The sequence below is a fragment of the Aulostomus chinensis genome, chromosome 4, assembly GCF_037954235.1.
Source record: "Aulostomus chinensis isolate RoL2024-O1b breed Wild chromosome 4, RoL_Achi_v1.0, whole genome shotgun sequence".
Taxonomy (NCBI): domain Eukaryota; kingdom Metazoa; phylum Chordata; class Actinopteri; order Syngnathiformes; family Aulostomidae; genus Aulostomus; species Aulostomus chinensis.
The window spans coordinates 2,126,145-2,182,401 of NC_141323.1; the positions used below are offsets into that span (position 1 = coordinate 2,126,145).

Consider the following 56,257-nt stretch of genomic DNA (forward strand, 5'->3'; position numbering starts at 1 on the left):
TGACCTTAGATATAGCCCATCTTGTAGTTCATATGGATATCCTAGCTGGATGGAATAAATGTTTTCACGTCATTGTTATGTAATTCTGAACAGTGTCATGACAACACGTTAATGTTGAAACCTTGAACAAAATAAATTGGTGAAGCAAAACTAACAATTACATTATTTAGAGTAAGTTCTTTTAGAGCTCTAAATTGCTGCAAGCATATTGCATCCCGGGGCACAACTCTTGAGGGGTGGTTCGGACCTTCTCATAGGCTGACGCACTTGCCATTCTTACGCTTTTTCCGCACTATTCCTAAATGCATGGCGCTTCTTATAGTCTTTTGTCCGTGATTGGCTGAAGCTAACGCCAATCAAATGCTGCGCTGTTGCGTAGCCGCAGCGTCTGGGATGAGCCTGACGGTCCCAGGAAGCATTGCTGCTGCTGCCTATTTAATAATATGTAGCGATAAAAGACGGGAGAAACACTTAGCGCCTAGGTCAGAGAGTATTTATGAAGACAGTTCATTTGTTTTGAATAATTTCAGCCTACCTTGTTGCCAAAATAGCCATGATTTGTCTTTGATAACGGCGATGTTTATTGTGCAGCCTTTTAAGGTTCCCTGTAGAGGGTAGCCAATAAGTGGATCTACTAGCATTTTCTGCCTAATATTTAGGCAGTGAAATCCGCTAAATAACAATAAATTCGTTTCTCCTGGTTTGTGGGCTGGCAGCGAGCCAATAATTGACTCTGGAGCAGGACACGGAGGTAGGTGGAAAATATCTTTAATTTTATTCTGTCGGATTTGTATTTATTGTTGTGGTACCTGCCAGACTAACGCAGATGGAGTACAACGGGTAAATAAGCTAGCATTAGCTAACACAGGACATCGGTTAGCTGGCCTAATGCTTCTCTATATGATTTTTTGAAAAAGCGTACGTAATATTAATATTACCGACTATTTCAGCAGTAGGTTTTGTGCATTTTTACCTCTCATCCCACCCCATGTAGCGATGGTAGACTTGAGAGGGAGTTAGGTAGGTGACCTGTAAGGCTTTTGCCAGTCTAAACCTAGAAGTGTGTACATTTTAATTAAAAAACACCCCACAGTGGGTAAAACCAGGACTCATACAGTCGTGACAAAGCTGTAATAAGTTTGAAATTTGCTATTTCCAAGCCGGGTAAAGCTTTATTTTTTATATATATATATTTTTTATAAAGAAAGATGAAATTGAAGAAACGTATTTTGATATTATGATACAATTCAAAGCTTTCTTCATTAATACCTGCACATTAAAAAAAAAGCAGTTCAGCAATATTAAATGAGAAAAACGGGTTATTATTGATTTACTTCGTCGTGTGTTTATATGGTGTCAAACTGTGTAGCTTAATTTTAGTTAAAAGTAGCTGAGTAGAGATTTAAGGTTAATAAAAAAAATTCCACAAACAGACTTGAAAATATCATTAATCGACCTTAAAAGTTTAGGCATCTCTTTCGGTAATTTCTCTTCTCTGAGGAACACATAGCATAACTATGAAAACCAAAAATTTTCTGCTCTCTGAGATAAATTTATAATGAATGGGTTGATTGTAATTGGATACCAGACATCCAGTATGAAGATTGTATCATTAGAATGTTGAGTAGATTTCTCAATACAAAAGTAGTGATTTAGATTTGGAAAACAGCACAATCGGTCTGTACATTTCTTTTTATAGGCCACTGATTTCATGTGCTCGGACAAAAAAAACCAAAACCTAAAAACATCATATTCCAAATAATACTGTGATTGTTCTGACATGAGTGCACCAGTAATTGTTACATTTAATTTTAACTAAAAGAAAAAAAAAGATAAAAAAGACAACAAAAAAATAGTACAGCTCCTGTTTATTGGGTACGTTATGATTTTATTTGTCAGTGCTTTATATTGCAGTCCTACGATACATTTTGTAATGGTAAACATGAGAAAATGAATGAAATAAGATAGGATACATAATATGCATACAGAAATATCCAAAGTGTTGGCAGTTGCACATTTTTTGTCCCCCAGTGTGCGGTGCTTGGTCCTGGTGTTCACGAGGTTGGTGTCAGCTGATCTAAGGTGGCGGGTGGAAGTTTGATGATGGAGAGGGTTTGCCAGATATGAGAGGGCACATTTATTGGGAGCCAGGGAAGGTGTTTTAAGGATTTGTGTGATTTGTTCCAAGGAGTGGATGTTGAGGGGAGGCCATACAGAATTATTTTTCCGGTAGTCCAGTCTGAAGGTTGTTAGTGTGGTTTCAGCTGTTGAGAAGGAGAGGATGGGCCAGGATCTGGTAATTTTCCAAAGATGGACTTATTATTAAACCTTGGGGCCTGTGTCACAAAGCAAGTTTGATGTATCAAGAATATTTTAATTAAAACAGCAATCACGGAATAGTGATCTCATAACAGTGGTAATCAACTTGGTGGGTGTTGGCAAATATGAGTAGTTCATACTTCCTCAAGAAGAACAAACTATTATTCTCAACAAAACAAGGATGTAAAGCAATAATACAGACTAAAAGCAACAGTCAAAGCCAGGAAAGAGAGCTGAGAAAAAAATGCCAGCTGTGTAAATGCGTAAATTAATGGGTTAGTAATACATCTGAATAATGACTGGGTGATTTAGTTGTATCCTTATTGTGTGTAAATCAATATTTGTGCCATTCTTTCAGCTGAAACCTTTTTACAGCTCCTGGAACAAGTGAAGAATGAATATAAAAACAAATAACATCTTGTAAGGTCAACAAGTACAAGTGCTTTTTGTCGGTCTCTGTATTACACTTCAATTACCAAGTGTGTGTATGTGTGTCTATGTGGGTGTGTCTTCCAGTAATTGTGACATCATTTTCCATGAGAAATGATTGCTCAGTAGGCACTGTTTTTAAATGTTGTGGTCTCTTATCTTGAGGGTAAGGTTGGGTCTACAGTATCAAAGGTTGACATGGTGATAGTAAACCACCTTAAGGACACTGAAAATCATGGGTGCTTTGCTTACCTGAAAACCCTGCTTCACGGTACCGGCCCCTGTTGTGTGTGTGTGTGCGAGTGTGCGTGTGTGTCTGTGCGTTTGTGCGTCTGTCTCCATTGCCCTCGATGGAGTCATGACTGAACCCTTTCATTCAGGATGGAAAGAGTTTCCTGCCCAGTCACTCACAGTACTTAAAGGGTGGAGTGTGTGTGAGTTTATTTCCATATGCACACAAGCACACACACATTTTACTGAAGAATTTTACAGGAACCCGAGAAACCAGCCATCTGTAAGAAAAGTTACAAACCACTTTATGTGATTTGCATCTGATTGGACATATATTTATATCTACCTTATCAGATCGTCAATAATAATAATAATAGTTGACTATGAAGTATCTACCAATGCGGATAAACATTGTAGACTTCACTGTCAGCAGTTCTTATGAGTATGTTCGGGGTTACAATGGTTGATTAATGTTATATGATTATTGCTTTAACCTCCCCGATAGTGTATTGAGATGGACATCGCCAAGATGGATGTTAAATCCCTCTGACTAAAGTTTCATTCATGGTGACCATATCCTTTAATGGTGCCATAAGTCTGTTGTAGTTTTGATGGCCGCATTTGGCTGTACACTTAGGCGTGTGAATCCTTTGGCAGCTCTCATAATGCCTTCCTTATAAGCGCTTGAGTGGTGTGTTTGTTTAGTTATGGGGTGGTTCTGGTTAACTTAAAGCCTGTCAGACTGAGCTAAACGCCTGGCGCTCTCTGCTGTGATGCAACCTTTTAAAGAGTGATGCTTCATTTTCCACCTCGGTCAGAAAATATGCACAAAGCACATTCAGGCTCATGGCGCAAATGCGTGTATGTCAGAGCTTTCTCACTGAAACCATAAGAATGATGGTTGGATTCCATTTGTTAGGACATGCTGGCTCAGTGGCAGAAACACTTGTATGTAGCAGAGGGCTGAGTGATGTAGTTTCACTATTAAAAAAAAACAACTTTCATTTGATTCCATTTAGATAATGACTGATGATTTTTAAACGTCCATTTCTCATAAGAAAAGAAGTATAAGGTTGAATTAAATTCCATTTCTGCTCTAGAGCAGGATAGTTTTCCTCACACAGTATAAAAACTATGTTTATGCACACACAATGGATTGGTTGTGCTCCATCTTGCACTGATGAAGACAAAAATAATTTGTGTATCCATCCCGTGATCATATGTACTCTAAAATGCAAAGTGATCCTGTCCAAAAGATCAGTTTAAAAAACTCAGTTACCCCCGAACCAGAATTTCTAAAATCTGAAAAAAAGGTGTGATGTTAAATATTTTTTTTCCTCATCTCAAGGTCAATAGGAATAAGTACCTGTTGTAACATTTGGTTTACAAAAAAGTGTTATATATCAGTGCTTTTTTTCTACTGAATAGATCATGTAAATACTGCATCTGTTAATTTCAAAACATTAATGTATCTAAAAGTAGCGTTTGCTACCAAGTAGCTAAATGAGACTAGCATAGCTCTAGTTGTAGTGATGGTAAATTCACGCATCTGTGGTGTTGCTCATTCATAATGTTAGCTTTGTAATCCTAAAAGGTTGCATGATCCTTAAAGTGGTGTTCATTAGTGAAGATTATCCTGTTGAACAAGACTTCAGTCTTATAAATTATAACAATAATCTGAAATCCAATAGATAACCCCTTTGACTTTTGTTTAAGAAACCTATGGAGATTCTAACTTCCTTGGTATCCTGCAGCACTCGTATTGGCATCAAGCTACAAAATATTTGGCTAGCTTTTTCTAAAGTTGGAGTCACCAAGAGGTCGCAGGGAGTGATGCTTATACTCACATCTTTGTGAATAGAAGCCACTTGATAGGCAAATTGCAGTTTTTGGGTTTCATCTAACTCATCTTGGTAGGTTTTGAGTTATTCTGCAGACAACAGACAGACAAATGGCATTGAAAAACACACACACACACACACACACACACACACATACAACACAAAACACAACCTCCTTGGTGGAAGCAATAAGCAAATCCACTGTCTTCCACCTTCACAAAACTATGCGGTGATTTCTCTCAGAAGTCAGGAAGTGTCTTGTTGTTCTGGGGTTGTTTGGGCCGGGAAATGACTGAAGGGTGATTAGACGGAACATGGGCCCTATCGCTGAGCTGCAGGGTTGTTTTATCTCCGTGAGAGCTAATCAAAGCCTACATTCATACTTTTCTGATGGACTGCTGAACTGATTTAATGATACACATTTGCCCTCTTCCTTAAAGTACCCATGTTCAATTTCTGGTAACTTTTTTTTCAAGATGTGAAAAATGAAGTATCATTCCTTGCCTTTACAATGGGTGTTCAAGCTGTTTTATGAAAGATGAGGATGCTGGTCCAGCTGGTTAACTGTTCTTATAACTGGAAAAACCCTCCTTGACAATGACAGCTTCTCCTCAGGTGACAAACACATTGTCAGAATATTTTTCTATCTCCCTTGTCATTCTGTCCTAAACTCCTTTTAGCAGTTTGATATTATCAAAGACCAACAACAACAAAGTCTGGGAATGTACCATGAGAAAGATCATCAGTGGCGATTTCAATGATTAGTTCTGGAATGAAGACCATGAGCCTTCATAACACATGATTCTTTGTCCCTTTTACAGGCACAAAATATATTTGTATGTACTAATACACTTTAAATCAATTTCTGTTTCCACTTCCATGTCATGTAAACATATTTGTCAGACTGAAACAATTCCTTGCTTATATTGTTGTCAGTCAGTTTACTCCAGCATGCTCACGCTTCAGTTGGCCCCAACCTGGCTTTGAGTTCTGCACATGTTCTGTAGGTCCCACTGTGGTATTCACCCAAAAGGGAAAGGGCTCACATTCAAAGGAGATATTCTCACCGTGGGTGCTAGCCAAGACAAAACACTCAGATGAGGAGAGAAATTTCGTATCATCTCAGCTTAAGGAGATGTCAGTTTTTTTCCAGGGTGCCACAAAGCATTCGCCAAGCAACGAAGCATTATGATTGGATAATATGGGAGGTAATGAGAGACACCCAGATGATGTCAAGCTCTCCGGTCAGTACCCTGCCTGGGACTTGGAAGACACTGCCATCAGTTAGTCACTCTAGTCCCATTTACACAGAGTTTTCGAGGCAGGAATATTATACCGCAGTGTGTACCTTGAGACAGAATGGGGAAATAGATTGCTGCGCCTCTGAGCCACCATTAGAGATATTAACAATATCAGGAATATCTTAATTGAGTGCAGATACCTATGATTTTATGGATCAGCTGACTCCAGGGGATATCAGAATGATTCGGCCGATCCACTTACTGATCCAGATTCCATTTCTTAGCTTGTGCTAGATCATGAACCCACTATAACAGCTATAACACTATAACCCATTTAAGACGTGTCGATCCATACATAGAGCTCAAGGAGTTTGCACTGGATTACATTTAAAGTTAATGTATAAATGCACATCATTTAGTTTTTGCTTATGTTGTCTTCTAGGATAGTGTGGCCATGACAGGAGGGACTGCAGCTGCCCTTCCTATGAGCAACCACACCCGAGAGAGGGTGACTGTGGCCAAGCTGACATTGGAAAACTTCTACAGCACCCTGCTCACCCAGCATGAGGAGCGGGAGATGAGGTAAACCTGCCGTTCTTAACACAAGACCATCAGCCAGTTCTGATCAGTCACCCTATATGTTTCAACAACAGCTGCTTGTAACAGTTGGTCCAGCAAGTACTGTGTTTACTTCCTGCATGTCAATCTAGCTGTTGTTTAAAGAATCGAGTGTCACTCCATCCTTCACATACAGAGGCTTTCTGTTGTGAACTCGCGTTATCTGAGAGCTGATCTGTAGTCCAGGTAACACGGGTCATTTCCTCTGCTTAACACCAGCTGACTCACTGTTCACATGCCTGTAACAACTGGGGCAGGATTCCTCTCCAAGATCACAAACATTCAAGTTATCTTATCTCTCATTTGACGTTTCTTTCCATTTGTTACTCGTACTCTATTTTGAAAAGGACCACAGCAATTGTTTTCCATATTTGTGCCACATCTAATCAGTTTTTTTAGCTTTTTGAATGTTTTCACTGTAGATGTTTTTTTTTAATCATTATTATTTCTAGGCAGAAGAAGCTGGAGAAGGCCATGGAGGAGGAGGGTTTGCCAGATGAGGAGGTGAAATGTCCTTTTCTTTCTTGCTTAGAGACAACAAGCTGTTTGAGAAAAAGCTCAAACTTAAAGGCAGTGTTTGCAGAGTTACCAACAGCGCCTGTAAATATGTCTTGCAGAAAGTGATGCGGCGCTCGCAGCATGCTCGTAAGGAGACAGAGTTTTTAAGACTGAAGAGGACGCGGCTCGGCCTGGATGACTTTGAGTCCCTTAAAGTCATTGGACGAGGGGCTTTTGGCGAGGTACAAACTGAATCCTCCTGTGCACATAAAAACAAACTTTCCAAACTGCATACTTGCATGCATTGCTATCGTCAAGCAAAAGAATTGATCTTGATGATGAGTTTGTCCTCCTCAGGTTCGCCTGGTGCAAAAAAAAGACACAGGGCATATTTATGCAATGAAGATTTTGAGGAAAGCAGACATGCTGGAGAAGGAACAGGTAGAGTATTGATCAGCAGCACAGTTCTCTCCAGGTTGTTAAAGCTGCTGCTGTACGTCCCCACCATCTTCCTGCAGGTTGCTCATATCAGGGCGGAGAGGGATATTCTAGTGGAAGCGGATGGCGCCTGGGTGGTCAAGATGTTTTACAGCTTCCAGGATAAGAGGAACCTTTACCTCATCATGGAGTTCTTGCCTGGAGGTGTGAACTGAGCATCAAATTTGTGTTCGATATAATTGTTAAGAAATGTATTGGGGCAAAAGTGTTGTCATTTTTGAAAGCTGTGACCTTGTTGCCAGGCGACATGATGACCCTGCTGATGAAAAAGGACACACTGTCTGAAGAGGCCACCCAGTTCTACATTGCAGAGACGGTGCTGGCCATCGACTCCATCCACCAGCTGGGCTTCATTCACAGAGACATTAAACCAGACAACCTGCTGTTGGACTCCAGGGTAAGACCACACACACACACACACACACACACACACACACACACACACTCATTAGCAGTCATGTCTGTACTATTGTAAAACAGTGTGTGTATCTAGTGACTGTCTAGTACAGTGGGTTGATCAAATCTTTCTTTCCTGACAGGGGCATGTAAAGCTGTCAGATTTCGGCCTGTGTACAGGACTGAAGAAGGCCCATCGTACAGAATTCTACAGAAACTTGACACACAACCCACCCAGCGACTTCTGTAAGTTAAAATTGAAAAGTATTTAACCTTAAAGGAACCCGCCAACGGGCTTCACAGTGGTGCAGTGGTTAGCACTGTGGCCTCACAGCAAGAAGGTTCCGGGTTCGAGTCCCGGCTCGGGCGCGTGATCTTTCTGTGTGGAGTTTGCATGTTCTCCCCGTGTCTGCGTGGGTTCTCTCTGGGTACTCTGGCTTCTTCCCACAGTCCAAAGACATGCAATTGGGGACTAGGCTGATTGATACTCTAAATTGACCGTAGGTATGAATGTGAGTGTGAATGGTTGTTCGTCTCTCTATGTTGGCCCTGCGATGGACTGGCGACCTGTCCAGGGTGAACCCCGCCTCTCGCCCGTTGACGCTGATAGGCTCCAGCCCCCCCCGCGACCCTTAATGTGTAGGAATAAGCGGAAGATGACGATGGATGGATGGATGGAACCCGCCAACATTTTCAGAAATATGCCGTCCTTTATTTCCCATCCTACCCCAGAGCCGGACAAGAAGATCAATACCGCTCTCTTCTCTGTGAGACCAACTGATCACTAGTTAGCTTGGTGCAATGAATGGTAGTGGAAGGGCTTCTAGCATACCTCTGTTAGCATACCTCTGTTAAGTCATCAATACACTTTTCTCCAAAACCATGTTTAAATACATTAATATAACTAGGATTGTGCATAACATTTGTTAGGAAATAACAATTTAACTATGAGACACTGAAATTTTACACCGTTACAATCCCAGCTCGGTCAGAGTGAGGAACTTAACATACACATAATACAATATGCGCATTTACCGAGAAGTCAACATGTTCCTTTAGTGTGGCCACATTCTCAGTCTGAACATGCTGTATTTGAATAAGTTATTGTATGTTTTTTTCTGCATCTAATAGCCTTTCAAAACATGAACTCCAAGAGGAAAGCAGAAACCTGGAAGAAGAACCGCAGACAGCTGGTACAGTTTTATTTATTCCATCTGTTCTGTAGCAGGCAGAGTATACTTTAAATATATATATTATGGGAGGTGCTAGATGAAATTACAATTAATTGAACCTCAGGAACATTAACCAACTTTTCAAAACCTTAAATCAGACTGCTTTTTTGCAGTGATTTTCTGGCTGTTCGTAGCGTAACGGAAATGTTCAGCTTCTCACTCAAGCTCTTTCATTCAAAACTATATTTTTGCTACTTTTCATGTAATAACCAAACCACAAATACCTTTTGGTATGGTTGTGAACTGCCTTATCCTTGCCTGCCTGCAAGGGTGTCAACACGTTTGACTTCTGACATGTTTGGACAACTCATTCTAGTTTTTCCTCAGGCATAACCCAACCCTAAGTCTTCTAATGTAATACTGACTTTACGAACAGACACGTCAGACTTCATAAACCTGATTAGACGTGTCGTCTTAGAGTTTGACACATTTTGAAACAAATATAGAGTGCAAGAGCAAAAGACCATAATGCTGCATGCTCTATAGCCCCCTGGTGGTCATTTAGATCCTAGGAAATATCACCCGGAAGTCCATGTGAGTGGATAACAGCAGAGACAGAAACAGTGTGTAAACGAACTGCACAGGTCAGGTGCAACAAGGAATGAGCTTTTCTGATATAAAACACAAAAGAGATTAATTCTAGTCAAGAAAGAATCCAGAGCCTTAATTTCTAGCTGGGCCCCTCACTTTTCCACTCTCTGTGTGACTCTCAGGCTTATTCCACCGTGGGAACACCAGACTACATCGCCCCTGAAGTCTTCATGCAAACGGGATACAACAAGCTGTGCGACTGGTGGTCTCTTGGTGTCATCATGTATGAAATGCTCATCGGTAAGTGTGTCTGCATGTGAGCTACACAGGCTGAAGTTATCTCACATTTCCAAATTTAGAGCAAATTGATGCATCTACTGTACTTGCTAAAGCATCTCCTTTGTTCTATTCAGGTTATCCTCCTTTCTGCTCAGAAACGCCACAGGAGACATACAGGAAAGTGATGAACTGGAAAGAAACTCTCGTCTTTCCTCCTGAAGTTCCTATCTCAGAGAGGGCCAAGGACTTGATACTACGGTACGTGAAGATGACTTTGTGTTGGGGCTGGTGACAGCCATGGCTCTGGTTCATTATGTTTTCAGGTTCTCCGTTCATTGCTTGGTAACGTGACATCTCAGGAATGCCTTTAGGGAATTTCTTCAAATTTGCTCTGCAACTTAATCACTTAAAAATCCACTCACATACAGGCCACATGTCAAATCGTGTTTCAAAAGGCTATTTGAAAAAGTTTTTTGGATCAGTTTGCTGTTTGTATGTTTCAGGTATTGTACTGATGCTGAGAACAGGATTGGTGCAGTGAGTGTGGAGGAGATCAAAAGCCATCCCTTCTTCGAGTCGGTGGACTGGGAACACATCAGGTATGTGAAGCTCTTCTCTGCGCAATGCAGATGCAGCAAAAACACTCTTCAGCTTAATAGAAAGCCAGTGTTAAGATCTTAATACATCTCATTTCTGTGCTCATGCAAGTGTTCTGTTTACAGGGAGCGGCCGGCAGCCATCTCCATTGAAATCAAGAGTATCGATGACACCTCAAATTTTGATGACTTCCCTGAATCAGACATACTTCAACCAGGTTAGTTGTCTGAATGATTCCTCCTCCAAAAAAAAAGCAAATAGGTTTGAATTACCATGTAGATTTAAAATAATCTTTAAAATAAAAAAAAACATACCATCACATAGCAATTCAAATATTAATTGTGTTTTTTGTTTGTCAATAGCCAATGCGACGGAGCCAGACTTCAAGTCAAAGGACTGGGTGTTCCTCAACTACACGTACAAACGCTTCGAGGGCCTGACTCAGCGAGGCACCATTCCCACATACATGAAGGCGGGGAAGGCTTGAGAACGTAGTAAATAAAAACAGAAATTTACGGACACAGGGTCGGGCCACGGAGCCCCGCTGGTGCTGAAGGCTGCCTTGGCAGCCTCTCAGTCTCTAAATTCAACCCTCATTGCAAGTTGTTTAGGTCTGCTCAGCCACTGCAAGAACGAAACGAGTTCGGAAACTCAAGGAGCGTTACCGCATTACCTCGTTGTTTATATGGTATACTGTACATGTGCTGTCTTTAGCCATAGCTCTCAGGCCAGCTCAATAACTATGAACCTAAATTTGCATATGTGCATGTTCAGCAGCTTCTTGAGAGGATTTTCACTTCTTGAAGATGGAGTGAGGCTGAAATACAAATCACTGCTTTGACATCTTCACGTCGATAGTTTTAACACTGGTGGCTAAATTAGCTCTTAAACGGAAGACATCTATACACTGTAGTTTCGCTCTGGATAATCTTTAGTATGGACCACCTCACATGGATTTGAAGGACGGTTCCAGCATGATTTCCAATGTATAGCTCATTACCATAGAACAGGTTAGCATTTCAAGCTTTATTTTGACAGTACAGCTAGCAGCAGCATCCTTTTTCAGGTTCATCGGCTACAGGAATACATTAGAATAATATATAAAATACTAGCTTTTTGATTTGCATCCAGAAATGGTTCAGAGACATTAGGAATGTAAGATTAAAATGTATTATGTGATAAGGGGTAAATAGAGGAGACTTGTAGAGCTGTTGTTTGCAATGCTAGCTGCATGTCTTTAAGGTATGATATTGATGGTCCGCTGGTCCAAACTGAGATACCTCAGGTATTTCGAAGGTTAACATGACATCTGGTTTTGACATCCACAGTGTCTAGAAGAAAAATCCTGGTTAGTCTTGGTTATTCTGTAACTTCTCTTCCTCTTAAAAATGGTCCGATTTTTTCAAATTTGGCCTTTGAAATGTCTCTAAATCTTTTTGATGAATTGAAACAAAAATTAACAAAGATGTTCACATTACCTAGACAAAGTATTTTAATATCATAAATGATGTCCTGCCCTCAAATTTGCAGTTTATTTGCTTTACCAAGGTGGTGACTCGGTATACTCTGCTAATGTGCTAATTGGGAGCTTCTCAGCATAATTCTGTAAACTGAGATAGTGAACATCGGTATGCTAGCTAGCTAGCTTACCAACTGCATGCTTGTTCGCTTGCTGATGTTATCATTTTACTTTAAACTGCTCTTACAGAACTGCTGGCTGTAGTCGTCTTAGGTGTTAAAAGAACGTGTTATTTTATATTTATATTTATATAGAATAAATTGTTTTAGAATGTATGTTTGTCTCCTGATAGTGGTTAAAGGAGCATGCCATTTTTTGGGAAATGTGCTCATTGTCTATCCTCCCCCGAGCCAGTTAAGAAGATGGACTCTTTCCCTACTCTGTGCTTCAATATGGAGCTGACACTCACAGAGACCAGCTGACTGCCAGCTAGCTTAGCACAATATTTGGTGGGAATTGTTAGCATACCTCAGTTAAGCGTTTGTCAAAACCCTCAGGTTCAAGAATCTTGGTCTAGAAGTAATTAGCCATTCCTGTCTGTCATGATTAGTCGGAGCACTCACACTCAAATCACAGTGCCCAGACAGGAAAGTAGTTCTGACTGTATCTGATAATAAAATTATATTTTGTTATTTTATGATTTCATATCAGAGCAAATGTTTTGCGCCATCCCAGTTATATCAGTAGGCATTGGGAAAAAGTCTATTTGATGCCTTTCAAGTGAGGTATGCTAACACTTCCCACCTGCTACCATACATTGTGCTAGCTAACTATCAGTCAGCTGGTCTCTGAGTCTCAGCTCACCTAGGGCAGCAGAGAGAGGAGTATCTATCTTCTGACTTTGATCTGGAGAGAAGGGACTGTAACCATATTTACCAGAAAGCTGACATATTCCTTTAAGCACTTCAGGTCATGCTGGAATCCTCCTTTATCCTTCATGGTGGGTGACTTGGGGACGCCTGTTGAGAAGTAGCGTCATTGCTGCTCGCAGAGGAACAAAAGTGTTGCCAAGAAGCATGAATACAGTTTACCCTGTGTTTGACTTCTGCTACTGTGGAGTGTTGCCCTTTCACTTTACTAAGCCAACTGCCGAGTGTTTGTGTCACTTCCCCCTTTACGGCCTGATATTTTGTTCAAATCTGCATTCCAGTAATTAATATTTCCCCTGGTTTGAATTCTGATCAGTGCAATTGCTTCCTTCTTAGATTAAAGTGCCTTGTAAATCTTGTTATTAGCAGTTAATCAGAAGGCTATTAATTACAACGAAGGTAGATACAGTAAAGCTGTTTGAGGAGAGAAAAACTGTGAGAAAAAGTTCACCTCTAATGGTCATTGTTTGGGCAGCAACAGGGGACTTTCCAAACAACACAAAAACCTGACGATAAAAAGAAGCAATAAATCAAAGGCACTATAAAACAATGAAAACAGTTTTATGAATAAGATGGAAAAAAAAACAGACTTGTAATAACATTGTGTCGAAGCAAACACAATGAAGTGTCTTAGTCTAATCAAGAATAAGCTAAATATTTACGAGAAATCAAATAAGGACGTGGTAGATCTCTTATGTTTGTACGTTTTACATTTTTTAATTCAGTCTCCATGAAAATGCCTCCAGAACTCATCTCACAAATTAAATGCTAAACAACCCGTTTAATCCAGTTTGCTGAGAGTTGTGAAGAGAATAGCAGGGAAGGGAATATTAGTTACCAAAGATCATCACAAGTCGTGAACTTAACACACGTTCACACGTAGCTGTTGCTTGCTGCACTTAACCGTGAAACTACCTTACGTAAAAGATTAAAAAAAAAAAAAAACTTTTCCAAGACCGCTAAACTTGGAATAATTTACCATTTCTGTTACCACAGTTGTCAAGAACATGAGAGATGGATGTTTCTTAGTTAGCATGTCTGTCCAGCGTCAAAATAGAGGAAACGCTCTAAATACAGGGAGAGGAAACAGGCTAGTGGTGCTATTGCTGCAGATGTGATGAAGGAACTACATGGTCTACAAGGGTTGACACATTACTTCTAATACATATTAACATGAAAGTAATGTTTGCAATGTACAAATGAGGGTTTACTGATGTTTATATATCTGTGTTATTTATTGTTCCTTGATTTATGTCCTCCTTGAATTTAGAATGTATCTAAATTCCTATAATTTGACTGCCATGTAATTTATAGGGGCACTCCAGTAGTTAAGTATTGCATCTCCTTGATTAAGAGACAAAACAAAAACAAAAAAATGGGGCCAAATTGTTACATTAGAGGCATATTTATTTATTTTTTTCCTAAGATGGCTAAAGTTTGTACCAACTGTTATTCAGAATATGATCAAGATGGTTTCCAGAGGCTGCAACGTTCCTCTTTCAACTATTTAAAAATACTGCCAGTAACTTTATCCTGCAAAAAAACCTGGAACAGTCTTCAGGATCCCGGCTCTACAATTTGATCCGGGTCACCCCTCAAAATTAGTCTTAATATTTCTGGTAATATTTCCGGTCCTTCAGGGTTGGGACAATTAGACTATTTCCTGATTTGATACTGTCAGGAATTTTAAAATTTTAATTAGGTGCTGATTTGATTTTTCTTGTGTCACTTAAACATTGTGACCCCCCCCCCCCCACACACACACACACACACACCAAAATTCTTCATATTCATTGTAAAAAAACCTTTCACATCTCTTATTCCCATCCTATGAACTCATTTTGCAGTGTAATTTTTTCCCCCATAACTGCAGTGATAATGTTTGCTTTTTTCATGTAGCTTTTGAAGGCTAGAACACACTGAAATGAAATTGACAAGAAAAATCTGTGGAGTGCCCCTTTACAGAAAACATCTGGGATCATAACGTCATCATGTCATTTAGGCCAGCTGTTCTCAACCTTAGGTAAGGAACCCTAAGGGTGTCGCAAGATCATTTCAAGGCAAATTCTTGTTGGAAAAATGTAAACAGCATTTGTTTACAATTTACTACTGAGTGTGAGAGTTAAAGTGTGGCTGTAAACTAAACCAAACTATGAAAACTAATGAAATTTATCTGTTAATCTAAGGCCCTTAAGACTACATGGCTATACCATTTTGTTTTTAACATCCCGGATACTTCAGTAGTATGAGAGTATAAATATAATTCCATCTGTTACTTAGTGTTTTAGGGTGGTAGCGTAAACCTGATGATTCTTGGAAAGGTGGTGGGGGGGGGGGGGGGGGGGTCGGGACAGATTGAGAATGACAGATCTAGCTGGCCTTGATTGGCTTGTATTTCTGTTTAATGACATCCTGACAACCTAAATAGAAATGATATCTGAGCTAAGACGGCAACAGCCCAGATGCATTATGGGAGATTATGTTGACGGCCATCACTATCGACGTCCTTTGAACACGATCCCTAAAGCCAAACTGCTACATTTAGATGGTGGTTGATGGAACCTGGATGAGTAGGAAAAGTGGTGCGAGTGACATAAATATCCTTGTGTTCATGGATTAAATAGACACTTTATGTTGTGAGATGATTGTCCGACTCATGTTGTGTGCGCTGTTATTTTGATTTTTCCTCAAAGGTAGATACACAGGTTAGTAATATTTCAGTAGAGGGTAACTTCATCAGATCCAAACCATTCAATTTATATCTAGAAAATTACTTGAAATCCGCGACTGTGTCACTTTATTTATACAGGGCCGAGTCATTGTGACGTTAACGTCTTCAGAGTCAAGAAGATTTAGGATTTCAGAGGAGTTTGTGAATGAAACCAGCTTACTGCCACCTTGTGTGTTATTTGGATCACACCTGTCATGAGACGTAAAAATACACCCCGTGATAAAGAGTGAAATATTCATCCTCTTAAACAAGCAAGCATCCACACCGCAAGTCAGTCTTCTAATTGGTTTAACAGTCCTCCTCCTCCTCAGAAATCTCAATGATACATTATTCCCCTGCTTGTTGAACCTAAACTGATGATGAGTATTTTCAAATGCCCTCTGTCAGCCAGGACTATGTTATGAAGTATTTTGTGTGATGATGTTTTGTGTACATACAGTTGTAGCTGAGTGAAGGAAATTGTCTCTAGCGTGAAAGAAGAAATGCTTGTTAATATATTCATTCTCATGATAACTTTTTATGTAATTAAAATGCATAAAATGATGAAACAGTTGCATTTTGTATTGTTGCGTTATCGTAAAGCTCAGAATGTTGACTCACTGAATTCATTTTCAAACCTAACAATCATCAAATTTGAACAATTTATAATGGAGAGAGAGCGTCTAAACACATTTCAGCGTTTAAAGCACTTTCAATGAATTTGAAATCTGGAGATTGATTTTTTTTTTTTTTCCTGTTTGTTGTTACTGGACTATTTCTTATTAACATGCCACTGCCTACATTGTGCCACTACTTTTGGAAGACTCATACCTGACATTTGTAAAATAAGGTAAAATCAAGAAACAAATGCATGGTAAATATGAAAGAACTTTTGTACAGAAGAATTAAAATGCTTCAAGGTAGAACTTGGGGTCGGTTTGAAATTGCTTCCACTTTTCCCAGCTTGTTCTTGAAGCGTTTCAAAATTTTCGATTGCATCGCTTTCACCTGAATGCGTCTTGACGTGCATCATCTTTTAGGTTAGCATTTACAAAAACATGCTTCAACATGCATGCTACACCCTTATCCAACATGAACTAGCCATCTTAAAATTTGGTTGCTGTAATCCATTATAAGAGTATTACTACTGGTTAGATACTATTTTTAAATTTATGTTGCAAGGAGTAACAGCTGCTTTCCTTCTGTTCATACTATCATGTTTTTCACGTTCACATTTCACACATATCACATTCTGGGGTTGAGCGGGGTCACCGTCCCCACTCAGGTGAAAGATTCTGAGGAATTTATATAAGGATCATCATTTTACATCCATATCTGTGCATCAGAAATGATACATTCAGAGATAAGGGCTAAATTAAAAAATATTCATGAATGAAATGAAGCTTGTTATGAAGCAGCGACAAGAACGGCATTGAGCAAATGAGTGAGTAGTGATGCTGAATTTACTGAAACAAAATTCAGTTCACGCGCACGGAAACAGACAATAAAAATGTTACAAAATATCTGAGCAAATCTACATTTTACAGTTGTAACAAGACTGAAAGGAGTGGGAAATGTCTGTGTTTTTCAGAGGCATCGGTTAGTTTTTTCTTTTTTTTTTTCAGAGCAGCACAACTTGTTGCTGTGTTTAAATATAGCCACTAGATGGAGCACCTGCTTTATTTAATCCTTACAGCTATCAGCATATTCTTATCAGGAATTATCCATCTGTTTTCTACTGCTTATCCTGTTAAGGGTCGCGGGGGTGCTGGAGCCTATCCCAGCAGCTTTTGGGTGAGAGGCGGGTTCACCCTGGATGTGTCACCAGTACATCGCAGGGCCAACACATAGAGACAGACAACCATTCACACTCACAGCCACGCCTACGGTCAGTTTAGATCATCAATCAGCCTCGTCCTCTCTTGATGTCTTTGGACAGTGGGAGGAAGCTGGAGTACCAGAGAGAACCCACACAGGAACAGGGAGAACATGCAGACTCCACACAGAAGGATCCTGTGCTCAAACCCAGAACCTTCTTGCTGTGAGGCGTCAGTGCTGACCACTGCACCACCGTGCTTAAAAGGAATTAACTTAAGTTTATTGTTTATTTTCCAATTATTACTTCATGTTTCATTTCAGAAAATTTCTGCTCCGTTATCTCCAAGACCGGATAATTACTTACGGGAAATGATAAAAGTGGAACCTTAAGATATTTTAGAATGAAAGAATAAATGCAGATTCTTTTTTTTTTTCCTTCTTAATTCCCTTAACTGTTTAATGTGTTGAAAATCTGTCAGTCAATTGGAGCAGGAAATTAAAGTTTTGAACCATAAGAAATGTAAATTGTTCTGATTCCAGATGGTGATAGTGTATCGCCTGCAAAAACATCATGATACACAGATCTGCAGCAGGATACATTTAGACCAGATAAACACACATGAAGACAACAGGTGTTTCTCTTTGTGGTTTTGAAACGCTACAATGTGAATGATTGGGCTCAACCACAAACTGTCGGAGACGTAGGTCTTTACAGGCTGTCCTGGCCTTGATAAAAATGAAAAAACAAAAAAAAACAAGCAAAAAGAAGCAACCAGCATACAGTATATTAGCATAAACACATACACATTAAAATTCAATTCAATATGTTATTTATCATAGTGAGATGGGTTCCTTTTGTTAACTCTTAAGTCACTGAGATGATAAAGAAAAAAAAAACTCCAACATGCAGAAAAAGAAGGAACAACCAGTCTGCAAGGCTCATAGTTTGACATCAATGTGCAAAAAAAGTTTTTCTAATGTCAATTCAAAAAAATGACATTTTTACATTGAATACATACTGTTTACTCATGTAAATCATGAACTTTTCACATGGAAAATGTAGTTTTGGAGTGTTTTTGTGGTGTGGTGTATGAAACCCTTATGCAATCCTATGGGAAACCTTTGGGATTCCTTATGAAATTTAAAGGTTTTATGTTGGTTTTAGGTGAAATTGTACATTTGCCTGTGACACCTATAGGATCATATGTGAAATGTAAAGGTTACATGTGAAATCAATGGGATTATGAGTGAAACTCCATGTAAACCAAATGAGAAATCCACACAAATACCCATGTGAAACTCGTCACAAGAGCGACTCTGCTGGATGCGTCCATGTGAAATTGTAATGACAAGTTGAGACCAAACAGGAACCTGAACCAAAGGCAAGACTCCCAGACAACGAAGTACTTTAGAACTCAGTCCTTTTTTTTTTTTTTTTTCAACCATGAGCTTTGGACCCTAAATTCCTGTGTTATCTTGATAAGTCTTCCTCATGCGTCTGATGTCTGCTTAAATTTCCTGTCTTTGTTTGATTTTTCCTGCCTTTTTACTTTTCCGACCTATGTCTTATTGGTCGTGATTTCTGTGTATGATGAAGCCCTGACTTGCCCCTTGACAGTGGCCACATGAAGGTCTTAGCTATAAATACCCATGGTTTGTAATGGAGTTCAAGCTGGATATTTATTGTATGGTCTTCTGGCACAATTAAAAAAAACAAAACAAAACAAAAAAAACTAACAAAAATAGTAATAAAATCGTAAAACAGTGGCATTTAAACATTTGATTCAAAACACTGTTAATCATTTAAAACAATAGTGAACAAGAAAAACATCAACAATTATTGGTTAAAAGATAACTCACTCGATTAAAAAAAAGATGTGTTGGCTCAAGTCGGATCCTTGAAGTCATCTTGTTGCTTTGACTGACTGTAGATATATTGAGATCAAGTTTGCAGCGTAAACTTGAAACTGTATCTAAAAATAACTCAATTCACATTGCAAGATGAGTCAACAAATCCTTTTCAGAGTGCTGATGGTTGTGCAAGAATCAGGCCAGCCTATCAGGAGCAACAGAGAGGTCAATATCTTACTCAAGGACACTTGGACACCCACTGAGATAACCAGCTCCTCCTCCTGCAGCCACGTGTATCAAGCAACTTTGGTCACATTTGAGCCAATAATGTGATGAATTGATGTTTGCCAGCTGCTTTCGCTCACTTTCTAATCTTATATGAAAACAGCTAATTCATGTAAAACACTGCCGTAAAATAGCTCTAGTCCTCAGAACACTATCGACGCAAAGGACCAGGAAATAATGGCGTGCAAACCCAGCGTCCCCTACAGCTGGTCGTTACCTCTGCTACTGTATTTTGAATGAGTGCTACATGATAAAATTCATTCAAGGCTGCAGTCTGTCTATTTATAATGGTAACTATCGATTATTATTTTGATTGGCACTGCACAGATAACACATAAGCAACTTTCTTTCTGTAAAGATATTTTTGGTTTTCAAAATGATCATCATTTGTCTTGACAAGCAGGCAAGTAGACCCATGACACCATTTTTTTTAATGACATCACACTCACTTTATCATTTATATGACACACGGAAATGACTTTTCACCAAAATATTTAGTTACTTTGTACCAATCCTACTGTATTTATTATACTGCTATGATTATTATTGACTTATTGTGGATTAAATATGTACAAATCACTTTCAGCTAGGAAAATTAGTTCATATCTTTCCAGTTCAGTTTTATTGAGGCGATTCTAGGCGAGGTTGCACTGCTGCACAAGACAGGTCTCTCCCTTTTTTGTGGGTAAATTTGCTTTATAAACAATTGTCGTATGTTAGCCGGGTTACTGTTCATCCCTTTTCCCCGATTACAGAAAAAAAAAAAGGTTTCTGGTTAAAATTTAGAGAGGAGGTTACTGCAGAAAGCCAAGGGCGATGTGGACACTTTGTTTATGAATGCACCTGATGCAGCAGAGGCCAGCTACCCAGGTCATCCATCCATCATCAAATGTGCACAACGTCACTTCATAAAAAACTGGTCCAACTACAGTGAGTGCACGTGTGTGTGTGTGTGTATGCGTGCGTGTGTGTTTGTATGTGTGAGACATACCTTTAAGAGAAAAAAAAAAGATTTATTGCATTTTGATTAGTCATTATGATCATGTAAACATGTGCTGCTAGATGTCACAGAAAGCACACATTAGAGGATGTAGGTCTCCTCTCTCTGGTTACCTACATTTAGCATAGCACAATTAATGGTAGTGGATGGGAAGTGTTAGCATACCCCTACCAAAAGTATTTAAATAGACAAGGCTCAGAAGTAATATTCCTCATTCTTTCTTACAAAATCAGCCATGATTATCAGCAGCAGTCGCTCTTCTAGTCATCAACAAACATTTGTTTTGTTGGCTGAATGCACAATGATGTGCTATGAATTGTGGGCTTGTCACAATAATTACTACTTGTGAAAATGAACATGTACTCAAGAATTTTGTGAACCTAAATATAGCACTCATTTATGTGCGTATTCTTCATTCTCATTAGATACTTGTTTATTTTATTTAGGTTTTTATCCCCTTCAGTCTAAATTCTTGCTTGTGTTGTACGTCACTTTGGACAAAAGCGTCTGCTTGATGAAACTGTAGAATTGTAGAATTTTATTTATCGAGGTCCCTTTAATAGTTTCACATTTTAATCCTAATTTCTGGCTGAATATTGTTAAGAACTAAAGTTTATCCATCCATCCATTTTCCACCATTTATCCTGTTAAACGTCGCCAGGGGGCTGGAGCCTATCCCAGCAGCCTTTGGGCAAGAGGCAGGGTTCACCCTGGACAGGTCACCAGTTCATCACAGGGCCAACATACAGAGACAAACAACCATTCACACTCACAGTCACTTTAGAGTATCAATCAGCCTCGTCCCCTCTTGATGTCTTTGGACTGTGGGAGGAAGCTGGAGTACCAGAGAGAACCCACACAGGAACAGGGAGAACATACAGACTCCACACAGAAAGATCCCGAGCCAGGGTTCGAACCCGGAACCTTCTTGCTGTGAGGGGACAGTGCTGACCACTGCACCACCGTGCTGCCCCTAAAGCTTGTCAATTGTTGAAAGCTTTAACTTGAATTTCACTGCTATTTTATCATTTTATGTGTGTCATAAAATGTCCTTAAATGACAGTAATATTTATTACAATGATTTCTGGGACGATTTATAATTCTGAACAATTAGTTATTGTTGTGGGCCTAGTGTCACGTCACTGTTCCCATTTAGGAAGTAATTTTAGATAATGTATTCAATTTGTAATTCCACTGCCTAATAGCTTAGAATTTTTCATGACAAATTTTATGCACAACCCTATCTACATACATACAAGAAAAAAAATTACCAAGAAAATGTGTATTTTGTGCCTTTCAACCAAGGTATGCTAACACTTCCCATTCACTACCATTCACTGTGCTAAGCTAACTAGCAGTCAGCTGGTCTAATAGGGTTCCAGCTCCCTAATGCACACACAGGGGGGAGAAATGTATCAATCTTCTTGTCTGGTTCTGGGGAAGATGATCAATGAGTGTATTTCCTTCCCCAAAAGATGGTGTGTTTCTTTAAAATAAAGACATCTGCTGGCTTTAAAGTGCAGCCTCAGTTCCAATCAGGAACAGAATGAAAAGATAGGCATTCCTATGTCACGATCTGGCACACCTCAACTACTCATCACAGTCATTACAGGAGTCAAAATGCTTCAAATGTGATCATGGGTTTTAAGACACCCATCATAAAGGGGTAAGAAAGCGAGTGTAGGATCAAAATGTACAGTACAATGACACATTTAAAAAAAAAAAGTCTCTACGTAGAGATTTGTGCTCCCCATACGGACTCCTCTCTCTGCCTGAGCTGGATTAGTCTGAGTCCTTGTCACTAGGAACTATGATATTTGAATTGTTTAATTGTCATGGTTACTATCAATGATTTTCGTGGGTTTCCTGTGCACTTACGATGACACTGTACTTTCTCCGCAGACGGGCTTTAAAATGGGTTAACGAGCCAACCGTCTCCACGTGACGTCAAGTTATATAATATATAGGTCAACACGTTTCTCGCTGGCACGTGCAGCCCTCGCTCTTACGTAAAGTCTCGTGCAAAGGTCTCGAATTACACTATGTAGGTGAGGGCCAAAGATCGTCAACATTCGAGATGAGGAACCACTTTGAGTTTTTGTTGTTGTTGTTGTGACAGGGGAAATGAGGACAACCCTAAAATGATAAGCGGCTCTATGGGTTATGGATGTGTTTAGTGAAGCACAGATAGTTTTAGCTCTCGGGATATTTTTAATGATTCAGCTTAAGATGAAATTAAAAAAAGTATTAATGAAACTGATAGAAGCCTCATTTTTTCCAAGAATGCTGCTGTTGGCCACATTTTTTTTGTTGTTGTTGCAATTTTGTGATATTTTTCAGTTATACATAGTAACATGTTTTTGATGTATGTTGGAAAATAAGTCAGAGATGATTTTTTTTTTAACAATCTAACCTCAACTATGTTATTCAAGACCATAATCATTATCAAGTTATCAATTTGTGAGTCTTAGAAAGTTGAGAAGGCTGTATGATGGTGCAGTGGTTAGCACTGTGGCCTCACAGCAAGAAGATTCTGGGTTCGAGTCCCAGTGCAGGCATGGGATCTTTCTGTGTGGAGTTTGCATGTTTTTGGATGGTGGTTCTCTCCGGGTACTCCGGCTTCTTCCCACCATCCAAAAACATGCTAATTAGGCTATTTGAATACTCAAATGGTTGTTTGTCTCTCTATGTTGGCCCTGCGATGGACTGGTGACCTGTCCAGGGTGTACCCCGCCTCTCGCCCGTTGACGCTGGGACCCGCGACTCTTAATGTGTAGGAATAAGCGGAAGATGACGATGGATGGATGGAAAGTTGAAAAAAGTAACAGCTTCTCCAAATTTACTATATTTTTCTACTCTTGTTTATGGTGACCAAGGAAAGCCATACCTTTAATTCATTATATTCTGTTGATTCAGTTGTCTTGAGAATATCGATTAATTCATCTCTTTATCTAAGACAACAGAGCATGAGTCCTAAGGTTATGGTTTCGTTTATCTCATTATCTCAAGATGACACAGTAATTGTCCTGTTGTCTTTACAAACTAATATAATCATGAACAAGGACCAACAAAATATTAATTATAAGGGTGGCGTCTGTACTCAGAAACTATTTGGAGCCCTATGGGGAGGCCCCCACCTCACTTTGTAAACCTCTGTAGTAAATATTTAACCTGAAAAGAATGGAAATCAAACTTGTGACCTGAAATTCCCCCGTGAACGGGTTAAAGTTCTACAAACTTTCAACACTTCAAATCAAGTTCAGAGCTGTTTGATCACACTCAACATCAAGGATATGCATGCTACCAACTCTAAGGTCGCCTTGCAGCCACTTGTCAGTCACAGAATGTAGCTCCGCCTTATCAGTTTACACCATTCCTCGTCTTTGAGGAGGAAGAAATCATGTACAGAGTAGACACGCAATCCAGAGCGGTAAACGACTTGAAACTCCTATTTGAAACAATACGGGTTACGTGCCACGAAATGAAGGCAGAGTGAGACGTCTTCTCTGTCGTCACTCTTTTCGGGAGGAGAGCAAGAGAAGCAAAGTCAGTTTTGTGACACGCATTTTTCAGGTCACAAAAATGAATGAGGTATCAATCATTTACCGGTAACGTCAAAGCTGGGCTGCCAGCGATAGCAGGCTCACGTGATTTTTTTGGGGAATTGGAAATGCAATCACACGCGATATCTGCTTTTAGACGGACCATCACACAAACCTACAAAAAAAATAGAATATTAAAATAAATGCAAGACATGTATATGTTGGGTGTGTGTCATAAGCAGTTTTCGATTAGAGATGGCGATTTATTCTAATGGAAGATTGGCCTGAAAATCCTGAAATACTATGACCAAAAATGATTTCGCATTCTGAAAATATCCAGAGAAACGTGGACTATGTTCTTATTAGTTTTATAAGGATGATTATTCATTACAGCCAGGAACTACAAGGAGTGGCGCTCCAGGAACACGGCGTTGGCTGTCAAGTAAACAGGCATGAATGAACCAAAAAGGCGACGAAGGAGGAGGCAGACAAGTCCTTCTGTCTTTTCCTTGTTTCCTCAAGGACACGGGTATTCCGGTCTCTCCCGTCACTCACGCTTCTGCCCCCCCTCGTCTGCCTGCGCCTCCTTTGTAACGAAAAAAATGCAGCAGGGGGAGGGTGTAGGGGGGGGAAAAATGAAGTCAATTATACAAGTTGCCGGCTCTCCGCAGTTCCCTCCTCTCCTCGCCTGTACTTTATTACTACTACAGCCGGTGGCTCCACATGCACCGCCGTGCTCCGTAGCCTCCACCGGCCACCGGCTCTAGTAAGGCATGTTGGACGGGGACTGTGACGAGACTACGGCGGACAGACCAACAGGTAGGAGCATGAACGCAACACGAACTGTTATTCTGTTTGCTACTTTTACGAGCATTTTAATTGCTTCGTTAGCCTCCGATGGCTTGATAAAACAGCAGGAAGTAGTTAGATAGGTTGCAGCGTTTCAGCACGAGAGTAGAAGGTTTGTTGTTAGTTTTATATAAGACAACTTTTTTCATGTAGCATTAAGAGTGACTAAAGGCACTGGCGACTGCCAAGACATTTTTTTAGTCGAACGGAGAAGCATGAAGTAAGCTAGATTTCTTGCTAAAATAGCCCAGTGCCAACTGCAGCACCAGTGACAGACTTCTACTTGCTGTCCTGCCGCGCCTAAACCTTCAAACGCCGGTTGATTGTTAACACTGGCCGTGTCGCGAGCATGCTAGCAGCTTGTCCATTCATTATTCCGTACTACGTGCTCGTCTCTGGCCGGAGGATGCGCACGGGGAATGAGGTGGGTGGGGGATTGTACCATTCCGTGGATGAACATACTCCGTAGGAAGCACGTGACTGTTACTATGGCGACGTTTATCCACGATATATTTTATTTTAACACATATTTTTAGTTACAGTTGGGCAACCATGGAAACAGCCCCCCCCCCTTACCTGCCGAATTGTTTTAATTTGCTTAACCTTTACCAAAACCTCCCCGGAGTAGCTTAGTTGGTCACGTGGTTTCGCAAGACTTGGCGGTGCGTATTCTCTCCATCTCCAAACTGGGTCAGTAGATCACTGGAGCAGCACTGCTTTCATCGGCCAGCAGGTGGAGACAGAAGCCCCCTGCATCCTCAGAGCCAGACCACTGCAGTCACGCCAAACTTGTGAGGCCGGTAATTCAATATTCTCAGAAATAATAATGCCCAAGGGAACAGATAAACTCCCAGTGAAATAATTGGAACAATCATTCAATGACAGACTCGAAAGCGCTAAAATATTTTTTTTGAGTAACAAGGAATAATAAAGCAAAAAAAAAAATCTATCTATATCTATATATCTATATCTACACACACACAGACACACACACACACACACACATATTGCAAACAGGACCAAACAGAAGCTTAAATGAAGGCGTAAATGTTGCATATGAATTATCTAATATCAGACACACACCTCAACTATGAGCTTGATGGATAAGTGAAAAGACACCCTAACTTTTTCTCTTGGAGAGTTTAATGGTGGGCTGGGAGCCATTAGCAAATACATATTGTGTTATTTAGATGTTTTGTCTGTGTCCTGATGTCTCTCCATTTCTTTCTTACTTCGGTTGCGCCAAACCGGCATCTTGCACATCATCCACAATATCAGTGTGACTCTGCCACCTGATCAAATTATGTAAAAAAAAAAATTCAAAAGGAGGGACATTTCATGCATCTCTCATTTATCAACACCACAAACGATAATTTTCAGTAGAATTTTACGGTGCTATAAGTCCCTGGGTGCCTTTTGGCAGCCCATGGCTAGTAAAATATGTTTATATTTATAACTGCTTTTATCTTTCGTATTTTATCTGACTGTGACGATTCACAGTGAAATGGGAATAGTAAATATGGCTACGTATGATTTATATTGACTTTGTATGGAATATGCTTCTAACTGAAGTGGTTTGCTGCCGACCAAAGTTTTGTTGTGTTTTACTCTGCAATCACAAATAAAATCATCTAATAATTAATTATGATTGGTTATATGAAATAATCATCATATTTGTGAAATGTAAAATTAGCATACAGTGTGAGCCTTTAAGGTATGTTCTGTGTTCTCTTTGCTGTTTCTCTCATACATTAAAACACACAAACACACAATATAATCACCCCTCCACTGTCCATTCATGTTTAAATCACTCAGAAGTATCAGCTTGTTGATGATAATATTGTGTAAGTAAATACACAGCTTTTGATAGTTTCTTGATACGGAACAAACGTGTGTGTGTGTGTGTGTGTGTGTGTGTGTGTGTGTGTGTGTGTGTGTGTGTGTGTGTGTGTGTGTGTGTTAGCTCAATAAACAAATGGAATTTTAACTTTTGTTTAAGTGAAGGAACTAATTTCTTGTTTTAGTGAAGTTGTACATTTTTTAGAATTCAATTCACTGTCAAAAAAAAAAGAAAATCTCATGAAATATTTGGTAAGTCCAGTAGTTACAGGGCTCTAACAATTATACCTCCTGCTATGCCTCTAAAACAGGCTTTTACTGTAAATGTAACATTTCAACAAAAGCCTCATTAGCAGGTAATTTTCAGCATTACAAATGAAATGTTCAAATATTACACATTATAAACTGTGAATGTGTGTGTGTATATATACAGTACATGTATATGCATATGTATGTATATATGTTTGTAAGAATATTTCTGTTTCTTTTTAGCATCTAACCTTCTTCCAAAAATTCCCAGCACATAGCATGCATCTGGTTAAACTGCCTTGGTTATTACAATTCTTGTCTTGGACTCTAAATGCAGTTCAACAGAAAATACTTAAGGAAAAAAAAAACTCTCTAACATCCTGAACCCACGCAAATAGTAAGTTGCTTGAATTGTAGGTCACACACCCAGGAATAACCCGGAACATACTGTACTCTAACTGTGGGGTTTAAGGCTTACATTCACTGCATCCATTAAAGGCTCAACACCCATGGTTGTACTTTCCAAAGCAAAGAGGAGCTCTAATTGAGATGAAAAGTCATTAAGAAATATTTAACTTGATTGTGTTGTTTTGCGCAGCTACATGAAAGAGACTTGTATACAGTGTTGCCCAAATAACTTTATCGCCATGGATGTGTTTGCACAAATATCATAAAATTATGTAGTTTCAGAGAGTTAATGATTATTCTAAAACCCCCCCAAAAAACTGCTTCCCAAAATCTTAGCTACACTTGCTGTTATCTAAAGACCACTCATGTCGTTGCTAATTCTAAAACTACGCTCAAAAGTGACTTGTGTTTATACTGGTGCACTTTTTATTTATCTATTATTTTATAATATATATTTTTTTCAAGTTTCATAACTAGCCTTTGTGCTTTTTTTAAATCGAGTACTATTTTTTGAAATGCATTGCCAAAATAGATGTAATTAAAGTTTTTTTTTTTGGAGCGTATTACTTTGCTAATATCACTAAAGCTATGCTACTACATTAACATTTACTCCTCCTACAACTACTGTAAAACTCCTACTACTCTCGGTAGTGAATGAATAGCAATATCTTGCACATAAGAAGCACTTAAGTCTAGATTTTATATTTTTTAACTGGTGATCTGTTGACAAATACGTTATCATGACATTTTAGTGCCCATAAAAATTTTTTTTAAAACATCAAAACCGTAACTGATTAATGCTATGTGCCTGCCAAACTTGCATCGCTGTTACTACCGACATTTCAAATTCACTGAAAACTTCACCAAAGACATCAACAGCTGGGCGTGTTTTTGTTGCTGGACATGGAAGTGTTGAGCCAAGCCGACAAGGAAGGAGTGTAAAAGTTAAGAGTGAGGTTATGTGATACTGATTGTGAGTGATAAATAGAGGTGCAGTGACAATAGAGCAGGAACATCCAAAGACACATGAGGACGGTGTGAACAGGTGCTACTAATGGATGAAGAAAAGCATCAAGGTCAGTGTTTCTGACTCTGTTGATGGATTTGAAAATGAAAAATATCCATTGTCTTCCACTTATTCCTACATTAAGGGTCGCAGGGGAGCTGGAGCCTATCCCAGTGTCAACGGGCGAGAGGTGGGGTTCACCCTGGACAGGTCCATCGCAGGGCTAACATACAAAGACAAACAACCATTCACACCTACAGTCAATTTAGAGTATCCAAGTAGCCTAGTCTCCAATTGCATGTCTTTGGATGGTGGGAGGAAGCCAGAGTACCTGGAGAGAACCCACACAGGCACAACATACAAACTCCACTCAGAAAGATCCCCTGCCCGAGCTGGGACGTGAACCCGAAACCTTCTTGCTTTGGGGCAACAGTGCTAACCACTGCACCACCGTGCAGCCCAATGAAAATTATATTTAATTAAAAGTAAAATTTGTGTTTTTAATGTATACATTTGAATCCAAAACTAATGCTTAGCTTGCTGTCTAGTCTCGTGGGTGGGATTTGAGAGTTTTAAGACAAAAGAAAAAGTTTTGAATGCAAATTGTTTTGGGGTATATATTTAAAAAAAACAACAACAACCTGTATTTTAATCATGATAAAAAAACAACCTTTGTTTGATTTTGATGATGATTGCTGTGTTCACATATCAATTTCTTATTTTAAAGCTGTTCAGTATGATTGCGCAGCAAAGATTTAAAAGTAAATCCTTATCTATCTGGGTTAAGGAATTGATCAAATAAATTTGATCCTACTGTAGGCAAACATCTTAGTTCTAGTCTTATCCAGTGAAGTTAGCTTGTACCAGGAAACAATTGTGCCTCCAAGTTTGTGGTCCATGTTTTGTATTGTACTATTTTGGTTGATGTGTATTGTATTGAGTCCTTTGTGTCATGTGTGATTAAAACCAGGTCATCTATACTCTATTTTCCACCTCCAAATTACTTGAAGTTTTTCATTTGGGATGAAAATTTTCGAAAAGATAAAGCATGTAGGTCATATCCCTCCTGCTTGCACAAAGTTTGTTACACTCCTATGCATCTGTAACATTGGGGGGAGGTGGCTTGGTCTTTGTTTCCGGGTTTTGATAATAAGGTATGTCATTGCCGCCTGCAGGCTTGGCCCCTCGTCAGCTGTCTCGTGAGGAGCTTTTGGCACGTGTGTCTCAGAGTGTTTACATGTCTCTTAGCGACGCACAGAGCAGGTACTGTCCCTTTCTAGATGGCGCTTTTAAACTCAGCTGGCAGGGCTGACCCAGGTATCCAAGGAAAACCATGACATACAAGGAAAGAGGAAAATTTAGAGGGTGCGTGTGTGTGCGTATCCGTGTTGTGTATTAGTGACGTAGGAGGTGGCGTGTTGTGCAGCAACAGCAGTGAAGGGTTGTGGTGGGTGGAAAAGAGTGTCGGCAAGCTCCCACATTCCACTTTTGCGTCAGTGATGACCCACTAAAGTCCTCTGGAGGTTTTAAGAAAATTATGTTAATATAACTGACTGTGTGTTTATGTAAGGCTTTGTATATTGGAAATTGTCGATAGCTTGCAGATGCCCATGACTTAAGGGTTTCCTTCCAGGAATCTTTAAATAACCATCGATGAACAAAGGTTTGCAAAAAATGTATGTTCATTTTAAACTGTAAAATAGTGTGTCCCTACCTTTTACATGTGACCGGCATAAACCCATGGGTTTATTATCATGAATTACTTTTCCTCCTGGAATGAAAGTCCAGTGGGAGAATATGGGTCAGTTGTGGTCAACAGAAAAGCTTCTTTCACTCTTATCAACACTTCTTTTCCAAAGTGGATGTCATGATTTAAAATATGTCCTGAGAGGGAAGTAGGTCAGTGTTACAGCATTATATAAACGTTAGGTAACATGATAGCCCAAACCCAATTTTCCCTCACGTGCCTCTCAGCCTGACTAACTCACAGGATAATTGGGGGTTTGGCGCCGTTCTATGGTGGCCTTAAGCCAGTGCAGCACGTCTTCGCTTGGAAACAGATGACAACTAAGCAGGACTACGCCAAGTCTCTCTGCATGTGTGTGAGAGTGTGTGTGTTGGTTTGGCAGAAGATGACACAGAATTATAAAAGCTCTGCTCTGAAGACGTATTTGGCACATTTTATAAATAGCTAATGCCCTTTTCCACTGTTCGAGGAGCATTCCTGAGTGAGATATCAGCCTTTAAAAATGATTGTTTCGCAGTGCTTCCGACAGATTGATTCATTTTGACTATTATTCAAAAAAAAGCTGGGCATTTCAAAATTCAAACGAATTCAAATATTGATTGATGTTTAGGTCCTAAATCTGTTCTTAAATGTATTCCAAATTAAACAAATGTGTTTAAAAAGCATGACCTAAAAAATGTGTACCCTTTAAAAATACACAAACCAATTCTATTAGCTCCATTTTAATCTGAACTACATAGGCTACGGCATAGGTGATTGTAAAATAAATAAGAATATTTTATTAGATTTAAGGCAAGTATTTAAATTTCAATATTATATATCCAGATGTGATTCACATTTAACATTGATTAGATTGTTAGAAATATAGTGACCTTGACCTTTGACCACCAGATCTTTTCAATTCAACATTGAGTCCAGGTGGACGTTACTGCTAAATTTGAGAGAATCCCTCAAGGCTTTCCAGAAATATTGCATTTATGTGAGGTGAAGGTGACCTTTTGACCATCAAAATCTAACAACAAAAACAACAACAAAAACTAAGCAGACTAGCAACTTGAGATGTTTGTTTGGAGTTGTAAGATGGCAAATGCAAGCAGATTGTTTCAAAAGTAGCCAGTTTACAATCTGACACACACACACACACACACACACACACATACATACATACATACATATATATATATATATATATATATATATATATATATATATATATATATATATATATATATAAAAAGCTAAAAGTAAGAGTAAATTATCAGACTACAGATATTTTCCTTTTATTTTGGCCAGTGTTCCATCTCTTTTGCACTCTGCAGACTGCTTACGTGGAAACAACCGAGGTCTGCTGAAACATGATTGTTCAAAGCTTTTCAAACGGACATCAGAAATCAGGACCTTCCCTGTTGCAACATCTTCTCTCTTACCAACAAATTCAGAATTTATAAGCAGAATTTGTTTATAGAGATTATATTTTTGGCCAATACCACACAAAATCGTTGGTGTTGTCAGGTATGACTCCGAGATACCTGAAGATGCACAATTTTTCTGATTTTTGTGCATGTCAATGACTTCATTCACCTGGTCATTTAAATGTAAATATCTAAGTTCAGACAATGATCTATTTTCCTTTGGTAAATTTGTCTCAAGGAATTAACAGTGCACGTTAGAAGCCTCTATGTCCCATCTACTCCTTGCTGTTCTTTATTATCAGTGCTCATTAAGCACAGCTGAGTCTAGCCAGACTTCTGTTTTTCTTTATATCATTAAGTTCACAAGCTGGTGCAGTAGCGATCTCACGGTCGACGTGTTACCAGACTGTTTCCGTGTATCAGATACCAATGCAGAGGAGGAAGGGCCAAGCCAACCCAGCTCTTCGCTGCCAGCTACTGAGTTGCCAAGGAAGCGTAAGGGAGATGTGGAGGAGAGGTCAGATAACCAAGTGCAGTAAGTAAACAAGATCATTCTCTGAAATTTCACTTGAGTAAATAAAGGAGTTTGTTTTTTCCTATGTTGTATGAAATGGTACACATCTCCCAAATATGTTTGTTTGATCTTTCAGGGAAAGCCTCAATTTCCAAATGGATGAAGACCTCAGCCGGTACTGGATTCTTGGGTTTAACATGTAATTTTATGCAATCAAAGACCAGATAATCTAGATTTGAGTTTTCTTATTTCCAGATCTGAAGGAGAGGATCAGCAAGTCAAAGTGAAATGCCTCAGGTAAGTCTACTTTTCTATTAAATTACTGCTCCATCTGTTGCTTGAGAAGGCTTTAATTTTATTTGGTGTGACTGCTTTTTGTAAACCACAATTCCTTTATCAATGTTGGAATTATTTTATTATTTATTACAGAACATTTTTTTTCAAATTGCGAAATATACGCAAAATCTGTTCATTCAATGCAGCAGGGAACCCCATCGCCAGATTGAGAAACGACGACGAGATAAAATGAATAATCTCATCGATGAGTTGTCTGCCATGATCCCCGCCTGCCAGCCCTTGCCTCGTAAACTCGACAAACTCACTGTGCTGCGGAAGGCTGTACAGCACCTGAAAGCACTTAAAGGTAATCTTTAAGGTATTTTGAATCACATGAATGTCTGTTCATCTAAAAACGGGTGTCTCCTGTTATTTCAGCTGGGACGAGCTGCGCCTTCGCCAACACCACCTACAAGCCTTCCATCTTGCCTCATGAAGACCTCAGGCCCCTCCTGCTCAGGGTAGGCGCTCGTGCACAAACACAACAGGTGCCACATGATCAACGGGTCCATCGTCTATCTGTCTGTATATTAATCCATATATCTCTCTGCTTACCAGGCTGCAGATGGTTTCCTGTTGGTCGTCAGTTGTGACCGGGCGAAAATCCTCTTTAGCTCAGAGTCCGTCTACAAGATCCTCAACTTAAGTCGGGTGTGTTAACATATAACAACAAATAATAATTTTGCTGTTCTAATCAGTTGTGAATTTTGGAAAGCAGTGCAGTTGGATTTGCGGCATCACAATGTCAAAAGGTCATGCGAAAAACCATTGCGTCAAGTTATGTGTTTGTGTCTGAACCACCTGTGGTGTGAACCAATCAGTGTCCGTTAAGAAGATACAGGCGTGGTTTAGGTGTGACGTCGGAGACTGTTCATGGGAAACAACGATGGCGGCTCCTGTGTAGGTTAGCTTAGATTTTGCCACATCATCGGTTATAGCAGAATGCGAGAGAATTTCTTTTTTGAAAGAAGAGCAAAGAACACCACTGAAGATATTTTTTTATTCCTCGACCAATTGGCTTCAGCTTTTATGTCAGCTCATTGATCTGATTGGTTTAATTTAGCCTGTGATGGACAGATGGCTCATCCAATCACAAGCCAGTTATCCACTGAAAACGTCCTCGTTTAAACAGCTTCTACTGGGCGACCGTGTTACATACCACTGTGAACATTCATTCGCTAAATTGTGCTGAAGTAGAATGTAAAAATGAGGTAGAAACTTTTGTCTATATTTTTTTCTAACATTTTAGGGTGTCATATGATAAAATGTTGACTAAAGAAATGGAAGAGAAGTTTCTATTTCATATGCATAATTAAACCGAAATGTTATTTATTTATTCATGTGTTTCATTATATTATTAGTCAACATTTTAGGGTGTTATACAATAAAATGTTGCCTGAAAATGTAATGAAACACATGAATAAATAATAACATTTCGATTTAATTATCCCTATGAAAAAGAAACGTCTCTTCCGTTCCTTTAGTCGTGGATTGCAATTTACAGAGCGTTTATGTAACCTACATGAAAACATGCACTGTCCTTTCAGGACCACAGTAGGGGGGATGTGGGTGGGTTATCAAGCAAGCTAAAATCCTTGTGGGCCTGCATCTCTTGCTAACACGTCTTAACCCATTTATACCTAAAAAAGCCTATAGGATTTTTGTAAATGACCCTTAAAACCTTAGTGTTTTCTGGAAAAACTTTGTCAATGTCCTTGCAAACCTTTATTTCCAAGAGAGATACAAGAGATAAAGAAAATGATATGAAGACAAAAAAAGAGCTCTGAATTTCGACTTCTCTGGAAAATGACTTGCTTTCATCCTGTTGTTTATTCAACTTATATTGATAAAAAAAAACACCTAAATTGTTTCAGTGAGGGAGGTTTACTCATTGCACAGTACTGTACCCACTGAAGGGCGACACGATGGTGCAGTGGTTAGCACTGTGGCCTCATAGCAAAAAGGTTCTGGGTTTGAGTCCCGGCCTGGTCTGTGTGGAGTCTGCATGTTCTCCCTGTGCCTGTGTGGGTTCTCTCCAGGTACTCCAGCTTCCTCCCACAGTCCAAAGACATCAAGAGGGGACGAGGCTGATTGATACTCTAAATTGACCGTCTATATGTGTTGGCCTTGTCAGCAACCCGTCCAAGGTGAACCCTCAACCTCTTGCTGGAAAGCTGCTGGGATAGGCTCCAGCCCCCCCCCCCCCCCCCCCCCCCGCTACCCTTAACAGGATAAGTGGAAGAAAATGGACGGATGGATGTACCCACTGATTTGCAAGGCAGTTACGACAGCTGCAATAACTAGTGTAGTTTTCCGATAAAAATTGGTGACATAGCGAGATGAAAAGTACCATCTATACTTGGGAAATATACTAAACTTACTTAAAAATAAAACTGAAGTGTATCTCTTTTTTTCTAAAGGAAGCAAAGATCGTTGACGGGTTGTCAATTGGGATAGCTTTATGCTGATTGGACAGAACGGTCTGTTGGGGTTTTTTGTATGGGAAACAGAATTGTGAGGCATATTTTGCTCATGCACTGATGAAATTTTGATGAAAGTCAGCTTTTAAATGTTTTCTGTGAGTCAATTCTTAGCACTCTGGGTCTCAAATAATAAACATACCACATTTTCCATCTTTGGGACAGATTGTAAGCAAACAGAGTGGAATGGAGATTTGATGAGACAGGCGAAAAATGCCTCCAGAGAAAGATGACTTTTGGGAGTTTGGCACTAAACCATGACCAAACCAGTTTTATGCTGTAGTAATTCCCTTACAGGATGTGGATTGTTTGCAAAACACACACGTAGAAAAAAGAAGACTGAAGTGTTTTTGTGTCATTTGTGTTCACAGGTGGAGCTTACGGGACAGAGTTTGTTCGATTTCATCCACCCCAAAGATATCAACAAGGTGAAGGAACAGCTGTCATCCTCTGAGTCATACCCTCGTCAACACCTCATTGATGCTGCAAGTAAGTCTGTTGATATGGCAGGTTACAACTGCCACTGGAATGAAACCTGTAAACAAGTGTAGAAAAGTTCATGTCAACAGATGAACAGCCAGAATCAGATTTGAGCTGAAAGACAATCGGTCCGATAAAGATTGCAAAAAAGATTTTTTTCTCTTTTTGTCAGCTGGCGTCCAGGTTCAGCCAGATTCTCCTGTCATGACAACCCATTTGTCCACCGGGGCTAGGCGATCGTTCTTCTGCCGCATGAAGCACAGTCGGGTAGCAGGGAAGCACAAGGATAAATTGCCTAGCACTTCCAAAAAGAAAGGTGGGTGAGAATTTGGAATGATGTATTTTTTTGAAGAAGTGTTTTTTATATATATAATTTAACCACAACTGACCACAACCCATTAATTCAACATCAACAATATCTTACAACATTCAACACATTCATTGCGTAGCACAATGAATGTTGGTGGAAGGGAAGTGTTGGCATACCTCTTTTAAAAATCATCAAATAGATACGGGCTTGGTTTGTGTGCCCTAACATTTGGTTTTGTTGGGCGAAATTCCAGCAGTGGTTTTGAGGAGTGACATCATAGTCAATAAAGTAGTTCCAGCTATGTGTCTGATTCTAAAATTACATTATCTCATCACTTTAAATTGTTTAAAAGCCATTTTTATGCACCACCCCTAGCTATATTAATGCAGGAAAATTCCGTTTTGGAGAAAAATGTTTTTTTACGACTTACGAGGAAGCTAACACCTAATGCCTCCCACCCACTACCATTCATTGTGCTAAGCTAATTAGCGGTTACCTGGTTTCCGTGAGTCTCAGCTCCCAAATACAAACACAGAGGAGAGAAGGGTATCTATCTTATTGTCTGGCTCTAGGCAGGATGGCAAGGAAGTATATTTCCCCCAAAAAAGCTGGTATATTCAATTTCAAAATACAGTTTCAGAATTTGTGAATAAGTTAATAAGCAATTATGCTGCCATGCCACTGGACTCCCCTTACTGACTTATAAATTATGATTTGGGGTATTGTTTAAAGACAGATATAACAAAGGCAAACAGTAGCAAAAAAAAACCTGCAGGTTTTTTCTACACCTGAATGAATATGTCTGGACATAATTAATCAGCTGATACCTGCACAGCTGGTAGAGAGGCCAATGATGGAGGGAAGCAGCTAAAGCTTGTCAGATAACAAATTCTGACATCAGCGTATCAGATTTGCAACGAGGTTTCAGTTTTGGGGAAGGAAGGTTTTGCACTCTGCATGTTATCAAAGACAGGGACAAAACCATGATTCTATTGCCCAAATGAGTCCCAGTCTTACTGTATTTGGTCCGCCAGACAGATGGGATAAATTAAAGATCAGCATCTGTGAAACAATGACAGTCATTGTCATTGTTGCCACCGTCACTTTTACCGTTTTCATATTTTTTAAATTGACCCGATTGCTGAAGTTGCCGTATGATTTTATATTCTAAAGACTCCAGTTAAACAGGAGTGAGTAGTTCACTTGTAGAATCGACAGCATGTTCCTAGACAGAATAGAAATAAACACAGAGGAACTCAGTGACCCGTTCCCACCCCCATCTTGCCTGGGTAGAAGCTATTTATCATTTTTCTCTGTATAGCGCAATCTCCTGAGGACACCAGGATCTGACTGTCTGAATTTTCCTGGAAAAGACGGAACAACTCAGCTCTCTATATACAGTGATGTTGAGTTCTGGACTTGAGGAGCTCAAGTTCTCCAGTATAATACGGAAATGTGTTTCTAGGAAATGAAGTCAGTGTTAAGGCAGCCAGTGGAAAACAAATGAATGTAGTGGAAATTGTATGACCATCCAAGGCTCACAAGGACGAAATGAAGGGGTGAATGTGTTGGAGAGAAATGCTGCCTGGCCCTCCACCTGTTTAATTTGTTATGTCCTAATCCATGGCTCATGGTAAAGATTAAAAGGAAAGTCTTTCTGCAAATAGTAAAGCTGTGTTCTTTGCCATGATGGCACATTCAAGAGATCTCTGTTGCCCAAATACACCACAAGTTTCCTTTTCGCAGCTTTGTGCAATGTGGGTCAGTTTGATTTATTGTGGAGGGAGCACAGGAAGTGGGTCATTGTTACAGCATTGTATAACCACAAAGTTAGAAGGTGGTCAAAAACGACACATATTGTGAATCTAATTTGATGAAAGAAACAGGAATTGCAGCGCCACTCAGTGGCAAACTGTAGCAGCTGCAACATAGAATACAAGCGAGGCTTCGAGGTGTAACTGTAGCTCCCATGATTTTTTTTCCCATTAGATCCTCCCAAGGTAAAAGTTTCTTATTCATTTCTATTAAAAAACATTCCCACTATAATAAACAACATGATTTTTTATGGAACGTAAAAAGTAATATACATGAAAAGATCTACTTGACTCACTCAGTAAATTTCAACACAACAAATAAAACAAATCACAAATGTAGATTTTCCATTCTTTTGGAATTCCATCAGAATTATCCTTGATTCCGTCAACAGATGTTTGACTTGTCTAGATGGTTATGTCATGAAGAATCTTTGCTTCTATCCAAGAAGGCTTTGTATCCAGGCCTTCTGTATCTGGAAGAATTTGGAGTGTTCCGTATTTGAGGCAAAGGGATTGCAATAATAATATATTTCAACTGATTCTATACAAATAAAAATACACTTAGTGATGAATTTTTTCATTTTTATTTATCATTAAGGTCATCTAGTTAACAAGTCATTTATTTTAAAGTATGAGTGATACTCCTTTTATTTTTGTAACGAACACAAACAAAAGACGCTCAAACAACAATTAACAACAATTAATTTGCCCTGCCATCCTGTTATCCCTGCAATTTATTGAGCAAATGTTACCGGCTAAAAGCTTTCATTAAAAACAGCTGAATATTTACGCACCCGGCCGAATCATGTTTGTGTTTCTGTCTACGTGGTGCATTGAAATTTTAATATTCTAATTTTTCTTTAGCGCTGCCCTGGTTGTTATGAACTCATGAGGGGAACACTCATAAATACTAATAAAGGTTTTACTCTTGTGTGAGGAATGTTTGCCAAACACACCAACCAAGCTACTTCAGGGAATGGCTGACCTTAATAAAAAAATAAAATAAAATGCAAATGCTGTTTATGTATGTATGCACATCTTTACGCTGACACCCATCCGTTCTTATACAAGCATTGCACCCATACTCAGTGTAGCCTACATGAAAATATATACAATTGACCAGCGTATACACGTGCGTTTACCCAAAACAGAAGGACATATTTGCAAACTAACAGGATGTTGCTAAATTTAAACAGATGCAGTTCTAGCAATGATTCTGAAACGAGTTTGCTATACAGTAAAAAAAATCGTCTTATTTGAGGGCATGGAACAGTTTCTGTCTATTGACAAGAATCTTTCATGTTGCTGTAACACTTGAAGAGTTTTTTGTTTGCCACGTACATTAAAGACTAAATAAAACATTAGGTAAACAAGGTCCCTGATCAGTGCTGATATCAGGCCCTTTCTTGAAATGTTGCACAAATTTTTAATTTTTATGCACTGTAACATGGTTTATTTGCCCTTAATTCAGTCTTACAGACAAGAAGCAAAGCCTCCTTTTTAACACTTGGATTCTGACATCCATTGTTACTTTTTAAAAAAGATATTTAAGTCTTTGCAGCCTTGGTGGTTGACAGTCACAAGAAGAGTTACAAATATCAAATATCACATCGATACAAATATCTATCAGCCCTTGCTTGCAGTTTGTAGGACCAAACTGAGGACCGAAAAAGTAATTAGGTCTGTAAGAACTACTTTGTGTGTAAGAATATTTCAGGAATGAGGCCCAATGTCCATGGAGGTGCAGTCCAATTCTCATTAAGTTTTTATGGACGTAGATGGTATTATTTTCTTTGATGGATGGAGATCATATTATTTTCTAGGTGATATATGTAGCCTTGTTTTACTATCGATCAAATTTCGATGGCGTCTTGACTCTACAGTGCAGCAATATATGCAACTTTAAAAACAATAATATCACATTTACAAACTGGTCTGATTTCTGCCCACAGACTCTTCCAGGTACTGTACCCTCCACTGCACTGGATACATGCGGAGTTGGCCGAGCACCCAGCTAGACGCAGAGAGCGACACAGAAAAGGAGGCCTCTCACCTAACCTGCCTGGTGACCGTATGCCGCACCCAAGCCCACCTCTCCCATCAGGCTACCAAAGACATTAACGTCAAGCCCACTGAATTTGTCACCCGCTGTGCGATCGACGGCAAGTTCACTTTTGTAGACCAACAGTGAGTTTCCCTGATTCTTTCTACATTCAGATGCACCGTTGACCTTTTCCGTCATGGAGTTGTTATGAGCGCAAAGTTCAGCTAAGAAAGGAAGAGCAGGGGCGTGATGTGGGGACGAGGCCCTCTGAGCATGCGTTTGTCAGTTCACTGTCAGTGGAGATAATCCTTTCTGTTTTTGCCGTTGTTTCTCAGAGGGAGCTGTGCATCTTGATGACATCACTTGAAAATACCCTCTCATTTTTTGGGAAGTAATTTCACCTCCAAAGTACGGTGAATTATTTCATGAATAAATTTCCCGTATGTGTGACTGGTGAATGTTACATGTGAAGATGTTCAAGGCACCTTCACTCACTTCCTGTTTGACGCTTGCAATCCTGAGAAGCAGTGAGAGAGACAAAGAAAACTAGTAGAGCCAAACTCCCTGTTGATCCTCTTGTTCCCAGAGCCACGACAGTCATCGGCTACCTACCACAAGAAGTTTTGGGCACGTCGTGTTATGAATACTTCCACCAGGATGATCTACAGCACCTCGCAGAAAAACACAGGCAAGGTGATGGAGCACAGCTACTGCAGCTGGCAACTTTTAATTCATTTCCTATTGAAACATGTAACTCATTTGATATAAATTGTGTTTCTAAAGTCAAAAATATATGTGTGCCTTACTGTAATTAAAATGTTTAGTTTTGCCTGAATAGTTAATATTGTTCCATAAGAATTTGTTAAAAAAAAAAAAAGCCTAACTTGTTCAATAATAGTACCTTACAGTACTATCTATGCTTGCCATAAAATAAATAATTATATGTACAGACGTTTGTACCAAATGTAATGAATTACTGTCAAAGTATTTCTGAAATATCATGAGAATTGGAAGGACACGACCTTGGCCTTTGTCCATCAAAATCTTTCCAGCTCATCTTTAAGTCCAAATTGGACATTTATGCCAAATTGTACCTCAAGGTGTTCTGAGATATTGTGTCCTGTTTATGAACGTACCGTTAATATGAGCTGCCCTTAGCTCTGCCACACAGAGGCATGTACTGCTTGTTTTGTTGTGACGTTAAGGACATTGACCATTTTGCAACTGTTGTTTTTTATTTATTTATTTATTTTTTTATGCTGCGACACGTGTGTCCGATCTCGTTGCAGTTCTTCACAGCAAAGAGAAGGTTGAGACACAGAACTACAAGTTCAAAGCAAAACACGGCTCCTACGTTTCACTCCAAAGTCAGTGGTTTAGTTTTACAAATCCTTGGACCAAAGAAGTTGAGTTCATCGTGTCTTTAAACAGAGTTGTCTCGTAAGTATCTGCGCATTCAGGAAAAAGTGCTTCAGTTTGTCAAGTACTTACCATTCATTTTGTCTCTCATTTTACTATTGAGATGGGGTCTGTGTCGTCTACAACTACACTAACACATAATCTACTTGAATGCGATTGTCCAAAACATCTGATGTTCATCTAATGCAATATGCTGACTTTTGTTCCATGCTGCACAGCTTTAAAATACCATTGACACACAAACATAGGAGCATTAATACTACTTTACACCAACAGGGGGCCTGGTTCCACAAAAGATGAAGAAGAGGCAGGCAGCTCAAACACACTTCAGGGTAAGAGACACACTCTTACGTAGTTACAAAGACTTAAGTGTTTCACTCCAAACAAAATGTGAAGGCTGATCAGATTGTTTTCGTTGTCCCTCTTCTCTCACAGAAGAAACAAAGCAATTGCCCATAATTCCAGGCCTCACAAGCGGTGTGGACACAATGATCTACGCAGGCAGCATAGGGACAAATATTGCAAATGAGCTCACAGAATCCTACAGGTGCATCATGTGTGAATAAATTGTAAAACTACATGGAAATGGTTATTTTCTGGTGTTAGTGAAAACTTAGCTAGCGGCTCCTCATTTGTAGCGCCAACTGAGACGAATTAATTTGCCTGTTAAATTGTGCATTTTAGTTACAGATCATTTAAAAACTGTTTAAAAAAAATATTTTTTTTCTTTATGAATCCCGTCTGGTTAACGTTGTCTAATCTTACCTGTTTCTGGGCAGGGTGAACTCTTCTCCATCTAGTGGTATTTCCAGTCCGTTTGGTGCAGCCCAGGAAAAATGTCCGCTGGTTTCCCCGCAAACCAGTAGGAGTGTGAGTATGTCTTTGTGATTGCAGTGCATTTTTGATGATGTGTGGTATTTTCATGCCACTTTTCACAATCTTTCACAGCAACAAGTATTTTGACTTTTATTCTAAAACTTTCCCTAGAAGCAAATAAATATTTTGAGCTTTGTTATGCAGTCTTACAGTGTTTGTGAATGTCAAGTAAGATGGATTTGCTCCTCTCATAGAAAAACAAAATATTCAGAAAACCAAAGGGTTTCCAAGGGTTCTGCCCAGTGTTCTAACTGTAAATGACTTGTTCTAGCCATCCAGCAGAGAGGAGGCAGCAGGCAGTTCATCACAGTCCCAGTCTGACTCAAGGACGGAAGTGGGCCCCAGCAGTGCCACATCGGAAAGTGCAGGTATTGTGAATGGGATCATTATAAATCCAGGGCATTAAAATACTTCTGTTGTTTAGGCCAGGAGGGAAAAAAATGCAGCTCAAACACTTCAGCATCAGTGGATTATAGGAAAACTTAATGAGTTAAATGTTCAACTTTCATATTTAACTGCATGCCTATCTGACGCAGCAAGAAGGCAAACATGATAAAGATGCCTTTGTAAATGTCACAAACCACCAACAGGTTTGTATTGTTTTCTTGGATTAGAAACCTACAGCAGCCATTACCAAACTTAAGCATGCAGTGGCCCAGTTTGAAATAGGAAAATCCTCTCCAGCCCACCACTACTTTTATTCTCTGGAAGAATATTGTCTGTGTTTACTTTGTAGAAGGAGGTGCAGCTGGTATACTTACAGGGCATGTATATGTATATATATACATATACATATATATATGTGTGTGTGTGTGTGTGTGTGTATGTATATATATAGGGAGGTTGAGGAATTTATTTAGTATCTTAAATGTTCCTAGGACTGCGCTCTTCTGAACTGAGTTTTCAGGTGTTGTTTCTGGAATCTGCTGGAGTCACTCTCTCAGTTTAGGGGTCACCGCCCCGAGTTTTCCTCCTGCCATAGAGACCACATCAGTCTTGACCTTCCACATCCGTTCTAGCTGTTCTTTTAACCCCTGGTACTTCTCAACCTTCTTGTGTTCCCTCTTCCTGATGTTGTCGTTGGCTGGTATCACCACATCTGTCACTACTGCCCTCCTCTGCTGTTTGTCCACCACTACTATGTCTGGTTGGTTCGCCAGTAGCTGTTTGTCAGTCTGGAAGCTGAGGTCCCACAGCACCTAAGCCCTGTTGTTCTCAACCACTTTTGGTGGTATGTTCCATTGGGATTTGGGTACTTGTACTCCATACTAGGTGCAGATGTGTCTGTACACTATCCTCACCACTTGGTTGTGCTCTCAATGTACACTTTTGCGCTTAGACTCTTACACTTGGCTACTATTTGTTGGACTGTTTCAGGGGCATCCTTACACAGCCTGGAGCTTGGGTGTGATCTGGTGTGGTAGACCTTGGCCTCTATGGCACTTGTGTTTAGGGCCTGCTCTTGTGCTCATGACTGGCAGTGAGAACATGTTGATGGCTCGGCTTGATGGCCACACACACACACACACACACACACACACACACACACACACACACATACTTATATACATATATATTGCTGAAAAAAGATATCAAGTTTGCAGGTGAAACTACAAATCTTGATAATATGCTTCATGAAATGGGGACAGTAAATGAGGACTGCAAATGAAAATATTTTATCGACAAATTACGTAACAAAAATTCAATAGACTGGATGACAAATGTCAAACAGTTGAAATGAGGATAGGATGGAGCAGCTCGAGGCAGAACGAGGGCAAAATTCTCCAAGCAAAGTCCAATTTCATGTTATGTTGTAGAGACTAACTTAGATTGGACATCGATCTGGTGGAAGTTGGAAAATGTGAAATGAGGAAAACATTTAGGATCATGAATATTTAGGAATTAAATGTTGAGAAGAGATAAAGAATGAATGGGCCGTGACATCAGTGTGACCTGTGGTGATGGAGAGCCAAGTGAGACAGCTTATGAATAGCATAATGTCAGGAGAGCGGGTTCAAACTTTATTTATAATGCTGACAGGCCGCCTCATTCTGACACAGAATGGAAATGCACTTGCGATGTCCGAGCTGACCCAGACGTAGCATGCCGCAACAATTGGATATATTTCAGGGGGCTGAAGAGGAAGACAACAGAATGTAAAAACAAGATGGTAAACCAGCTCCTTTCCCTCATACTTAGAAGTTGAAATCTGAGCAGCATCCCTCAACTACTGAGACCCAGTATGAGTCCCATCGTTTATGTTGTTGGACTTGATTCTATCCAAACAGTTTAATTTCTGAGAGAGAACTCTTACCCCACCACCCGGTACCATTGATCTTATATGATGTACTATTTAATCACAGGTGTTTTATAGTCATTTGAAAACAATAAATACCTGTTCAGTCTGAACACACGGGAGGAGTTTCCACCCGGGTATCTTTCTCTGAATTCTTGTTTCGTCTCGCCCTGTCTCATCCAGGTGATCCGTCCCAGCTGGACTTCGACAGTATGGTGGTGCCCGGCCTGAGCAGCTTCAGCAGCGACGAGGCAGCCATGGCTGTCATCATGAGTTTACTGGAGACGGATGTAAACATGGGTCAATCGGGGGAGTTTGAGGACTTACATTGGCCTTTCTAGAGAGGGAACAGACCTTTTAGCCCCTCTCACTTATGCTTGTGCTGGTTTTTTTTGCCAAGAACTTGCACCCCTTATTGTTCCTTCTGTGATTGACTGCTGCAGCCATGCACAATGGAACCCACTGGGCATTCCCCAAAGGGTTCAACAAGATGTTCTTTAGCAAGCCGGGAGGATAACGAGCTATTTTAAAATGGTATGACCATGATTACCCTGCTGGGCCCAGGGCTTTCACCTAAAAGAACGTGAGGTTAAAGTGACCCTGAAGCATTTAGCGTTCAGTGTCTTCCTCAGAGACACATTCATAAAGGGGCTTAAACCGAGACTTTAGATGATGGAAAGATCTCTATTCACCATGGCACCTCCTGTCCCCTTTGAGTGACCAAGTTCTGGAGGAGAATCAGACTCATGCTACATGCGGTGCTGCAACATGATTTTTTGCAAAAGCTGCAGCACCCAGTGGTGACTTACATTTTTTTTTTTTTTTATAATGTTGTCTGAATGTTAGATTTTTTCAAATTCTGTTTTTAAACGGTTACCTCCATAAACCTTTTAACTCCTGTGAAATTGATTTCTAGTTTGGCTGATGAATACTGACAAATCACATCTATCCCCTCTTCACCGCTGAAGGGTTCCGAACTCTGTGGATATGCAAATATGGAGATGCTTCAGGCCTCTCAGCCCACCCACTCACCACCACTACTGGTCCTGGCAAACTGTCATTTTGAATATCAAAATTCAAGTTAATGCTGCTTAACAAACCACATATGCTGGAATATTAAACATATTAAAAAAATTTGACTGATTCTAATCAGGTTTAGACATAATTTCAGGCATAAAACCTGGTATTTTCAAAACTGTTACAGTCAAAGAACTTTCATGCAATTCCACCGGTGTAGAATCATCAATTGATCAGAACATAAATGTGCAGCTAACAAAAGTGTCGTAAGGATGACTAATTTTCTGTTGGCCGACCCGAAAGTTAGAATCCCATGGGTTCCCTTGGCCAAAAGCCAATGGGATAATCTTCACAAATGAACACCACTTTTAGTTATTTAAAGCATAATGCAATCTTAAGAAGTTCAAAACTATAAACTAAACTAAAGTATATATACATATATATGTATATATATTTAACTTCTTAGCAACTGCCGTTTTGAAGACCCATAAAAAGCTTTGAAATTGACATGTGGTAGTTACTGATGTATATTGTGCCATGGAGGAAGATAATCTTAAAATATCTTTAGTGGGAGTTAACCACAGACCTTATTTCAGGCATTAAACCAAAAATACTACTCAAAAATCCCTTTGACTTTCAGACGAGGGATCCAAATGTTCAACGATGCTAACTTTCATCAGTGTCTTACAACTCATTCCTGCGGCACCCTAGGATACATTGATTGTCTTCTTAAATTTAATAGCTATATTTCATGAGTCCTTTAACACATGTCAAAGGATTCAGCTACCATCACAAATACATTGGGACCAAGTTTTTACACCTAAATTTAAATGACTGGACAGCTAATATACAGAGCGCAAGTGTCACCAAATCTATGAAGGCAATTAGCTTCACGGATAAAGGTTTCCCTTGGGACTGTTTACAGTTCACATTAGCTGAGATGTAAAAGTACAAGAAAGCATCTGCAGAACTGCAATCTGAAATCATCCTTTCCAATTGGTCTGTCGTTAAAAAGTCCACGTCATGCAATTTGTTTTCTTGAACCGCTTACATAATTTCTTAATATTTGTGACAGCTATACACAGACTTCTCATGGAAGGAGAAACTGCCCTTCAGCACAGAAATGTGAAAAACAGCCTTGAATGGAGAACCACAGCTGTTAACAAGTTAAAGAACTATTTAAAGATCATTTTGAATGGAGGGGGGTCTAAACTTGGAGGTCTTTCCATTAAGTTTGTCAAATGTTTGTTTTCATATTGAATGTGCACTAAAGACTGAGCCCTAGTCTGCCTATACTGTGTACATATCACATACTTACTGCTCCAAACAGTTCTGTGAGGGTCATCCACATTAACATGGGAGAGATATAGAGAATCCAGCCTGAATGGTTTGGAGAATGTTTTATAATGTCAAGGGACAAACCACAATGTTTTTAGAAGGAAAAATGTTCAATATTATTGTGTCATGTCTTATGTCACTTTTGCCTCCGTTGCCCTCCTTTTTACTGTATTTGAAAAAAAATAATGATGGGTTCAGGCAGCTTGGAATCTAGAAAGTTCCCGTTTGGAAATGTTGCATCTCCCAGCTCTGAGTATTCACGTCATGACAGCAAACTGAAAACGTGGTTGATTCCATACCTGCACCATTTCTGTTGTCAGAATAACCTACGGAAAACTGACAAAGTGAGCGACCTTGTAATCACACATCTAAGTTAAGCGGGGTGAAACTAAGCACAAAAGCCATGTCAGTAGACAGTATTTACAGTTAAGTAACATTAAGAAGCTAGCCAGAAGGCTAACATTTCGTAAGCCTCACGAAAACTAGCAATGCGACAATGAGAAATTTGCATAAGTTGCTTAGGGGCATATTTGACATTACGTCAACCGCGTTAATGAATCGGATCAAAGTTAACAACAAAGTGACTGATTTGTGCATGAAAAATGTATATGTCTCATCTTTTTGCACAAATGATAGCAGCTCACCTCTCAGAGCTCTCAAACATCATACTTATCTACTGGGATATTCTCAGTTTGACCGGCATCCAGTGTGTTCTCCCACCTCGGATGTTGAAACTTTTCTACTTCGTAGTCGTTCATGAACACACTATTAGCCATAGTTTTTGTGTTTTTAAGGAGATACGTTTTTGAGCTCATGTGTTTTCAGAGACTGTATATAAGAAGCGGACATAGCCACTGTGACTGGGGTTTGAAGGGTATATTGCGAGGTAGTCAGACCATGAACTGTACGCTGCACTTGTTTTTTTAACCCTAAATGGGACATTATTTAACAAAATGAACATCATGCTGTATTGAAAAAAGAGCTCAAGGCCATAAATGGATATGTCTGCTTCTTTTATACAATGTCTGTGTATTTCTGAATGTCCCATTACCAAAACAGCCTTGTGTGAAAGAAAACTCCACCCTGAAGGTTTCAACATTGTTTAAAAAAAAAAAAAAAAAAAGATATTGGGGGACAGTCAGTGCAGTACTGTGTAGTTTTGTGTTTTACTTTTTGGGAACAAACTGGACAAATGAAGATAAGCCAATGTACTATTATACAGTTCAACTACTAAATATGTTAATTTAAAACATCGCAAGCAAACTTTCATATTTCAGTGCAAAAACTCAAAATATTACCATGAATATTAGAGTTTGTAGCATCTCACTGGACATATGACAAATAACAATCAGAATGATAGAGACTTGTTCTGAGACAGTGCGTCTTATTTCGAGAAATGTTTACTCTTTCCCTTGGCCAATTGTTTGAACTTATAATGAGAAAAAAAAATCATGATCCTGCAGTGCAAATTGAAAAGGGAGCTGAAAATCCATCAAGTAGCAGAAACCAATTTCTACACCCTCAGTACCCACACGAAGGCCTGAAATTTAAGGAAAGGGCATGGCTAAATTAATAACTGCACTTTCAAATTTATTTGTCCATGATAATATCTTCAAATTCAACAGGCTTATGACTTTTATCTCAGGTGTGTGGGCTTATGCAAAGTACAAAAGAAAAAAGTAAACCACAATGCACCACAAAAAAATGTCCCCTGAAATGTAATGTAGATGAATATTCACAATGTAAGAGTATGTGAGGGTGGATTTTACTTTTAAAACCCAGTGACTGGCCTTCATTCAGCACATGTAAACTCTGGTTATATCACTGGTTCCTTGAATCTTGAAAGCATAATGTGATTGTGTTGCTTTTAACACATGTTGTTGTGAATGTGGTTTAGATGAATATCAACTGTTATGCGCTTTCTGTGGCTATAAATGCAAAGCTGTTGGTACTGGGTAATATTGCTGTTGCCATCAGTGTCGTTTAAAATGGGCACTAAAGCATATTGAACATACCCTGCTCTAAAATGGCATAATGTCTGAAAATTGTATGTGCAAATTGTTGTTGATGTTTCTGCTGTAACAGGGAATTGAGTTTGAAGACTGAAAGTAAAACCCCTTTTCAGTAAATGACTTCATTTTTTTTCGAACTTTTTTTTTTACTTGATTCATAACACTTTGCTTATATTTTGATCGACTGATTTGGAATAGAACATTTGCTGACGCAAATTACCAAATAACGCGACGTTGAAATTGTTCGTTTTGAGGCACGAGTGTTTGTAATGAGGGTAATAATCCTGGAATGAGTCTGTAAAGTCCTCCAGGTTTTGGTATACAGGCTAAATACAAGGAGCCGACAAAACAACCTAATACTGTACAGACCATATCAATTGTGGGAAAAAAAGATGAATATGAAATTGAAATCAATCTAGTAAAGGAATACGCTAATTTTTTGGGAAACGGGGTTATTTGCCATCCTCCCTTAACAACGGATAACCCGCTATCCTTTGTGTATGCACAAGAGTGCTGATCAAATATAATAGGTAGTACAACTTGACATTTTGAAAAACGTTAGTATTGCATGGATGCCGGCTGCTGTATAATCTCAAAGGAGAAGACGAGTGATTTGGAAATACGTTTTCATGCTAATGATAATACGCCGTACTGTGCTGACCAGATATAAAAGGCTTTTTTTGGCCATATGTAAACAATGCACATGCTATTTATGACAAATACAACAAAAATGACATAATCAGGTGCTGATATTTCATACTCTAAATTATTGTCGACGTGACATCATAATCTCCTGCAAAGACGATGATGATCTGTCCTTGAGAATGAGAATGAGTTTTGTTCATTTGACAAAAAAGAGATTTTAATTTACTTTATTAAATTTCTTCATATTTTGCAATATACACAGTACATTATATGAGTCAAATGATATGCCACTTGTTCAGACTGCAGACAAGTCAGTTTGAGATGTGAACTGCGCATGCCCTGCACCAGAGCTTTCTGCAAAGGTTAGCCTCCCCGGCTCTGGACACCAAACGTCATAATTTCAATTTATAACTCATTATTCTGACTCTTGATCTCATAATTATGACATTGTATCACACACTTTAACTTTTTATTGTATAACTGACTTACTATCTTAAAACTATGACTTTCCCTTTCTTAATTTAGACTTTTGAGGTTATAATTGTTGATTTTGTATCTCATAATTTAGACTTTTTAAAACATAATTATGATTTCTATCACATAATTTAGACTTTTTACCTCATAATCTGACTTTTTATCTCATAAATATGACTTTACTATAATGTCTACATTTATATCATAATTATGACCAACCCCTGATTTTTTGTGTCACATTGAGGTTGGTGTAATTCTTTTTTTGTTTGTTTTTCACCTGTCGGAAACAGGTTTCCACACGAATCAGTCAGAATACAATCTGGATGTTCCAAAAATTGGTCAGAATGAGACTGAAGTCTTTACGTATTCCTAATTTTTCTTGCTCCACGAAGGCAGCACGCTTGTCTGACCCTCGAGAAGTAGAATAGAGGACCTATGAACACGCCTAACCTGGGGAATAACAGACTTGATTGATAAAAGTTACAAAGGCTTCTATTCAGTGGTTTACCGAAATAAACGATAAAGGTCATCATGGAAACCATCATCAGAACTGGGAGGTATGACACCACTGCAGATACCAATACAAACACCACATTTCCCACTGCCTGTCTCTTTATGGGGGAGTTAAAGCGTGCTTGGTTGCCATCTGCGGTGTGAGCAGGATTGTGTTGCCACAGTGACCAGACCACACCCCCGAGGCAGGCGAGCATTATGAAGAAGAGGGAGGAGATGATGATGGACACAGTCATTATCATGATGGTAATATTGTCCACCATACCTGTTAGGAACAAGAAAACAAAAACATGGTAATAGAAAAAGGCTTTCTGAAATTCACTTTTTTTTAAAAATTGACTTTATCTTAAAAATGACAAATCCCACGTTTTTCTTTTTGGTACCAGTATTGACGTGGACCTGAGCAGGGCTATTGATTTACCTCAAGATTTACTTTTTTGGCTTAAAGACTGAATGTTTTTATTTTTATATTCACTATAGTTCACCAAATAACTTTAAAGTTGTCAAAGTGACGAGCGTAAAGTAAAATTCTGTGCTCTCAAATTGTCACCATTTCTTTCTTTTTTTCCCCCCCAAGACACTTTACTTCTTGCACAGGTGGAGAATATCGAGATGCGGATTAAAGATCGTGATCACAACATGATGGGATCGATAAAAGGTGGCGGATTCCTCCGGATGCGACTCATCTTAATGCTGTTATTAATGCTTTTTTTTTTTTTCGTGGCTTAATTATTTTTCGTGGCTTACCTGTAGTTAAACAGAAGGCTAAGGTGATCACCCACACCACAGCGGAAACGGCCTTGTAGTTTTCTCTCCTTCTCACTCTCAGATACAGCACGGGTCTCGTCACTGCCAGGTTGCGCTCGATACACATGCAGGCCAGTAGCAATGGGCAGCCGATCAAGATGAAATTGCTGAAGATTACGCTCACGCCCTGGACTGGATATTTATCACTGGAATTATGTTCATTGATGGATAACTCTACAAAATAGTTAGTCATGGTGTTAACAAGTATATTTTATGTGACTATATTATTCTACAGGGACATAGTCTAAACTTTTAAAGCAAAAAAGGAACAAATAAAGTAGCAAATAAAGGAAACATGCCAGGTATTTTAGTAGCCCCAAATAAAAAATATGAGTAAAATTGAAGCTTATTGATAAGGCTAAGAAAGTCAAATCACTGGTGCACAGCCATATTGTGACTGTCTATTGGTTTATGTGGCATGTGCCATCTGTTAATCTATCAGTGATTAATACCTTTTTTTAAAACTCCCTGGTGCCCTCGTTAAATTTGTGTGACAGGAATTGATTTCTTTCTAGCTAGCAGCAAAATGTCACTCATGTCCTAGTTTCTTGTAACGGGGGACGTCAGTGCTGGAGCACCTCGACATTGCGCATCAGTTACACTAAAAATATCTGTGACTATCTTCAGACTTCAGCTGTGGGACATAACAAAGTTACAGCAGCGTGCACTCAGACTTTAGCTGGAACAACATTTCTAATTATCCAAAACTAATTCCAGCAACTTCACGTCTTTAGATGGCAGTGATCAGTTTACCCCGCGCTGACCCTAACGCCACCCAATCAGCCCCCACTCTTTCTCACGAATGACAAAAAACTGTGCCACTGTTTTTGTGCAGCACACCTAATAGGATATCGTCTTCTATTTTGGACTCTTTGGCTTTCCATTTAAAAGACCAGAACCGACACGATTTTCATTCGCCCACAACCTTGCAAGCTAGAGTTCACTGAACTCCATGTTAGAGGTTTGCGAAAACACCTTAATTGGATTGATAGTGAAATGAATCGATTTATCCCAAAAAAATTGCACAGTGAGAGATGTCTGAGAGATGTCTTTTTTGTCTACCACAGCCTTCATGGCCTACTGCTCTGGAAGTGACTTGTGCTCTCCTTTGAAAAAGAAAACAATCTGAAATCCTGAAGATTTTTTTTTGGAAATGTTCTGATCCATTATTGTTCCCTATAATTTTGTTGTAATGTCATGTAATAGTGCTATTTTATTCTTCCTGTTCAGCTCTGTGGTAGCTTGTTAGTTATTAACGATCAAACAAGGCACGGACGCGGCCAACAGAAGGCTAAGACATAAAAAAATAATGACCTACCAAATGGCTACACTTGAAAGTATAGTGAAAAGCTGACCACAAACATTCTCTGTCCCCCTTGGATGGCATTAACGGTGCGCAATTTTGTTCACCAGAAAAATGAAGTAAATGGAAAAATAGAAACAAACCTTAAGAACATGGCAATTTTTTGGGAAATGTGCTTATCGTCCATCCTCCCCAGAGCCAGACAACTGTGCTGAGGTAGGCAGCTGAGACCCACAGAGACCAGCAGACCGCAAGTTTGCTCAGCTCAATGAATGGTGGTGGGTGCTAAGTATATTATTTAAGTATTTGGTCAGAATTTAGAGCCATATAACCCACTTTCTCAAGGAAAGACCAATCCCATCCAGCTGTTCAGAAAAAATGGGATGTTTTATCTTGAACATAGACTTGTAGGGCAAGCAAAAAAATTCAGAGGGACATCTTGTTAATGGCTTGCAAATGTTTACCCACTCTTCTTCAATGGCAGTAATCTGCTGGGTAGGAGGTAGGAGTTTGGACACAGTCATACCTGCCGATCCAGAGCGTGCCGAACATGCTTGATGGGTGATATGTCCGATGAGGATGAAAGCTTTAAAGCATTTTTAATTGAATTAGAATTTTCTGGAAAGTGCTATACGAATTAAATTTGATTGACCGATTAATTAAATGGAAAGTATTTCCCGCTCACGGCACGACTGAACTCTCAGATCAGCTTCACCAAGGTGGGCTCTGATAGAAACTTTTTTTTGCACAGCAAACGATGCATCGGCTTTGATGATCTTGCAGGCAGGTGAAGAAGGAAAATGTTGCAGAGTTGCCTGCAGTTATGAGGCTGGTTGGATGAACTGCCAGATTCTCAGAAATGACGTCGGGATCATGCTAATTCTACTGTTTAATCGGGATGCTGATATGCTACGTCTGTTAGGTGGATGGATTTCCATCGGAACCCAGACAGACAAGGGGAGAACAAGGAACCTCCACACAGAAACGACCAAGAGGACGCTGAGACTCAAACTCCAGACCTCCTTGCCATAAGCAAGAGTGCTAACCGCTGTTCCACTATGCCACCCAAAAATTGCAACGAAGAAAGCTTTGGTGTGCAATTAAGAGGACTTTCATCCTCTTCTTGAACTTATAAAAATGGAAATGAAAAAAAAAAGTTGCGTTCATTTTTTTGTCGAGTGTATCTGATGATTCCAATGAAGATAGGAACACTTCCCATCTAAAATTCAGTGCGCTAAGCTGATTAGCTGGTCTCTCAGCTCTCTAAGGAATGTACAGAGGGGAGAGGGGTATCTATCTTCTTTTCTGGCTCTGAGGAGGGTGGCAAAGATGTGAATTTCCTGAAAAGCTCGTGTCGTCTTTGAAGGCACTTGCCAAGTAGCCATATTGCAGAATTGTAAACACTGGTGTTGTTGAACAAAACCAAATACTTTTCTTAAACCCGCTGTCTATGCTAAGTAATCATGACCGTAATCACAATGTTCACCTGATTCATTTCTGTTGCTGTGTATGTCCTCCAGAAAGTCAAAAACAAAGATGAAAGGCATTAAAGACAGGAACACAAGATCCATCACAACAAGGTTCATACCAAGGACCTGGAAGACAAAGATGAGGACATATGAAGCCGAGAGCCATCAGCTGATTGCTAGTTTTCTGAGCTTCAATGCATGGTAGATGAAAGTTAACCTTCATCATAAGTAAAATAAATACAGTTTTATCCCAAACAGTCTTTAAGGGTTTAAGATAACATTCGCTATCAAATAACATTTAAACATTTTTAGACATTGTCATTTTAGAATCAGACACAATGCATGAACTATACTTTACTGAGAAAACAGCAGGAGAGTTTTAAATCTAGTTAAAACAGCTTAGTGTCATCAGCGTGGAACAAACATATTTTCAAAATCATATCTCGATACCTACTATATTAAGAATGTCCTTGTTTTTTTTTTGACAGTAGGATATGAAAACATCCCATCCATAACATTTATTGTGCTAAGCTAACTAGCAGGGATCTGTGGGTCTCAGCTCCCGTATGGGAGAAGACGATGATATCTATCCGTCTGGACCTAGGGAGCACGGACGGTAAGAATATTTGCCCCACATTTGTCATGTCCATTTATTTCAATAGCAGTACTAAACCCACCTTTGAAGCTGAAAGTGATTTTGTTTCTTTCAGAAATGACCAAAGCAGGGTAGCATTGGCACCAATGCCAGTGATCAGGACAGAAATATCAACTATATACCAGACTATTCCCCCGCTCTGAATTTTGCAGTATGAGAAGATAAAATCCAAATAATTTTCCTTTGGATCCAAAAGAGGCATGTTGGCCATGTTGGTTGCAATGTTTCTCCACAAAGAATCCTGAAAAGTTAACGAAAATAAATATTTGTTGCAATAAAGAAAAATACTATACTATGAATTTTGACTCCACATGCGCAATTTCCTCATTTTAATCCTTTAATCGAAGTACTTCTATCAGTACGTGACCAGATTAAATGGAAACCCTCCTCACGTCTTATGTCTCTCCTCCGGCAGTCTTCGATCGGTTCACTATTATATTCACCTCTCAGCTGACTCAGCACACAAAAAACAAATGAGCAGGTGTTTAGTGTTGATTTTCCGCCCTTAAAAGAGGGTGATGGCAAAAAGGTGTTTTGTTTGTGTAATTCTAGAAGCTACGGTGATTTCCATTCAATTCAGCTGCCTGATTTTACTGCCACTCATCCTTTGCAGTGCAGAGCGTGCTTGCGGTCACAGTGCCTCACAGTCGTCTTCTTTAAACTCCCACCAGTATTTTATACATGCAGTCCAATTAGACAGTGTAACACTGTGACATCAAATTCAACTTTTTAATATCAATTGTATTTTCAAACACATTAAATAGCAACTTAAACTCATTACAATACAATACCAGGAGGGTATCACATATCTGTCTTTCAAGTTGTCATAGAAAGGCTATACCTTTGGTTTTATGTCGGATTCATTACGTTTCATTCATTGTAGGCAATTGTAGTTTGTGATTCACTTGCACTACAATTTGCCAAATTACAGGAATTAAAATGTTGCAGCACCCCTGCCTTTTCTTTTTGCATATTTGACTTCACGATGACCATATTTGAACCTATTTAATCCCGTCACAAACCGACTCAAGTCAGGAGACAAATAGGAGGCCACAGCACGCAAGGTTTATGTAACCAGCTCAACCCACAGGAGGGTGTGGAAGTAAGCGTCATCCGAAGTGAAAGCTGTGCTTCGCTGGGTTACTGTGAATGAATACTCTTTGTGAGTCTTTGTTAAATGGACTTCCAGGGCCAGCTGGCATATATTGATATTTCATAAAGAAGGAAACATCTGGAGCTGGACTCCACATGTTCAGATCATATCCAACCTTCACATGCTACCAGCTACAGTGATAGACACAGTCATAGCGCCACCTACTGTCTGCCTGATGGAACAAATATGATTTGATTTATATAAGTATTAGAAAGTTCATATACAGCAATATAAAATCCAATGTACATTCTTTAGCACCACTTAGTAAACGCAGGGTATGATATATGCTCCGCAGTGCACGCATAAGTCTACTCTTTTATGTAAAATTCCAATATTATCAGGTTTCGCCTCCATTTTGCTCCACAGAAAAGTCACACTCTAACATGTAAGGGGTCATTGCGGCTGCTTTTTAATTTAGTTTGTCTCACCGTGGTTGAGGTATGTGCTCCCAAGGTGCCCTCTGGTTGTACAAAGCAACGATCATCTCT

At 39.4% G+C, this 56,257-nt stretch overlaps 3 protein-coding genes and 1 pseudogene across 4 annotated transcripts; 2 read left to right on the forward strand and 2 right to left on the reverse strand.

Moving 5' to 3' along the window:
* Positions 1 to 740: 740 nt before the first annotated feature.
* Positions 741 to 16,687, forward strand: LOC147262283 (serine/threonine-protein kinase 38-like). The gene is made up of 14 exons (XM_086201014.1): positions 741 to 751; positions 6,504 to 6,643; positions 7,132 to 7,183; positions 7,297 to 7,419; positions 7,535 to 7,618; positions 7,696 to 7,819; positions 7,918 to 8,072; positions 8,215 to 8,317; positions 9,203 to 9,264; positions 10,017 to 10,134; positions 10,248 to 10,371; positions 10,617 to 10,712; positions 10,836 to 10,927; positions 11,073 to 16,687. Exons 2-14 carry the CDS (start codon positions 6,516 to 6,518, stop codon positions 11,195 to 11,197), a joined length of 1,386 nt encoding a protein of 461 aa, XP_086057140.1. The 5' UTR covers positions 741 to 751; positions 6,504 to 6,515; the 3' UTR covers positions 11,198 to 16,687.
* An 8,186-nt stretch (positions 16,688 to 24,873) lies between these two features.
* On the forward strand, positions 24,874 to 49,089 carry LOC147262284 (basic helix-loop-helix ARNT-like protein 2). 2 transcript variants are annotated; one of them, XM_086201015.1, is made up of 17 exons: positions 24,874 to 25,123; positions 32,238 to 32,349; positions 32,465 to 32,503; positions 32,584 to 32,625; positions 32,811 to 32,971; positions 33,043 to 33,125; positions 33,223 to 33,315; positions 35,516 to 35,633; positions 35,797 to 35,940; positions 39,701 to 39,935; positions 40,379 to 40,485; positions 41,082 to 41,232; positions 41,488 to 41,543; positions 41,647 to 41,758; positions 41,991 to 42,081; positions 42,359 to 42,455; positions 44,567 to 49,089. In XM_086201015.1, exons 1-17 carry the CDS (start codon positions 25,078 to 25,080, stop codon positions 44,722 to 44,724), a joined length of 1,845 nt encoding a protein of 614 aa, XP_086057141.1. In that variant the 5' UTR covers positions 24,874 to 25,077; the 3' UTR covers positions 44,725 to 49,089. The 2 variants fall into 2 exon arrangements, with proteins under 2 accessions (XP_086057141.1, XP_086057142.1); XM_086201016.1 differs by lacking the exon at positions 24,874 to 25,123 and adding an exon at positions 29,862 to 29,918.
* LOC147262285 (uncharacterized) lies at positions 42,924 to 44,192 on the reverse strand (annotated as a pseudogene).
* Positions 49,090 to 50,228: 1,139 nt separating the features above from the next.
* Positions 50,229 to 51,382, reverse strand: LOC147262286 (uncharacterized). Its single transcript, XM_086202504.1, has 2 exons — positions 51,130 to 51,382; positions 50,229 to 50,647 (listed from the first exon to the last, which is right to left on the reverse strand). Exons 1-2 carry the CDS (start codon positions 51,380 to 51,382, stop codon positions 50,229 to 50,231), a joined length of 672 nt encoding a protein of 223 aa, XP_086058630.1.
* Between the last annotated feature and the right edge of the window lie 4,875 nt (positions 51,383 to 56,257).

Coding starts and splice junctions, on each gene's coding strand:
- LOC147262283 (XM_086201014.1), top strand. CDS start 6,516: ATGACAGGAGGGACTGCAGCTGCCCTTCCTATGAGCAACCACACCCGA. Junction 7,420..7,534: donor GACGAGGGGCTTTTGGCGAG/GTACAAACTGAA, acceptor TGTCCTCCTCAG/GTTCGCCTGGTGCAAAAAAA. Junction 7,820..7,917: donor CATGGAGTTCTTGCCTGGAG/GTGTGAACTGAG, acceptor CCTTGTTGCCAG/GCGACATGATGACCCTGCTG.
- LOC147262284 (XM_086201015.1), top strand. CDS start 25,078: ATGTTGGACGGGGACTGTGACGAGACTACGGCGGACAGACCAACAG. Junction 35,634..35,796: donor ACACCTCATTGATGCTGCAA/GTAAGTCTGTTG, acceptor TCTTTTTGTCAG/CTGGCGTCCAGGTTCAGCCA. Junction 39,936..40,378: donor TTCACTTTTGTAGACCAACA/GTGAGTTTCCCT, acceptor TCTTGTTCCCAG/AGCCACGACAGTCATCGGCT.
- LOC147262286 (XM_086202504.1), bottom strand. CDS start 51,382: ATGACTAACTATTTTGTAGAGTTATCCATCAATGAACATAATTCCAGT. Junction 50,648..51,129: donor AGCCTTCTGTTTAACTACAG/GTAAGCCACGAA, acceptor TGTTCCTAACAG/GTATGGTGGACAATATTACC.